Here is a 72,089-nt window from a genome sequence, read left to right as displayed (position 1 = left end):
TAGCAAGGAACAAAGAAGAAGTATTTAATAATCTGGTGCTGTTATAATGATTAAAGAAGAAATAAAGTATTTAAAGATATTTATTTCTATTTGGTTTTCATTATACAAGAATCTTACTAAGCACCCTCTTCCTTGTACCTGCCTCTCAACAGTCACCAATGGCAGCAAATGAATTGAATAATTGAAATTGAAACAATTCTTCAGTGAAGATCCTGCTTCTACAGTGTGCTTTCTCCTATTGTCAAAATGTTTGGTGCTAAAGATGCATTTCCCTCGGTGATCATTATGGGGAGCTACAGGGCTTATTGAACAATATAAAATTTACACAAAAGTGAACACTTATTAATGCTATTCAGAAAGTTTCTATCTTTTAAATATACTCCTTTGCAACTTACATCAAATTCACAAATTCCTGAGACTTGTGAAGCATATCATAAAAAATCAAGGTTTATGCTGGAGAATCCAGTTGCATTAGAAAGGAGGCTGGTAGACAATGAGCAACAGAGGGCTCTTGCAGCCAGGTGTCTTAATTGCATTTGTGCCTCCGCTCACTTACAGTAGATCTCACATGTGGATTGGTGTTTTATAAAAGGCCGTTAATGTATTTTAAATGGAACTAAACTGAAAAAGTCAGTTGATTATCAGCCATTTCAGGGCTTGACTACTGATGATAGTCCCTGGCTTTTTATCAATACCCACAAACATAAATATGCATTTGTCTTGGACCTACTGTACTACAGCTGAACGGTGTGGGCACAATGATGTGCTGCTGTGTGTTTCCCTTGGGAGTTGGTAAAGGTCTGGGGGAATTTGTCACAAAACAAAGGGTCAGTGACAGGAACAACATTTTCTTTTTACAGAAAAATGGCACGTCGACTGTTTTTATTCTATTACATATTTAATGCTAGGTTCTTTAGTTGGATCTTTATTCTGTAGTTTTGGAATAGTCGGTGCCAGGTGGAGACCGGTGGAATTATCCTATCATAATATTTATTTAGGTAATTAAGAGTAGATGAGCTGATAAGCAGTATAAAAGATTGGCGTGTCCCTAATTATTTATGTATGAGCCACGTTAAAATTTGCATGCAACACCCTAAAACACATACTGTAGATTCCCAACTACAGATTGGCTTCACCATTTTTTGGGGGGAATCAAGACCCAATTAGCTTAAAAGTAGAGCACTTCATCTGTATGTGTATATTATTCAAAGGGAAGACGGGTTAAAGGTACCTGTTCGCTGTTCAAAAAGAATATTTTGTCCATTGTATGTCTGGCACACAACAGTATGACTCACTCTAGTGCTTGTACGTCAGCACTGAATAAACATGTTGCTGCAGACTTTCCTAGTACTTCTGCAGGAATTCTGGAATAAGAAATGAACAGTAAGTCTACATCTCTAGAATCTGATGGAAATCATAGTTAAACTAAGAGAAGAGTACTCGCTTGGCTCATAAATTCCACTAAAAGTTTACTCACTTTCATGTGACAGATATGCACATTGGGGGGCACGTTTACTAAGGGTCGAATATTGAGGGTTAATAAACCCTCGAATTCGACCCTCGAATTTAAATCCTTCAAATTCGAATATCGAATTAGAAGGATTTAGCGCCAATCCTACGATCGATCGATCAAAGTAAAAAACGATAAAGTCCTTCGAATCTAACGTTTTTAAGCGATCGATCGAAGGATTTTTCTTTGATCAAAAAAATCTTAGAAAAGTGATGGGGAAGGTCCCCATAGGCTAACATTGTACCTTAGTAGGTTTAAACTGCAGAAGTATGTAGTCAAAGTTTTTTTTAAAGAGACAGTACTTCTACTATCAAATGGTCGAACGATTTTTACTTCGAAAAAGTTTTTTCATTCGAATCCTTCAATCGAGCTTAGTAAATGTGGTCCTAAGAGTCAGGTCCTAGTTCAACTGGCATCTTCATTATCCTGTTATTTGCCTTTTGGATTGAACCATTGCAGGGTTTAAAAAGGTCTCTGGAGATGAAATCATTACACTGACATTACATTGACTCAAATATCACTAGACGTTGAATTTAATTAAAAAAAGCAATCTTGCGAGAGTAGCCTAAAACCATATTTGTCCGTTTTATAAGTTTTAGAAGGCAAATGCATTTCTTTATGGGTTAGGTGAAAGAGCTAGATAAGATATGCAAATATCAATATTAATTTTGTAGGTGAAGCAGCAGATTTCCTAAAAGTAATTGCTAGGAGCCTCCTATCAAGTTGAAGTGTTGTGATGCCACTTGCTATGAAGCTTTATTTTTTTTCTATACTACTATACTCTATGCACTGGGTGGTCCTTTAGTAACAATGGGGGGGGGAGTGCTCCAGTACAGTATAATATACAAATAAAATATTTTCATCATTTCACCTAAAGTAAACTGAAATATGCCAAATGCAGTTTAGTTGTTATGGGTAATATAGGTATATATGAACACCAATATAATCACCAGATGCGCACACAAATTCTGTTTCTGGATTTCATATGCAGAGTGCAGCATGGTGGCTCAGTGGTTAACATTTTCACCTTGGAGTCCTGAGTTTGATTCTGAGCTGGGCACTATCTGCAAGAAATGTCCTGTGTCTGGGTTTCCTCCCACACGCCAAAATCATTTAACAATAAAACAAATTTGAAATATATAATATATAAATATTAAAAAACATTTAAAACCACCACTAATTTAACCTATTAATATATAAATAAATATATATATATATATATATATATATATATATATATATATATATATATATACTGTATATATATATATCTACACACATGTAAATAAAAAGGCAATATTTATTCACAATTGCCATAATACATATTTAAAAACAAGTTAAAACCATGAGGTATTACATGTGGGAGAAGGATGCCTCTCGTATTGATTACAGGGCCTTTGGATCCTGGGAGCTATCCATACTTTTGCTAACAAATAACTAATATTATGACACATGGCACATGTTGATTTGTTCTTTATTGTGCATTAATAATGTGAAAAGGGTGGTTAGCTTGTATATTCTATCTAATATGCATTTTCCTTACATCTGATTTACATTTATCAGGTGTTGAGGTCAAGCATTCATATGAGAGGGATCAATTCTCCCACATGCAATACCTCATGGCTTTAACTTGGTTTGAAATATGTATTATGGCATGGTTGTGAATAAATATTGCCTTTTTATACACATGTTCTGATTATTTATAGAGTTGCATCACTTATGGACTTATGGTTGAAGGTTAAGTCCCAATTTTTTGTATATGTATTCTAAATTGGTTTGTTTGTGGACACTCCAATCTGTATAGCCCTTAGTTAAAACCTTTTTTGATATACTTGGCTTAGTAATTTTTGGCAGGTTTAAAGTTTTAAAAAACAAAATTAGAAATTTGACCCTTGATAAATGTGCCTCTAAGGGGCAAATGTATTAAGGGTCGAATATCAAGGGTTAATTAACCCTCGATATTCGACTGGCGAATAAAAATCCTTCGACTTTGAATATCGACGTCGAAGGATTTTGCGCAATTCGTTCAATCGAATGATCGGAGGAATAATCGTTCGATCAAGCGATTAAATCCTTCGAATCGAACTTTATCCTTCGATCAGAAAAAACTTGGAAAGCCTATGGGGACCTTCCCCATATTCTAACATTGACTTCGGTAGCTTTTAGGTGGCGAACTAGGGGGTCAAAGTTTTTTCTTAAAGAGACAGTACTTCAACTATCCAATGGTCGAATAGTCAAATGATTTTTACTTCGAATCATTCGATTTGAAGTCGAAGGTCGCAGTCGAAGGTTGAAGTAGCCAATTCGATGGTCGAAGAAGCCAAAAAAACATTCAAAAATCAAACTATTTTTCCTCTATTCCTTCACTCGAACTTAGTGAATGGGCCCCTTGGTGATGAAAACATAATTTTACTGAAGACAACCTGAAAGTGCAGAACTTCTTTACTTAACAGTCTCATGGCGTCAGGAGCAGCACACGGTGTCAGAAATACCACTAGCGTCCACAAATCAGTTTTGGCTCATCTGTGCAAGCTAGATGGGTGCATTGGGGCCCCCTACAGGTTGCAAAGGAGCATGACTAGATGCAGGTAGCTTTGTGATAACATTTCAAAGAAGACTCAATTTCCCATCATGGCCTGGTATTCTTGTTCTAAAGGAATATTTCAAACAATATAATCAACTAGGTTGCAGTTCATTTAAAAATTAACCAGTGCTGGAGAAACTTAAACTGGTTCCAGCAGGCAAAACAACTTAAAAATCTGTGACTAACCTGAAATTATCCAGATGCTGCTGAAATTAGTACCTGGAAGCATGGTCAACACATTTTCCATAAACTTTCTGTCATTAAGACAGCAAAGTTGTACAGCAAACAATCCATGAGGTCAGAGATGACATCACTCCCAGGTTATTGCCTGGATACCAGCGTGTGTGAGATTGGCTTAGAGTTCCTGTCAACATATCAGATGTAACGGGGAGTGCTGAAAACAATTTGGTAGGATTAAGCAGCCACTGACGGGCTGATGAAATAAGGGCTGGAATGATTATATTTTAATAACACAGGACAGGATATTTATGTAAAGCCGAGGTTTAAATATGAATTGTATTACAATAATGTATTGGTTCCAAGTAAAAGGAAATTTCTACACAAATTGCATCCACTTCAGTTAAAACCGTTTAGATCATGTTAATGTTTTCTTCATGTATGCGGAAAGGGGAACAGTATCAATTCTCTATGGAAAGTTGCACAAGTTTTAGTCATTCACTGAACTGTTGCAGGTATTAGGAAAAAAATCTGTCATTGTAACTACTAAGTTCAGTTCCTTTGTAACAGTTGGGTGCCTCAATTTCCTGTCTATATACAGAGGGGGGGGGGGTGCTACTGTCAAGTGACAGTGGCAAGTTGCTTATATAATATTTTTGAGATATCAGTGGAGAACAGCACTTTCTTACTTTCTTTTCTATCTTTTCTACCTCTGCTGGTCAGCACAATCTCTTTTCATGACTTCTCATGTCTGCCCTACATAATTCTCAGCAATGCAACAAATATTTGCAACATGGTAACATCAGGGTTAGAATCTACGTGGAAACCTGCGGTTTGCAGACCTGAAATGAGAAAGCATTTAAACAGTTATTTCCCTTAAGTATTAAACGTTTAATTTACCATTACAACATGCAACACACTTTTGATTATAAGACTGCAAACTTTAAACATTTAAAGTTTAAAATAGTTTTTACCTGAGTTTTCCAAATTGTTCAGTTGTCTCTGGGTTTGGTGAAACACAAAGTGGTGTCCTAATGATTGACAGCTGTACACCAAAGTCAGATAACTGGTTTCAATGAAGCAGAGGTGCCTCTGCACCTAGAACAGATTCTACTACTGGATTTTACAATTGTTGGCCCTTAAAGAGGACCTGTCAGCTCAAGAAATAATTCCAAGTCCAATTTTATGATGTTAGTCAAGCAATACACCTCACCTACACTATATAAATTCTGACTATTAAACAAGATTTTGGTATGATTTACAGTTTTGTAAATGTAGTGATTTGATCTGCGGAAGTTAGAAATTATAACAGAACTTTGTTGAGAACTTAACTATGATGAACTGTGCATACTGGTACAGCTCCTAAGAATTAGTGGTGCACCGAATCCAGGAACAAACTTCACTTACACTATATAAATTATTTAACTCTTGTTTCTGTTAGCCTTGGTATTTACAATCACACCAAGCAGGCAGGTGGCATTTTGTGGACACTGTGATTAAGGCAAGTTTTGCATCATCCCAAAAACTTGTTTATTAGCGAGAATAGGGCATCTGATACCCACGCCCATACACTGGCTTCACAATTAGATGGTCGAGGAGAAGTGTGAGGACTACAGTGACATCTAGGAAGTGCAGAATGGAAAGTGAAAGTAATTGCCTGTGCCACTTCTATGCCTAAGGAATAGAGTAGGGACAGGCAATAGATGATGAACAGCTCAAATTATTAAACACATTCATAACAGGTATGGATGTTTTAATGAAAAAAAAAATTGGGCTTTTAGGACTTTTATTATACAGATTTTTAATGTCTGGGCAACAGGTCCCCCTTTAAGAGATTAAAGCTGTGGACAACTGATTTCGAGAGTTTCTGCACATACGCAGTTGTTGCAAAACAGGAAATTGCTCCAACTGCGCATGCATTGCTTCACCCGTCTCATTCTGAAGAGAAGAAGATGGATGCCATGAACTCCGCTGGACAGAATCTGCACCAAGGTAAGTAAAAAGTAAGGGGCATTTGCCTGGGGGGCAAGCTAGGCTCAATGTAGGTCAATGTAGGGTAGGATTTTGTTTTTGTTTCTCCTTTAAACAGGTCACCGGCAAATTTTAACTGCTGATTGGTTGCTATTGGCTAGTGCTCCTGGGCAAATTAATTCCTATTACATAACCACACCTCATTCCCCCATATAGCTTTCTTACGATCTTTCAGTTTTCACAAACTAGCTATAACCCCCACCAAGCTGGGCTCCAACCCTCACCAGGTTCACCACTGATGCAAAACAAGGATGGAAAAGGAACAAATGATCTGCAACTTTCAAAGCGCTGCATTGTACAGAAAAACATATTGTAGCTGCTATAGTTAACTTACCCTGTTCGCTTCAGAAGGTATGTTGTTTGAACAATGCTAAGATTTCTATTTGTAGAAAACATACCTAGAAAAGAAAAGGTTCACAGAACGGTATATACAGAGACATGACGTGCTTTCAACACATTTTCTTTTTATTGAAAGTGAATATGAAGACGGTTTCCAAGGTTAACAACTGATTTCAAAATCAAACTAGAATATGCATTTAAGCAATGGAACTAAACATACAAAATAAGTATAAAAACAAGGTTCTGTTGAATAAATATGAAAATAATATTTACAGAGACTGTAGCAGATATAAATTATCCCATTTTAAGCAACGAGCCACATTGCTTAGATCAGAACAATAGAATAGAAAAATGTAGACAAAACAGATAAGGAAATGTTAATAAGGGGAGCAAACAGATATTATCGCTTCACCCCTATATTCTATAGGTCACAGAAAACCTAGTCATATAACAAAACATTAGCAGTGCCTTCTTTAATCCTCAAATATAGAGGTACATGGTCCAATCGGTTGTTGTTTAAAGGAAGGCTAGCTCTCTTAAATATAAAAAAACAAAGTTATATTTTAGAGTGGAAGCATTTATTCCTTGCATATTTGCATTATTATTGAAGAGCAGAAACTGGCATATATTGTGCATGTGCTTAGGAACTCTTCACAGACTTCAGACCAACACCACTAATGATTAATAGATGCCTCTGTTGATTAAGGCATTATGGGCTCGGTCGCATGCAGCTATACTGACCATATGCATTCCTGGACAGCTGAAAGGGACTATTGTGAAGTGGCTGAACATGGCGGCATGGTGCAGATAAGAATGATCTCAAGCTGGTGTATTTTAAGGGCTATTCCACACGGGGAGATAGCGACGCGTTTGCGGTCGCGGCGACAAAGCGCCGCGACAGTCGCCGCGACCGGCGCAGGCGACAGTTTTGTATGGGCGCCTATGTAAAAACGCCTGTGCTAACCACACGAGGCGATGCGGTTTTCAACAGTCGCCTGAAAAAGCCTGGCGAGGCATTTTCAGGCGACTGTTGAAAAGCGCATCGCCTCGTGTGGTTAGCACAGGCGTTTTTACATAGGCGCCCATACAAAACTGTCGCCTGCGCCGGTCGCGGCGACTGTCGCGGCGCTTTGTCGCCGCGACCGCAAACGCGTCGCTATCTCCCCGTGTGGACTAGCCCTTAGTATTTTTTCACTATCCCTCTCAGCATATGTTCCTCTTTATTCTGTCTTCTTGCAGCAGTTGAGTGTCATATTCATTGACAGTTAGATCCAATATATCTTATGGCGGAGTCCTTTCCTAGCAGATGTATTAAAGCTCACTCAAATAACCAATTTCAGTATAAACATCATCCATATCAAAATAACTGCCTTTTGCACAAATTCTGCATGTAGACAGACATTATGTCTGGTGATTTTAATAGAGTGAGCTCTAATAGATCGTCTAGGCAAAAGGATCCCCCTAGAAGATATATTGGATCTAACTGTCAATGACTATCTGACACTCAACTCCTGCATGAAGACAGAATGAAGAGAAGCAGACACTGAGAGAGGGATAGTGATTATTTCATTATTATATTTAGAAAACTTTTTATTTCAGTATGATGAAGCTTATATTAAATTTTCATTTTTGCAATAGTTCCCCTTTAAAGGAATTGCTCAGTGTAAAAATAAAAACTGGGTAAAAAGATAGACTGCGCAAAATAAAAAATGTTTCTAATATAGGTACCAAATATGTATAAAGGCTGGAGTGACTGGATGTCTAACATAATAGCCAGAACACTACTTCACACAACTTTGCAGCTCTCTTGGTTTCCACTGGTTACCAGGCAGTAACCAATTAGTGACTTGAGGGGGAGGGTACATGGGTCATAATGGTTTGCTTTTGAATCTGAGCTCCATGCTAAGGATCAATTACAAACTCACTGAACAGTTATGTCCCATGTGGCCCCCCTTCAAGTCACTGACTAACTCAGAGTTAGAGAGCTGCAAAGCAGGAAGTAGTGTTCTGTTACATCCAGTCACTCCAGCCTTTATAGATAACATTTTTGACTAACTAACTATATTAGAAACATTTTTTATTTTGCACAAACTATCTATTTACACAATTTTTTATTTTTACACTGTCCCTTTAAAAGAATCAATTCAGAACAGGGTGGCACCTGCTGAGATGTTCCCCTCCCCACTGTTTCACTCTCACATTGACCCCACAGTGATAAAAGACTCAAATTGAGTGATGACTTCAGGCTTGATTAAGGGCCCAATGGGCCTGAAATCTTGCTATTTTGACATATGTCTTTGCTATGAGCCAATAAACCATGTTAATCTAAACAGACACCCCATAGTGATTTTCACTTCCATAAATGCCTCACTTTTGATTTTTAATGTAGAAATGCAAATACGCAAAGAAAGAATACAAAAAATCCCTGAATTATTAAATAAGACTAGGGATGTCGCGGACTGTTCGCCGGCGAACTTGTTCGCGCGAACATCGGCTGTTCGCGTCCGCCGCAAGTTCGCGAACATCGCGCGACGTTCGCCAATAGGCGTTCGCGTCAAAATCGTTCGACCATTCGACCATTCGATCGCTAAAATCGAACGATTTTCGTTCGATTAGAACGAAAATCGTTCGATCGAACGATTAAAATCCTTCGATCGTTCGAATCGAACGATTAAAATCCTTCGATCGTTCGAATCGAACGATTTTCGGATGTTCGAAGTTCGCGAACTGTTCGCGAACTGTTCGCAATTTTTGCCGGTGTTTGCGAACGGCGTTCGCGAACACATTATCGGCGGTTCGCTACATCCCTAAATAAGACCTGAGACATCAGACGTTAAGTAAAAACTTGACAAAGCATCTTAATAAAACTTTGTATGCATAAGTCCAACCCATGTGATGAGACCATTTAATGCATTTGTGGTTGAGGAATGAATTTGTATAATGTGGCACTACAGTCAAACCAGAAGCAGAAATACTTGGCAAATCTCAAAAATCCTAAACCTACTTTATCTATAAACCTAGTTGATGAAGCACCAAAGATTGTAGCCCACCATGAAATGTGAGCTTATACAAGATGGCAGTCTGTAAGCATTGCTATTAATTGGTCACAGTAGGCATTATGTTTAATTGCATGAGATGGGAGCATAAATTTACTTGCTCTAGCGATCATGGCTAGAGTAAAGAGAAGCCATGTAATGCAACTGCCTTAAAGGAGAACTAAAGCTTAACTAAAGAATCAGTTAAACGTTGTACATTATGTTTTGGGCTTCTGTACCAGCCCAAGGCAACCCACAGCCCTTAAGCAGGGTAGATCTGTGTCTCCACAGATGCCCCAGTATCTTCCCATATTCTTTTCTGCAGATTCACTGTACATGCTCTGTGCTGCTGTCACTTACTGAGCTTAGGGACCCACTCACAATATACAGTACACATAGAACAGAAATGTCACAATATAAGGCTGATGAGTAATTAATAGAGATAATTACTAAATGGTAGCACAGAAACCAGTGCAATTAGCATCAGCCCTGTAGCATCATCTTATATTACAGGTCAACCTCATCTTCTGCTTTTTAATTTGCGATCACACCTAAGCTTAGCTTCTCAACAGCTGATCAGAGCCCACTGAGCATGTGAGTGTCAAGACACTTTCCAAGATGGTGACCCCTGTGACAAGTTCAAAGTCCTGTATCATTGCTGCTATTGAGAAGCTGAAACTTTAGGCTGGTGGAATACGTTCAGTATATGAAATATAGCATTTTAACCATATACATTTTTTGGGTTTAGTTGTCCTTTAATATGGTTTCAAATGGCTTTTACGGGTTTAAAGCCCAATTTAATAGAGCCAAATAAACATTAATGAGCGTGAGTCAGGGTGATGGTGACGGCTACTTTCGATGACACTTCCGGTTTACAATGACAGCACTTCCTGATTCTTGATGGTCATCGGGTCACGGGTCCGGGTTGCGGATAAGGTACTTGAGGGTAGGGTCGGGTAGCGGTTCAAATCGGGTAAGAATGCGGGTTGTGGGTCTGGGTTGCGGATTGCAGGTTGCGGGTCGGGTATGGGTCCCATAAAATGGACCCGTGCAGGACTCTAACACATAATATCAATTCCCTGTTTGGTTTTCTTTGGCCCTAGAAGAAATACATTTTATTTTTTGGTGGGTAGGGGGTACAATAAGCAGAAAAATGACAGCACAGAGCAATGAATAGTTACTGATTAGATGGAATTAAAGCAGCCACAACAGAGCAAATAAAACTGTACTATATTTAAGGTATATTCTAAGACACATTATGTCATTAAAATGGATAAAACGTTTTCAGAAGTCGTGCTGGAAATAAATGTTGTACATTGAATGCCTAAAAAGTGAACCCTAAATAAAGTTAAGGCCAGCGCGACCAATGGATTTAGGCTTCCTCCACCTATTCAATAGCATTAGAATCTGCACACCCAAAGAACTTAGAACTTTCATAATGTGCTCCAAAAGGATACAGAGGCAGTATTGGAAGGCATAACATCGTATGGATTTCTCACAATAGAATTGGTTATAGAAACCCAGTATTGTCCATTATATCAAATAGTGCCTCCACATCTTGTTTTTAATCTTTTCTTCATTTTAGGCTTTCTGTCAAATGAATCAGTCTTATAGTACACCTATTGTAGTAATTAAACTCTGCCTTTCTGGGGAACTGTTTATATATATATATATATATATATATATATATATATATATATATATATATATATATATATATATATATACACACACACACACACACACACACACACACACACACATATATATATATATATATATATATATATATACAAACACACAATACTGAAATCACTGAACCTCTATTTCAAGAGAACCATAGGAAATGTGACTTTTTATAAATCACTCAACTTCACTTTGTGTTCCTGTAGGGTTACCTGCACTAATAAAATATATCCACAAGGTGGCACTCATATTGCAAAGACAACAAAGTGTAAACCTGAATATTTCCCTTTCCTGAATAATTCTGTAAAAAGTTTTTCTGATAGTCTTCTGATAAGTCAGAAGCTATAGGAATACATAAACTAATATATATTGCTCAGAAATTCAATATATAAGTAAAGGGGAGATGCAACAGGACAAATGAAACACATACAAAGCAACCCATCATATAAAGATGGATAAAAACATATAACTATGCCTTGGGTATCAAATGCTGATCTCTTAAAATAAATATTTTTAAATCCAATTCCAAAAAAAAATCACACCATACAATAAAAGGGCATCTGGTCCTGATGACCATATTAAATTATTATAGCTTAACTATATAGTGTTCTTGTTAGTTACTCCTGAACTCCATTTGGAGAATACCAGCAGCATGGAGCTTTATGGAACATCTCAAATATGTACCTGTATGTTAGCCTCCGATCCACTTACACTGTAACTCTACGGGGCAAGGACCTCCTTCCCACTGTGTCTCTTACCAAATAGCACTTAAAGGAGAACTAAACCCCCCCCTTAATCAAAAATCCCCATCCCCTTCTGTCCATTGGCCCCCCTCAATGCTTTCTCCTTCCTTAGTAACTCAGTGGAAAAAGTATCCGTGTCATGAACCTTGGCATGATTATGCAGAGTAGCGCAGCGGAGCTCTTCTGAGCCATCTTCTGTATCTTCAGATACTCTTCTTTTCCTTCGTTAATCTTCAGAGCTTTTCACCATTGCGCAAAAAAGCTCCGTGCTGTCACTCACTTCTGCAAGGAACCAGGAGATACAGAAGATGACGCCGGAGACCTACGCTGTGCTATTCTGCATAATTATGCCAAGGTACATGACAGGGAAACCAGAATGGGGGGGGGGGGCTGATGTCCATCCCCATGCATTGGTTACACAATTAAGTAGTAAAGAGAGAGGGGGAATGTGGGGAGTGCAGTGGCATTTAGTAAGTGCTGAATGGAAAGTGAAAGTAATTGCCTGCTCCGCCCGTATGCCTCAGGCATAGAGGAGGGGCAGACAATATTTGATTGACAGCTGAAATTTTTAAATGTATTTACAACAGCTATGAATGCTTCAGTAAAAAAAGAATTTGGATTTCATGTTTAATTTGAAAAGGACTTTTATTATACAACTTTTTATGTCTGAGTGACAGATCCACTTTAAGGGTGGATTATTTTTTTATGTAATATCCTTACTTTTGGACTGCACAGCCAGCGATGGACTGGGAGGGGTTCTGAGCCCATGTTTGCCCACAGACCCCCCCCGGGGTTTTTAAGGCATTAATGAAGTTTACCATCACAACATCACCTGGCAGGGAATAATCCACTGCCCTCACCATGAAGAACCATTTGTGCTGTACCATCTGTTTCTCAGATCTAAAGAGGGAGGGTTCTTATTCTCTGCTCTTTTCTAGAGATCTAAAAAGATTCTTGACTATCTGTCTGTAGTGTCCTGTAAGGTTTTAGAAATAATAATCATGTCTCCTTGTAATTGCTTTTTCTGCAGAAAGACAGCACTTTATTAACTTGCTAATGCTGCCTACACTTGCACAGTCTGTTATCCACAAAGATCCCTGACAACCTATAAGAGGATGCCACTAACACAGTTGCATTCAGTGTGACTACAGGGTCAGACTGGGCCCCTGCTGTCTCAGACCTGCTCCCCAATCAGCTGGCCCATTGGCTGCTATGCAAATGCATAATTTTGCATATACCAGCACTGAACCACATTTGCCTGGAACTTGCCCAATTTAGTAACCAATGGAGCTATGGAGCCTTATCTGTCACTGTTATATTTGATCAGTTTGCTTAGTGGCTCAGTGGCAAATTGGTGTAGCTGTATTAATTGGATTTGTCCACCAGATGGCTCTTGCAATGTTATTATTGAAATCACACTAGATTGTGCTTATTATTTTTGATTATTATTGTTGTAAACTTCAAGTAAGTCTATTATCTGGAATGCTTGGGACCTAGTATTTATAAGATAAGGGATCTTTTCATAATTTCCATAAAAGAGAAGAAAAGGGTTTATCGCGGGAGGGTGCCAAATGTTTACATAATTTGTAACTTTCTGGATAAAGGATCGCATACCTGTATTTATATGACATGGTCGGCATTAAATAAAGTAACCACAGCATTTATGCTTATTGAGTGCTCTCCTCATTTCTCTTATACTAAAAGCATAAATATCAGGAAAGTGGTGACCTGTAAGAGTAAAGTTGCACTAGTATCCTGCACTGAATGGGCAGAGCGTTTTTGGACATCTTCAGTATTATTTATATGACATCATTTTATGATAATAAATAAAAAACCTACATATTAAAGAATACATTTATTTTTGTAGTTTATTGGAGATAAAAAATACTTTTTAACATTCAATTTTTTTAAAATAAAATAAGATATATACTGTATATATTATACAATAAAAGTAATCTAAACTAATATTGCTTATGTGAGCGAGGCCCTCTAGCTTATTTTTATTCTGTAACCCTTGTTTGTTATAATTAATTATAAATTAATGTGAAGCACTGTACAGTATATAAATAAAGATGAAGATCATTAGTGGAGAGACTGTGTCTGATGCTTATGTGTTATAATTGTAAACATGCTGCAGGTAGTATTGGGCAATGGCAGACTGTAAAAATTTGGGTGGTCTCTGTGGCGAATAAATTGCTTTACCTGTGGCCTTGTAGAAAACACTGTACAGACTACAACAAATCATAGTAATAATATAGTTTCATTTGTTTAAGAATTGTTCAATGACTTGCCCTGTCAGAATGGAACCAACTTATAAGGGCCTCACTCATCAAAATTAAATTCATAAAAAGTACTTTTAGTTATGATAAAAACTGGCACAGCATTAGCTAACTGTACCAAAAGCTTTCTGTGTGTATAATATAGATCAGATGAAAAATCTACAGAATTATTACAGATACAGACCAAAGCATCACTGCATTTGTATATTTTTTTCTGTAATCAAATGAAAGGAATACATGAACCCTCTTTAACAGAGAGGCTGTGAGGCTGTAGTTATCAATGCTACTGGTTTTTGGTTCTATGTAACAGCAAAGTACAGGTATGTGACCTTTTATTCAGAATGCTTGCGACCTGGGGTAATTTGGATCTCTACATCTTAAGTCAAAATTAATTAAACCCAGTAGGATCATGTTGCCTCCAAAAAGGATTAATTATATCTTTGGGGCAGGCCCAGACTGGCAATCTGTGGGTTCTGGCAAATGCCAGAGGGGCTGCTGTATGGTTCCATAGAAAGTTACCATATAGTGGGCTGGTAGGGGGCTGTTTGGGCCTCTGTACTTGGAATGGCAGGGCCTATTTTGACTCCCAGTCCAGGCCTGCTTTGGGGTATATATATCAAAGAGTGAAGTTAAAGAATGCCACAGTCTGCTAGAGTGAAATTCCACCACTGTAAGGCGTATTGTATTTATCAAAGGATGAACTTCACTTTCACCCATTGATAAATACTCTTTTAAAAATCCCATATAAATGAATAGAGAGTGGTATAATTTCACTCTAGAGGACTGTGGTCTTTGATAAATATACCCCTTTGTTGGGATCAAGTACAAGGTACTGTTTTATTATTACAGAGGAAAAGGAAATCATTTTTTAAAATGTGAATTATTGGATTAAATTGTCTATGTGAGATGGCCTTGCTTTAATTCAGAGCCTTTTGGATAACGGGTTTCCATATAATGGATCACATACTAGCATTACTCTGTGGCTATATTCTATCCCCTTAATCACTTACTCTGTTAGGGGATCCAGATCATGTAAATATTGTTTCTTGACCAGTACAGGTTTGGGATCTGTTATCCTGAAACCTGTTATGCGAATTATAGACTCAATTTTATCTAAATAATCCAAATTTTTAAAAATGATTTAATTTTTCTCTGTAATAATAAAACAGTACCTTGTACTTGATCCAAAATAAAATATAATTAATCCTTATTGGATGTAAAACCAGCCTACAGGCTTTATTTCATGTTTACATTATTTTTTATTAGACTTAAGGTTTGAAGATCCAAATTCCAGAAAGATCTCATATACAGAAAGCCCCAGGTCCAGAGCATTCTGCGTAACAGGTCACATACCTGTAATGGGAGAGGGGAAGCAACGAGTGCAGCAGAGCACACTCACTGCCCGCGCCGGACCAGACCAGCCAGGCACGTAGGTAAACTGGCCGGTTACATCACCCCATAGGCGTGCCCATGAATGTGCAAATAGGACATGCGCATGCACAAATGGGACACAGAAAGCCGGCCAGAACGGCGAGAGGGGGACCAGACTAGGGCTAGGCGGCAGAGAAGGTACGTGCCAGACGCCCACCAGCTTCGCCCCTTAGCCACGTGCCTACTCTGCCTACGCTGAGTTCCAGCCCTGCTCACTGCATATTGCAAAGCAAGATGTTTAACTAGTACAAGGGATAGTCTGTTTATGGGTGTACTAAATTTTGAATTCCATTTGGAATTTTGCCCAATATAGAGAGTTGTTTGCCACATATGGATCTGGATTAGCTTCCCTGCCATCCAAGTTAAACACTGGGGGGCACATTTACTATTGGTCGAATATCGAGGGTTAATTAACCCTCGATATTCGACCGTCTAAGTAAAATCCTTCGACTTCGAATATCGAAGTTGAAGGATTTACCGCATTTCCTTCGTTTGAATGATCGAAGGAAAAACCGTTCGATCGAATGATTAAATCCTTCGTATCGAAGGATTTTAATCCATCGATTGAACGATTTTCCTTCTATCAAAAAGAGCTTGGAAAACCTATGGGGACCTTCCCCATAGGCTAACATTGGTGCTCAGTAGGTTTTAGGTGGCGAAGTAGGTGGTCGAAGTTTTTTTAAAGAGACAGTACTTCGACTATCGATGGTCGAATAGTCGAACGATTTTTAGTTTGAATTGTTCGAAGTCGTAGTCGAAGTAGCCAATTCGATGGTCGAAGTAGCCAAAACAAAACCTTTGAAAATCTAAGTTTATTTTATTCTAATCCTTCACTCACTAAAACTTAGTAAATGTGCCCCTGGTGTAACTGTTTGATTCCCAGCACTGGCCCTAGGTAGGGTTGCTATCTAACCCCTTAAACACTGGCCACATAATACATCCAGATCCTGCATGGCTAGTTAACAATTAATTTAGATGCATACTTCATGACTGCACAAGAATCAGTTCAGTCTGAAGCATGAATATAAATGAATTGCTAATTAGCCATGCAGGATGTAGATTCAATATGGCAACTCTAGCCCTAGGCCCATTTTTAAATCAGCATAGTATTTTCAGAGCAAAACAATGACTGCAATATTCCCTGCAAAGTGTCTCAGCTGACAGTAGCCCATCTAGTTGAAGCTACAGGGAACACTGCAAGACACCTCTAGGAACTTTCACATAACTGTTGAGATTGCCATCTGACCCTTAAGGGGAAATTGCATTCTAATTTTAAACAAGGAGACGTGTTTTGTTTTTTTCAAAAATGCATAATGCAAAAAAAAAAAAAGGAAAATTACAGGACTATATCAATTTATTATTGAGGATAAAGCTACTCCACAAATCACATTTTGTGTATTCTGATTATCGCTGTATGTTCTTTGATAAGACCAGGGTGGAACAAGGGCAAACAATACAATTTCCATGTATCAAACCTTTAAAATACTTTATTGCTCAGGCTTAATGAGCATATGAATTAATTTGCTGAAATGAATGGAGACTGTAAAAAATGTAAAATGGGGCAATCAGCCTAAATTTGTGTTATTGTAGCTGCTAAAGAATAAAGAACTTTATACATGTGTGCTCGGGGTTAAATCTACAGTAACTTGATGGGTTTTTCTTTTGTTTTTTTTATAAAAATGCATTTTGTGTGCTCATTTACCCTAAGAGTAAGGGTAAGGGCATACCTGGAGATTCGGGGAGATTTATTCACCCGGCGACTAATCGCCTCTTCTTTGGGCGACTATTCTCCCCGAACTGCTTCCCCGTGTCTTCTGCCTGCTTCAATGAAAAACCGCCTGCGCCAATGCACTCGCGGCGCTTAGATTTCCGAAGTTTCCTCATGAGTAGTCAGAAGTTTTTTCATGGAAGCAGGCGGAAGACACGGGGAAGCAGTTTGAGGAGATTAATCGCCCCAAAGAAGAGACGATTAGTCACTGGGTGACTAAATCTCCCCGAATCTCCAGGTGTGCCCTTACCCTTAGGGTCAGGCCACACAAGCAGATTCCTTGTGAGGCAACTTCGGGCTACACCTTGCCATAGACAATCCTGAGAATTGCCTCTGCTAAAACACATGTGGTCATGGTTTCTTGGCTAAGCCAATTATTACTATTGTCTATTTTATAGCTGTGACAAGTAGCTGCTACTAGTAGCTCTATGTGTCTTCACTCTTATGCATCAGGAAACCTGTATTATTTTACAGCATATTTGTATTTATCTAAAAGAGAATAATGCTTTGTTTTGTTCATAAAAATAAGTCACATATGGACTTTGCACTTCACAGATAAAATATACAAGCTGTTTTTTACCATTTCCTTTTTGTCATATCATTTAGCACAAATCTGAATCCAGTTAACCTGTTTTTTTTTTCTTTAGGTGTGCTGTGTGACACAGGCTGTTATTTGCATAGGGGTACAAAGTCCAGTCCCATAGCCAGCAAATCACTTGGACTTTATTGACATAATTGACCTAATAATTGATGATAATTTTAGCTATAGGCAAGGTTCAGTTGGTAAGATGTTACTCAGCCTTGCCATTGACTCAGAAATGGCCTTTGGAGCCTGTATGCAAATAATACTCTTTGCTTCAGTGCCACAATAGTTCTGAAGTACAAACTGCCTTGCAGTAATTAGTATTAAGAAGTAAAGTCTAAAATAGAATAAGGCTAGAATGGCTGTATTTTGTATACCAATCATTAACACAAACGTACTGCACCACAAGCCTAATCAAACAAATGATTTATGCTTTCAAAGTTGGCCACAGGGGTCACCATCTTGTAACTGTTAAACATCTTTACAAGACTCTGCACATGCTCAGTGTGGTTTGGGCTGCTTAGGGATCACCATAAATTTTCAAAACAGCACAAGTCAAATAATATTTTCCAGAAGCCGATACAGCAAGACTGATTAATAATCAGAATATGCAGACTGCACTCGGTCCTGTGTTGTCATGTAATCTAATGTGGATTTTATAGTTTTTGTATTGCTTAATACAAACTTTCTCCAACTCTGGCTACACAGTCACCGACTGCTCTACATGGAAACAAACAAAGCTGCTTGAGTTCTGCATGGCTGGGAAGTAAGGCAGGGGCTCCCCCTGCTGTTCATAAGTATGATTGTTTCCCTGCAGAGCAGCTAGGGACCGTCTGACAATTCCTATCCACTGCCGTAAATGAAGGGAGAATATTCACTGCATACAGTCAGGTTTCTTATAAAAACTGTTGCTCAGGAACCACTGTTTGGGGATCACTGATGTAGAGAGTGATATTCTGAGACAATTTGAAATTGGTTTTCATTTTTTATTATTGAAGGTTTTTGAGTTATTTAGATTTTTATTCCGCATATTTTAAATTTGCATTTTAACCAATCTGGTAACTAGGGTCCAAATTACCTTAGCAACCATGCTTTGATTTGAATAGGAGACTGGAATATGAATAGGAGAGACCTGCATCCAAGGATCAGTAATAAAAAGTAACAATAACTATACATGTGTGGCCTTACAGAGCATTCGTTTTTTTAGAAGGGAGTCAGTGACGTCCATTTGAAAGCTGGAAAGAGTCAGAAGAAAAAGGCAAATAACTATAGGGAAGGACTCCACGAACGATTTTGTCGCGATCCGACGCGCTGCGACAAAACGCATTGCGACTTGTCTCATGCCACAAAAATAAGGTAAGAGATAGAATTGTCACATGGTGTCACAGCGTTGATCCGATGCGACACGACTGTCGGATGCAGACACTGCATGCTGCGTCTACATAAGACTGGTGCGTCGGATCAAAGCTGCAACACTTCTATCTCTTACCTTATTTTTGTCGCATGCGTTTTGTCGCAGTGCGTCGGATCGCGACAAAATCGTTCGTGGAGTCCTACCCTAAGGGTTGGGGCAGACGGGCAGATTCGAGGAGATTTAGTCGCCTGGTGACTAATCGCCTCTTCTGCGGGGCGACAATCTCCCCGAACAGTCTTCCGTCTGCTTTCCGCCTGCTTGAATGAAGAATCGCCTGCGCTAATGCACTAGCAGGAAAACTTGAGGAAACTTCGAGCGACTTTGGAAATCGAAGCGTCGCGAATGCATTAGCGCAGGCGATTCTTCATTCAAGCAGGTGGAGGGCAGTTCGGGGAGATTGTCGCCCCGCAGAAGAGGCAATTAGTCACCAGACGACTAAATCTACCCCAATCCTAAAACTAAAAAAAAAAAAAAAGTAATGGAAATCAATTGAAAAGTTGTTTAGAATTACCTTAAAGTTGAACCACCCCTTTAATGCTCATGTAGCAAAGGAAAACAAGCCCTACATTATCAGATGGGTCCCCTCACGGTATTGTACAGTGCAATGGGTCTTTTTATTACCTGCATCCCTAAATATATATAGTTATAATACATACCTCCCAACATTTTGGAAGTAAAAAGATGGACAAAATTTTTTTTCCCGCACGTAGCGCAGCAATTTCTTTGACCACACCCCTTTATGTGGCCACACCCCCTAATTACCATGTTTGTTTTACAAAGTTTGGCAGGTTATGAAAGTTTGAAAATATTTCTCCTTATCTAAACTGTGTTTTTGTGTCTCAAAATTGTTACAAAGTATCTTATTTGCACCTGTTAGCTGTTCTGGGCTCTCTGCTAAAAGCCAATTAAGTGAGAAACTTTGTTTCTTTTTCTGGCTGTTCAGTGCATAGAAAAGAGGGACTTTCCAGTACAAATGAGGGACTGCGGGTTGAGCTGTCAAAAGAGGGACTGTCCCTCCGAAAAAGGGACAGTTGGGAGGTATGAAAAAAGCTTCCCCCCACACACTTACAGAATATAAATAGAAAGCAATCTAAAGCTTTTGTTGGGTTAATAAATTCCTTTGCTTAATTTCCTTCATGGTATCCACTGCAAGACCAATACAAGCAGCTGGTTTCCATGGCAACCGCAAAAAGGGAATAATTTAGCATGAGGAAGATGCTACTTTTGCCCCCCTCCCTTTTTCTAGTTACAGCTGCCCAAGTGAGATTTGTTTGGCAGCGAGGTTTTGAACTAATAAATATAAGTAGGAAAATGCATGCGTGTGAGTTTTCCAGTTTACAGGGAACAGTAGGGAGATTGTTCTCCGCGCTGCTGCATTTCATTGATGTAAATAAAGTTTGTTGAATAAGAAGGGAAAAAAAAAACAAGAGGACCTCCCTGTGCTGCATCCAGAGTGTGTAATAAGCAGCAGCAGCAGCAGTTCCAGCAGCGAGACAGCGGCAGCATCACCCACAACGGGAGGTCCCACAGGCTGCAAGTAGGAGGGGAGCTAAAGCTTTCCCAGAGGAGCAGAAGCGACTAAGCAGTAAAGAAGCATCACCGTCTGGCTGGACGCAGAGCGACAAAGCATCCATATCCAGCTGTGCCAGAGGCAGGATGGTGATTAAAGTTTATATCGCGACGTCTTCGGGCTCCACAGCGGTAAGAATGAAACAGCTGCAGCAACAAATGAGAAGGGCAGTGTGCAGGGAAATCATGCATGAGCTTATAAGGTAGTATCGCTGGTACTGGGGCACTACAGTGCGGGGGATGATGCACAAGCAATGCTACAGTGGGTGAGATACAGGTGCACTCATTCTCTTCTCCATAAGGAACTCGTGGACAACCCAACAAGTGCATGGATGCATATGCTTCACTCAGTAGGCCAGTTGCTTGCAGGCTCTGTGATGTGTCAGTTTGTATAATGTGGTGCATCAGTACTTCTGGTTGATAGTTTGCATCAGTTGAAAACCACAATATCAGCACCGCCAGCAGTCTCTATCTCTGTTATTTCTATTGTTATGGACTTGTGTTGGCATCCACCAAGTTGCTTTACCTATACTATGCATTTGAGAAGATTTAATAGCAGCTTCCAAACTCCTTATGCTAGGCTGATGGAATCTCATTGGAGGATTATGCTTTGTTAGGGATCCAATCCAGACCCCTGGGGATACCAAACATCTATCGTATGCAGGGGCTTGACATTCCAGGAAAAACATTTACTATTTATCACATAACAGGTCACAAAAGGTCCAGTTTTACGGAACGCATTTTAGGGCATCCTATGCCTTCGGAATGGCGCATCGGTTGCTTTTGCCTTCACCCATCATCCAAATCTGCAATCACACCTCCGTCCTCTACCCTCTCTTCTCAGCCGTCAGTCATATGAACTCCGCCCTCAGCCTTCAGCCCTCAGTCTTCCACCCTCAGCCCTCCATCCCTCCATCCTCCTCCTTCAGTCATCTGCCTTCCACCCTCATTCCTCTTCCTTCAGTCCTCTTCAGTCCTCTTCCTTCCGCCCTCGCTCACCACTTTAGAAACTTATGGATAAGACTGTCGGCTGAAAAGAGAGATCTGAGGGGGGAGTGCTGGGCAGCGAGGGTGGAGGGAAGAGGACTAAAAGGAAGAGGACTGAGGGCAGAAGGCAGAGGACTGAGGGAGGAAGGCTGAGGGAGGAAGGCTGAGGGCAGAAGGCGGAGTTCGTATGACTAACGGCTGAGAAGGGAGCAGTGTCGGACTGGCCCACCGGGATACCATGAAAACTCCTGGTGGGCCCAGGTGTCAGGGGGCCTTTGTGCTGCTAAAGATTTGGCCTATTTCATGGGCATTTCCTATTTCTTTAAGAGGCTAAATAGATGGAATAATATATTATGGTATGTAAAGAATAGAGACTAGGAGAATAGAGGTTGAATGAGGAGAATAATAATAATAGTACTGAGAGTGGGCCCCTGGTCTAGGTGTTTTGGTGGGCCCCTGGTGTAAGGTTTTTGGGTGGGCCCCTGGTGTCCCAGTCCAACACTGGAAGGGAGGGTATAGTACGGAGGTGTGATTGCAGATTTGGACGATGAGTGACGGTAAAAGCAACCGAGGCGCCATTCCAAAGCCATAGGACATCGCATGAAGGACATGTATTTCGCTGCAGGATGTCCTAAAATGCGTTCCGTACAGTTTGCACAAAACCCTATAGGGCTAGCCTGTCTTTGACTTTTTTTTGTATATATTGTTAGGCTTGCGAAGACTCAAAGGAGACTTCCTGGAAGAAGACAAACTAACAATATAAGTACCATATATAGTTGCTTACTTATCAGTATATAATAAAACAAACTGCCATTTAGTCCTTCCCATTATCAGTGGCTGTGATAACAATCAAGTTATCAAATACAGTAAATGTGCTTCCCTAAATTTGTCCTTCCCTGTTTTTTAATCTTGGAACGGTGTAATGCAGCAGCTGGTCAACTCCAGAATGTGTATTAGACCGAGCACTTGCACAATCGTGCTTCTTGCAGATGGTCGGTGCCACAGTGTGGGTTAAACCCAGTGCTGGCGATCAGGGCCAGGCCCAGTTCCGCTATTGGCGATGCCCCTCCGACAAGCAGCTGGCCAACGCCTTCTTTGCTGCCCAGTCTGACCCTGCTGACGATTTAGTTCTGTGTTTTGTGTCCAAACTGTAGAACGATATTTCTTCTAGTTGCCATTCAGCCTTTAGAACAATGAACTTCAGAACAATGAACTACTTACAGGTGTAGGTAAACAGGCTGGCACTTAAACGCATCCTGCTTTCTCACTGGGGCAGGGTTAAAGGGAAGTGCAACATGGTATTATTACACAGTCACATTGTTTGCTGGGGGACATGGTTTTTAATGCACTACAGAGAATTCTAATAGGTAGTGTAGGACTCAGGTTCAAAGAGGGGCCTTGATGGGCCAAAAGTGTGATAATATCGAATATCGATACTGGAGCCTCTTTCAGAGCATTCATTACACTTGCAGGTACATTACACTTGCTCAGGATGCAACTTAGTGCACAGACACAAAGATGCTGTAATTCTGAGAAAAACATGGCAAATTGTTTCCAAAAAAGTGCACTTGGCACCATTTGCTGCACTCTTACAGAAGCTATTGTATGTTACTGAATCCCAAAGTGAAGTATTTTTTTAAAGCCACCATCCACACATTTTTCATGATATTAATAGGATGAGATTTATCTTTAAGCAATTTATTGTTTAATCCTGAGCAAATAAGGGCAACGGTATTAGATTGTATTAGCATCTTTGGCTACTGTTTATCATCCTTTGTACAAGAGCCATATACAACTCACTGACCTCCTTCCTCTTCAGACTCCACATCACCCAGACAAAGCTATGACTTTAAATACATGGGGTTATATATGTATATTATATGTGATATTCTGAATTTCTCTGTATGGAACACTCTTTTCAGTCACTTAATAATATCTGATTTTATCAAATTGAGCACTGAGCAATATCTTGTCCAGTCTTGGCACCTAAAGACCAATGACCAACCCTTTGTGCATTGCTGCACTTCTCTACTGTAAAAAAGTACAACACTGCACATACTAGTAGTGTTATATACATAAAGTAATTCATAAACACATATACGTTTCTCGCTCTTAAAAGGACAGCAGTAACAGCCAGAAGAGGCAGAGATGTGTTATTGGGTTTGCAATTATTTCCTTCAAAACTTGGACTCCCTAGCTATAATCTTTTATCAAAGATTAAGCACTATGACATGCTAGCACATTGGACAGCAGTTTTGAAGGCTTAAACATTGACTGTGGTATCTTTAAGTTTTAAACATATTTTATTACCTGACTTGTATTTTATGATTTGAAAAATAGATACCTCTTACATTATAGGTAGCCAATTTTTCTGAATATAAATTACAGAAAAGTCTAATAATATATACACATATGGCTTTTGGCTATTATAGTAATATACAGGCTATTTTGTATTGTATAGGGAGTGTTACATTATTTAAAACATATTTTTTATTATTAGATTCACCAAGTACATGCTGTTTTAGGGTTGGTGGCTGTGGTGGGAGAGCACGGTCATAAAGAGAACATGCATATGTGCTTTCATATATAGGTGTCATGGTGTTATCTAATGCCAGATTTTGCATAAAGTCTGTCAGGAATGCGGAAAAAAGCAATATCCTTATTGATTCTGACCCCAATTACATTTAAAAAATATATATACAGCTTGACAGGATTTAAGTGAGAAAGAATATTGTTGTTCCTAAGTAAAAATCAATTTCATTCTGATACCTGATGGCTTTTATGCTTGAGACTTACCATGCTGTAAAATATATGTTCGTATATAAAGTTTCCTTGATACATCCTGCCTGAATACACAGGCCTAACTTGGCATTTAAAAAGGGTAACATTCAATTGAACTTATCTAGGGATTTTTCACATTTGCCAAGGGAGTTTGAATGTTACTAAGCATGAGTAGAGCTATAACGGACGGGTAAAAAGTAGTCTCTCAGGAAGTTAAGACCCCCTCCCTTGGGCACAGGGGAAAAGCAGAAAGAGTTGTTATGACTGCCGATTTTTTCACAGCAGCAGTCTGTTGCCTGGTGTTTAGTTTGCTTCCTGTTCAGCAGTCTGGATTTTGTTTGGAAATAACAAAGCTGGAGTAAGGAACCAAAGGAAACTTGCTTCCCCATCATAGGTTAAAACAGTACAGAACATGTACTCATAAGACCATGTGCATATGAGGTGACTAGCCGTTTTAGTGGTCAACATCTGAAAGGGATTTGTAGCATGTGGTTTGTAAGTAATAATCCTTTTGTAATTCTCTACCAAGCAAATACACATCTGCATGAGTGAAGTTTCTTTCTCTTCCATAAAAAGTCCAGTGGGACTTGTACTGTTAACTTCTTGGTGTCTGTTTACTGGATATAAAATTTGTCTTTCAGTGAAAATGTGCATCTGCCTGTTAGTAAGAGTGCATGTGCTGAATATTGTTTTATAGAATGCTTTGACAAGACACCGACTAGACTAGATTCTTTCATGTCTTAACATTTACAGATATTTGTATGATTTAAAAAAGTACTGTCGCTTGTCTATGATAGAAAGGGAACTCTCATGAGTTCCCCCTGTCTTCTGTAACCATGTCATTTATGGTTTCTCATTTTTTGAAACATACTAGACCCATGTCTTGTTAAAAAAACAGCTAAATAAATAAATTAAATTATAACTCTGTGATATAAAATCAGACATTTGGGGGCCCATTAACTAAGGGTCGAAGTGAATTTTCGAATTCAAAAACTTCAAATTTCAAAGTAATTTTTGGGTACATCGACCATCGAATAGGCCAAAATTCGATTTGAATTGAAAATACTTTCGACCATTCGAAAATCTAAGTACTGTCTCTTTAAAAAACTTCGACTTCGACACTTCGCCATCTTAAACCTGCCGAATTGCTGTTAAGCCTATGGGGGAACCTCCTATAACCTATATGAGCCGTTGGCTAAGTTTTGAGAAGTCAAAGGTCAATTAAATCTACTAATCGAGCGATTCGAAGGATTTCATTTAACGGAAAAAAACTTAGACTTTGACTATCGTACTACACGTATTCGATGGTCGGATTTCGACGTCTTTTTCAATTCGAAATTCGACCCTTGATAAATCTGCCCCTTGGACACAGTTCAGGAAAGTGAAGAGTGTGTAGTGAAGAAATTGAGTAGTCTAATTTGGAAATGGGCATTTGCAATGATGATGTAGTGCGGGAATGGGACATCAGAACTAATAGTGATGTAATCAACAAAGGTAAGTTGACTTGGAAATATGTTTGATAAATCAAAAATAACAGACCAATGGCAAAACAATTCAAAAAATATGAAAAATAAATAATGCAGACCAATTGAAAAGTTGCTTAGAATTGGCAATTCTATAACATACTAACAGTAAACTTAAAGGTAAACCATCCATTTAAAATTTTAATTTAATAATGTGTTTCATCTCCCAGAAATAAGAAAGTTTCCACATATACTAAATGATCAATTCTGTACCATTTCTGAAATAATCAGACTATTCTTCATTAACCCCTCTCAGCATCTGTCTCCCTTCAGACAGGAATCTGAGCCAGAATCTAATTAACAGGTCTAATAGATCAGTAGATGGGGGGGGCTCCAATTGGTTGCATGATGTATGATGAGCTTATTTTGATTTTGACAGAAATTCTGACTCTGGACATGCAGGATGTATATAGTGAATAAAGTACCAAATCACTGGGCTCAGCTGGCACAGGTCCATTCCATTGACTGGCTGCCTCATAATTTAAAGAATGAAGGAGTTAAGCTGCATGTGACTTGATGCAATGGGACACAATGCACACATGTGAGGGGTGGGCATGACAGGAGGGTTGGCCCTAGTGGTTGCAAGCAGGGCCCTTGGTTTGGAACACCCCTTTAGCCCCCCAGTGCCCCAGTCTAACACTGCACATGACAGAAGTGACATCACAAAATACCAGTTATAACTGATGACATCACTAATTACCATGTTATATGGATATAAACTACATCATAGTCATGGCTCCTCTGTATAAATATATATATTTACACATCACACAAGATTTTGCTATCTGATCATTTATATGCAGCACAGCACTGCAAAAAGAGAAAACAACTGATCCTTTTAAAGCTACCATTCTAGATTCTGTTCATGAGTCACTTTTACTGTATGTCTGTGTTGTAAGCAGGCAATTGCTTGCAGGACACTCTTTGCTTATTTGCTTGAACTGAACATACAGTAGGTTTCATGTGGCTTTTCCATTTATGGAGAATGAAGTCAGTCTTTCAGTGTGTGTAGACACGTTGCGAAGACTTGGCACAGCTGAGAGAAGTGGGGGTATTTGGGGCAGTATGTTGCCTTTAATTTCAGGTACTGAGCTTGGAGATTACTGTATATAATTGCAGATCAGCGTATAGTCTGTAAAACATTGATAGACAATCTCATACATATTAGTGGGGTTACATATTTAAGTCACAGTTATACAGTCACAGACATACAGTATATGTTCTTCTTAAAATTATGTTATGTAATATGTTTAGAATTTGTCAAACTCCCTGGAGCTCATGCAAAAAATAAAAAAAAAACGCAATCAAATTTTTTTTTCACTTTCACTGTGCAAATAGCCATAGGCCTCTGTGCTCTATTTCAGATCCTATGACTAAGGTCACATTTACTAAGGGTCAAATATCGAGGGTTAATTAACCCTTGATTTTCTACCATCTAAGTAAAATCCTTTGACTTCGAATTTACCACAAATACTTTGATTGATTGATCGAAGTAAAAACGTTTTTAACGAATCCATCGATCGAATGAGTTTTCTTCGATCAGAAATAGCTTAGAAAACTTATAGGGAAGGTCCCCATAGGCTAACATTGTAGCTCGGTATGTTTAAAGTGGCGAAGTATGTAGTCTGTTTTTTTTTAAAGAGACAGTACTTCTACTATTGAATGGTCGAATAGTCGAAATTTTTTTACTTTGAATCGAAGTCGTAGTCGAAAGTCGAAGTAGCCTATTCGATGGTCGAAGTACCCAAAAAAAACCTTCGAAATTCAAAGTTTTTTTTATATTCGAATCCTTCACTCGAGCTAATGTAAATTGGTTCTTAATTTATGGAAAATTACTTTGGCTTTACTACTTTATGGGTCTAGGCTTGTGTCAGCCTCTTTTGAAGTTGAAGAGGGGAGGCAAGTAGGTGTCCTCCCATCCCCCTACCTGCCCTTACCTTGTGCGTCGTTCGGATGCGCAAGCTTAGCATCAGCAGGATGCCCAATCCACATCCCCAGCCTGCTCCTGTGTCAGCACTCACAGGAGTTGCATCAGCCTTGATATAGACACACAGAGGTTTATTTATTAAAGTCCGTATGCCAAAAATCCTAAAAAAAATTGTTTGTTTTTTACTATAAAATTTTTCTGGATTTATTATACCCCAGAGGATGGGAAAGGTCAGAATCCAAAAATCTGGCATCTCAGAACTACTGAGGTTGCATAAATAAGTCAGTGGGAGAAGATATCTTGATCTGCACTGGGTATTTGTGCAATAATCTGAAGATTTCAAGGTTTTTTAGGCCAAAAATCAGAAAAAATCTCCGCTTTCGGGTGGAAAATCTGAAAAAATTATACAATTCTTTTTTTCATGATTTTTGACAGGAAATTTTTCTGAAAATATATTTCTAAATAAGGGAAAAAAACCCTGTGCGGATTTGGTCGGAGTAGTTTTCAGAAAATAATGAGATAAATTGAGACTTTAATAAGTGGGTGTATTTCGACACAGCCTCTTCTGCCTAATCTAATGTCTTAATAAAAACCTCTATAGGGGTTATGTTAGAAGAAGAAGGATTAACAAATTATAATTATAGGAATGAATGATTTGTGAGCAATAGAGACCAGTCTGGATTATTATTTCACACCAAGAACCAAAGGCTTCTGCTTAAGCCACTGCTCCACAAACAGACCCATGTGAAAAATATCTTACAACCAATAATGAAGGGAATCACTAGTATGCTTTAGAACTGCATGATAAAAATTAACTGTATCTGAGAAGGAGTAAGTAAACCATGCCATGCAAGTTTTGCTTGTTTTTAAACAAGGGATGGATTAGGTGCCCATGGGAATGAAAACATAATTACATAAACTGTCAGAGATGATTTTGAATCACTATGCTGAACACTGTTAAAACATTGTTTTATTTTTATTTTGCTATAGTGCTTGTGCAAGGTCCCTGTGACCAACTTCTCATTGCCCAGACATTAATGCAGTGCCAGGCCTGAAGGTGTTATTTACAATACAGGATGCTTTATCAACAGGTATTTCTTGTTGTGCTTCATTCTAGTAAGATGAACAGATCCACCTATCTGTATTATTCTATGTCACATGCTGGTGATATGACACTGATTTTATACACCAAGTAAATTATGCATTATAATGCTTCCAAGATAAATACTAAATAAGAAGATATGTAGGGCAGAATATTTTAGGGGATTTGAATTTAAATATTTTTTGTTTTTAAAGTTTTACCTGAATATACAGTTTACTTTGTGCAAAGTAAATAAAAGTATCTCCAGTACTTTGCCAGAGAAAACAATCACATGCAAAGTTATGAAACAAAGTTATGTTTTGATCTAATGGGCTTGTTTAAGCTGGATAAAACTTGAGTGGAGAGGAGCCAAAACAAGTCCTTATTTTAACACAGACTCATGGTAAAACGTCTCTGTTGTGAATGATGTAGAACACTTATCATTATATACATGAATACTTTGAAAATAAGGCATTGTTACTGTACCAAGTCCTTAAAATCTCAGAGCATTGTTACTTGTATTCACAGATGGATGCTGCTTTCCATTTTCAGCTAAATAAGAAGATTAGCAGAATATCAGATATCTTTAGACTGAAATTGCTCTTGCTGGTTAGACACAATAACCATGGAGCTTATTGATTTTATCATATTAGCCTTCATATATTTTCCTATAAAACAGATATCGTTGCCTATTTACTTTGATTTTATTTATTTTTTTATACTAGAATTTCTGGAGTAGAAATGTAAAGGAAACAAATCTGCTTAGAATATGTGCATCTTGTTTAGTAAAAAGGAGATGTATCAAGTATTGTCATAATTTATTGTTAGTCACTAACCACCAGTTACAACTGATAACATCAGAAATCATTGTTTATTAGGATGTTCTAGATTCTGAGTGTTGTATTCCAATTTACTGAAGAACAGGTGCTATGTAGACTTGCTGTATCACCTATATTTTAATGAGCTTAGTTGCTGAATGTAATGCGTTTTATGCTTGAATGACTGTATTAAATGTGTATATTTATATTTAGTAGGAAAAAGTTGTATTTTTATAGGCTATTAGTAGGCACTTTTGATTTAATTGACTATGTAGACTAGACATGGTCCTAGCGGATTCTGTTAAAGGAGTTGTTCACCTTCCAAAGACTTTTTTCAATTCAATTGTTTTTAGGTTGTTCCCCAGAAATAAAGACTTTTTACTCAATTACTTTCCATTATTTATTGTTTACTGTTTTTCCAAAATCTAAGTTTCAAGGTGAATGTTCGTGTCTCTGGTGTTTCAAGTCTGGCAACTCAGTAATTCAGGTGCAGACTCGAAATTGTGACAATTTTGCAACATTAAGGGGCAGATTTACATAGGGTCGAATATCAAGGGTTAATTAACCCTCAATATTCGACTGCCGAATGTAAATCCTTCAACTTCGAATATCGAAGTCGAAGGATTTACCGCAAATAGTTTGATCGTTTGATCGAACGATTAAATCCTTCGAATCGTTTGATCGAAGGATTTTAATCCATTGATCGAAGATTTTTCTTCGACCTAAAATTTGTTACAAAGCCTATGGGGACCTTCCCCATAGGCTAGCATGGCACCTCGGTAGGTTTTAGGTGGCGAACTAGGGGGTCGAAGTTTTTTTTAAAGAGACAGTTCTTAGACTATCGAATGCTCGAATACTCAAACGATTTTTAGTTCAAATCGTTCAATTCGAAGTCGTAGTCGAAGGTCAAAGTAGCCAATTCGATGGTCGAAGTAGCCAAAAAAAATCATTCAAAAGTTTTTTTTATTCTATTCCTTCACTTGAGCTAAGTAAATGGGCCCCTTAGTTGATACATTTCTCAGTAGCATCTCTGGAGTATTAGCAACTATTGTATCAATTCTAACAGCTGTCTGTAATGAAACCCAGAGATTCTTCTCAGCAGGGACAAAGATAAGACATGTATCAACTAAATGTATCCATTTAGAACAGTTTACAGGGTCGGCGACCCCCTTCCAGAGCTGCTTTAGAAGCTTAAAAATTATATTAGATATTATAGAAAATATTAGAAAATCAGTCACACATAGAAAATAGAAAGTCATTGGAAAAAGTTGTTATTTCTGGTGATCTATCTGAAAACAAATGGGGGCAAATTCACTAAGGTGAACGCTAGCGTTAATTCGCTAGCGTTTGGCATTTTCGCTACTGCGCAAATTCAGTAACGAACGCTGGCATAGTTTCGCTAGTGTTACTTCGCAACCTTACGCCAGGCGAATCTTCGCTAGCGACGAAACTACGCAAATTCACTAACCTGCGCAGTGTACTGAACGCTACCTTTTACGCTAGACTTCCTTCGCCACCTCAGACCTGGCGAAGCGCAATAGAGTAGATAGGGATTGTTTCAAAAAAAGTCAAAATTTTTTCTAAGTCCCAAAAAACGCTGGCGTGTTTTCTACATGATGGCTGATAGGCTGAAAAAGATCGAAAATTTTTTGGGGCTCCCCTTCTTCCCCCCTACATTTCCTGACTCATGGCAACTTACCTAGACAGTGGGCACATGTGTAGGGCAAAATAAAATTTTTATTTGCTGATTTGAAGGTTTTCTAGGCATTTGTAGTGCAGATACGTGTTCCTCCATTGAAATTTGAATTTCGCGCCGTATGCAAATTAGCCTTCGCTAGCGCAACTTAGCTTTATATAGCGAATCAACGCTAGCGCAACTTCGCAACCTTACGCTACCCCTGTGCGCAACTTTGGATTTTAGTGAATTTGCGGAGCCCTGGCGAAACTACGCCTGGCGAAGTGTATCATTATGTATCAATTTAGAACAGTTTGTGGCCCCCCAGAGTTGCTTCAAAAAGTGAAATATGAAAAGGTGAAATATGAAGCGTTGAACTTCAATATTAGAAAAAAAGGTCACACTTTACATTTTTATATTGTTTAATACTTTTCCATTTGTATTAAATATTTTGTATATGTGTTATAAATGGATTGTATTTGGCACTTTCATCATGACCCTTTTATTGCCATGATTATATACTGTAGATCACAATGGTAAAGATTTTATGTGTGCCCTTATCTTTAAGTTTATATTTAGCAATGGCAAAGCTGAAATGTTATTTAATCAGCTTTTTGCACAGATTTAGATTTCTTGCTATTTGTCAAACTTGTTGGGCTCTCTCGTCAGCATTTTCCCTAAGCACGGCAATTTTTCTCTGAGCAGCTGTCCAGACATTGACATCAGGGAGGCATGAGATGAGGGGGTAGAGGTAAAACTTCTGGAGGAGCGAGGTGATGATGTTTAATAATGAGTGAATTATTTTAGTGGACAGGACAGTGCCCTAATGGCAACAATGGTGGTTGTTGCATTCCTATATGGCAATTTAAATCTGATCCATACAAGGGCACTTGGATGGAAATCTAGCACTTAACTCACTAAATAGTTCTCAATAATTCTTTAGCTTAACATTAACGTATATGGGAACTTTGTATAATGCAGGAGAAATCTGAGTCTTTTTGAAAAAAGCGAGAAATAAGCAATATCCTAAATTGCAAGAAATGTGAGAAACATTCTGCAATATTTCTCATACACAATATGTGCAGAAAAAGCACAGATTTCTTTTTAATTTTGATTAATCTTCACCTTACTGCACTGTCCCGGTTTTGATCTAATTTAGCTATTATTTTTAGTGATTTATAGATTTGCATGTTAACCTGGGAATCTTCTTGCCATAAGCTTTATTGGTAGGTTTATCTAAATATAAATTCAGTGAGGCAAGTTTAACTTCGTTAAGAATTCTTTCGGCAGTTCACAAAGAGTTCTGAATATAGAAATGGCATGAGGAAAACTTCTTGCAGAGTCCGGCATGCCTTCATCTGTATATTGTAGCCTTCATTTCCATATAATGTATGAATTACTGAAACATCCATTTTGACACAGTGATTTGTTTACGAATGACCTGGATGTCTAATGTCCTGAAGCAAACCTATACCTCCCAATGTTTTGTTTGTGGAACAGCCACACATTATGAACCCTAAAAGGGGCAGGCTGCATAGGAAAGTGGATGTAATTTGGACAGATCATGGGGGTATGGTCTATTTTTTCCTTTATTTGATCATTCAGATATTTGGAGGTTTGCCAATCTATGGTCATTCCCTAAAATAACACTTGATTTCACATAATCAAGAGTATTTTTTTATACCCTCAGCCCATAATGCAACAACTTTAACATACCTGCAACTTCCATATTCTCCAGAAGCTCCTGCTCCAGATTTGTAGCTCATCTATAATGCAAATGAATATATACTTGTATTATAGGTTTTCTGTGCTCCTCAAAGCATATAAACATCTGGTCCACAGGAAACAACATACCTACAGTAGGTTAATTGTTCATTGTGATCTGACTAATGTAGCATTAAATTATCAGTGTGTAACAGGACCGAGTCAAATACATCTGAAATATCCTATGGTCTCAGTGTTGGTCATTTATATACTGTTCTCAGTTTTGTTGCACAGATATGAGCAGAGAATCAGGTAAGAATCGTAAATAAATGGTTCAGCTACTTGCTTACATAAAACAAGATATGTAGAAGGTTAGAGAACAGGTAACTGCATTTTTCTAAAGATTTCTTAATTTTACTTCATTTTTAATATATGTAAATATATATGTGGGGCTCCTCACAAGAATGTCTATTAGATAATTGTTGCATCTGAGCAATTTGGTCACCACTGCTATAACCTGTTCTGAGATATTTGTCTTTGATCGGGTATCAATTTTCGTGTACTCTGGTAGCAGGGAACTTCCAAAATCCATAGAGGAGTTGCACAAACCATTCATGTCATAAATCAGTGTATTATAGCCAGGATAGATCATTATGATTTATTGGGATATATCTAGTACTTTGGCTTCTGGACATGTTGCATTTGCTTGTGTTGGCTCTAGAGTTTTAGTCACTTATCATCATTCATTTTTGGCTGCATGCATCCACTACTGGGGATTTTTAGTACTGATCTTGTTTCCCTGTAGAGTGCAACCTGATCTTGTGCATGATTCCCATAAATCTCTTAATAGACCACAGACCCCAGATTAACAGGCTAGGGCAGGGTTCAGCAACCTTTACTATCAAAAGAGCCATTTTGCCCCCTCTTCCACTGAAGAAAAATAGTCTGGAGCCGCAAAACATAACACAGTTTATAAACTTTTAAAAGTTTTTTAATTTTACCTGTTACAACAACAGAATGCAACAAACAAATATGCAGTGTGCATGTGTAGGCCTACTTTGAAATAAACTAAACACTGAATAGCCCTATTAAATATTAATGTTCTCATCTGTATAAAGGCGAGGGCTATAGACGTCATTAAAATATGCGTCACATGAACGTCTATAGCCCTTGCACCTGCTGTTTTGAGTGTGTGACCGCGGTAAGGACCATAATGAATCATGTTGCTGCGGCACGGTCTTGCTTGGGATGTCTATACAGGCCTTCTTGAGTGTGCGACAGCGGTAAGCTAACAGTTAGCTTATCACGGTAGCACACTCAAGAAGCCAACAGCAGGTGTGAGGGCTCTATAGACGATGTGACATGCAAAGCCGCAAGACTGAGCCACAGCAAGCAGGATGAAGAGCCGCATGAGGCAAATACTGGACAATAATCCTTTAAAGGACATGTAACCCTCCTCCACAAAAATGTAATCAGTGTACTGCCTCTTTGAAATCTTTAGTTTGTTGTTAAAAGGTTGACAGTAAGGCTGCAGCATCCCCTTACTCACTTAGAAATCCTCCTAACCTCCTCATCCCCCTGCCTCAGAAATTAGCTTTGGCTGTTGACTTATGACCATGCTCAGTTCTTCTCAGCTCAGATTACTAAACACATCCTCCAGTCTAACAGCCAATGAAGAGATAGCGTTGCTGATTCCCATAGAAACTCTGCTCTAGCTGTCTGATCTTATTTTTTTCTCCTAACCACCTCTCCTGAGCTCAGTTTAACCATTTTAGTGCTGAACCCAAATAGAAATTTTTATCAAAGTATGTTGTGTCCGTGTAAACCTGCATTCTGCATTGCATGAACTTTACAGCATACATGTCCTGTTTGCAGATGTCAATGTTACAGATGATGTGTCAGAGGGAAAATGGCTGCCTGGTGAAAGCTGCTATTTGTTTTAGAAAAATGTGATGGCGCTGGCAAATGGAGGGGGTATATGCAGTACAAATGATGTGACTTGGGTGGGGAAGATATGCCCAACTTATAAACATGGTAGGAAAATGTAGGCTTTACATGTCCTTTAAGTGACAGAGATGGTTACCAGGGGTAGAGTCCTGCGCGGCTCCATTTTTTGGAACCCATACCCGCAACCTGCAATCCGTAAATCGGACCCGCAACCCGCATTCTTACCCGCTTGGAACCGCTACCCGACCATAACCGCAAGTACCTTATCCGCGACCCGCTGACCATCAAGAATCAGGAAGTGCTGTCATTGTAAATCGGAAGTGACATCATCGGAAGTAGCCGTGACCCGAAAAAAGGAGTAAATATCGCTATTGCAAAGACCCGCGTCCCGACCTGCAAACCCGCAGAACCGCTGACCCGCATCTTTACCCCCACCCAGAACTTCTACCCTCAACCTGCAAGGTACTGCAGGCTTTTGCATGTAACCCGCAGGTACCCGACCTGCTGCAGGACTCTAATCAAGGGCGTTACTACAGAGGAAGCAAACCCTGCAGTTGCAGGGGGGTCCAGGAGGCATAGGGGCCCCACGATGCCCTAATTCATATACAGTTTCAACAAATATTGGTAAAACAGGTCAACCTCTAGACATTTTGGGGGCCTGAAAAATAATTTGCTGTGGGGCCCAGTAATGTCTAGTAACGCCATTGGTTGCACTTCACTTTTGAAGACCTTGGTGGTGGGATTTAGCTGAATGGTATCTGGGATATACTCACATGTTAAACAGGAAACTGCATATAGTTATAATGATACACTATAACTTGTAAATTGTGCAATATAAAATATATTTTAATTAAACAATAAAGGGATGCCCTGTGCTAACAGTAATGCACTGCTGCTGTTTGATTGAAATTATATTGATGATAAGCCCTGTTACAGAGCATATGCTAAAGTCATTGGGTAAATGTTTAACCTTAACTGAATTGTTCTGCCTTCAGGTGCTGCATATACTATTACAATGAATGGATTTCTATAAACATTCAACCTTTTTTTTCAGTGTTCACGTCAGGATACTGTTAGGCTCACTGCCATAAAAGCTATTCTCCCATCTGCTCTCTGATACATCTGTCCCACCCGTACCGCTGAAATTGTTCATGTAGCAAAATAAAAGGACAGGTCAAGTACCAGTGATGTTTTATATTTCTTGATACACCTTCCATATGTAAAGAAAATTTAATTTTTTCCACCAGATGTCACATTAGTGTGTCATGTGATCTTTGCCTTTGTTCAATGGATTAAAATTACCCATGGCTTTTTAATAGCTTTTGAATATTTCTTGGCCAGGAAACCATTTTATTGCCTTTATTTATACAGCCCTTATTTGAAACTGCACATCAAAGGGCCAGAACTCTGCGGATTAAAGGAATCTCAAAACTGGAGTACTTGTTAAACTTAAACTTTAAATTATAATATAATCTTCAGCACACTGAAATAAGAAGTTTTCTAAATATAATCAATTAAAAATTCTGTACCGTTTCTGAAATAATCAAGTTTATCTTCACTATTCTGCTCTCAGCGTCTGAGTTCACTCTATTAAAATCACTAGACATCATGTTTCTCTACAAGCAGGATTTGTGCAAAAGGCAGTTATTTTGTTAGATTTTGCTTGTACTGGAAGCAGTTATTTGGGTGAGCTCTAATACATCTGCTAGGAAAGGAAGCCCCCCTATAAGATATATTGGATCTAACTGTCAATAAATATCTGACACCAAGCTGCTGCATAAAGACAGAATGAGGAGAAACAGATGCTACGAGAGGGATAGTGAAGATAAACTTGACTATTTTAGAAACAATGCAGAATATTTAATTGATTGTATTTAGAAGTTTCTTATTTCAGTATGCTGAAGCTTATATACATTTTCATTTTTGCGATTGTTCCCCTTTAATGATAAATGTCCGATGCATAAAACTTGTTCTTGCCCTATTTTGCTTGTCAGCATGCTTTTTATTGAGATGGTGCAACTGTAGTCCATCTGCTTTGCATCACCATAGGGCCTGCTTTTCATGGAAAGGTCAGTATGCACACTAGGTACAAGATCAGCTCTGTGCCCATACAAACCAATAGCTTTAGGGCCCTGTGTAGGTTTCTAAAGCTGTGCCGAGTGGTTTAGAGGAAGCAAACCCTGCAGTTCCAAGGGGGCTTGAGATACAGGAGTACCAGGACCGCAGGGTCTGCTTCTGCTATTGTTGTAGAAGTCCCTGCTTGCTCTAGGAGGTAATACTCAAATGGGCAGGAAGGGTTGGGGGTGGGGGCAGGTACGGGTTCCTGTGCATACTGAGCCCCTCCAAAGATTTTTTGGAGGGGTGGTTTTGTGTATGAATGCCAGTGGATGTGCTTACTTACAAACTAGATGTCGTTTGAAAGTTAGCTTCCCTTATGCCTAATTATTAGTAATAACATATAATTTAGGTATGCATGTCTGTCTATTTATATTATCACATGTTTCAACGTGTGATTTTGAATTCTGGGTTGTGCAAGCTATAGCAGACTTGAAGCACATCAGACATAGTTTTTGATATTTCTTCTTTTTCTATTAATTTCTTCCTGCTGTGTTTAAGCAGTAGCTACTTTTACTTACTCTTTCATCATTATTATTATTACTTAACATACCCTCACTAAACGAAAGATGCCCTCCAGTGGAACAGACTTAGGCAACAGATGTGCTCAGCTGGCTTGCATAGAACATGGATCAGAGGTTTGGGTCCACATGTAGATTAATTCTAGTCTTTGGAATGCAAGACCAGACCATAAAACTGGAGGCAGCCAAGATCTCCTGGCTTCCTTCCCAGGGCTAAATTAATTTGCTTTGGCACATACACTGCATATTTTGTGTTGCTGTGCTCCCTGAAAAGGCATCCTCTTATTCGACATTAACCCTGTGACATTTTTCTGAAAGGACAGTTTGGTTTCCATTGTGTTGTTTGTTTCAGGCAGATCATTTATTTGTTGTTTAGTGTCAATTGTTTCCTGATAGTGTTCATAAATCTACGTAACTGGTACATCAGAGCAGCACTATACAACAGTTTTATAACAGTGTTATGAAGGAATGTTTTTTTTGAAAATTTAAATTGTATTTTAAATATTCACAATAATTCTTCCCCTTTTCTGTAAAGTATCTGCATACTGTATATCATGACCTGGATAAATAAATAAATTCTGATAAATATACCTGCATATACTGTACACCGAGTTCTGAAAATAAATTAAAGCAGAATCACAATACAAAAACATTCTTTTTTCTAATTATATTTTCCTTGAGTTGTATCCATAATTAATAGACCATGACATCCAGGTACAATGGTTTAGAAATCTGTAGTCAAAAAGTTAATTATTTTAGGATTTCATTAATATTTTACTAAAATTTATTTGCAAAAAATAACAATTCCCTCATTTTGAAAAGGAAACTTAAATAACCTTGCTGCAAATTGCACATGCAGGGTACCGTATATTTAAATATTCTGTTTATGAGTTCTTCATATTTCCACAGGCATTTTATTGAAAACATATGCTTATAAAAAAGTGTATCAGAGCCTGCATTAAAAATACACATAAAGGGACAATAACTATGTTGCCAAGTAATAATTGCAATATTTTATTCACACATTTCTCTGTATGTGTGTAAACAGTAATGCATACTTGTTTTGGTATACACAATTAAATGTTCATGTATAAATGGTATTTATAATATCAGTATTTTTTAACCATGTGGTTCACCTTTGTCCTTCCTGATTCGGTCTTTCTTGAAGGATTCAGGATTTGTCAGAATCCCAAAAAAGTGGTAAATTATTTAACATTTATTACTGATAATAGGAATATCTGCTAAATAAATGCTGTGTTAAGGTTATTGAAAGTTCTGCTGGAGGAGCAAACATACCACGGATCGATCCTCTTCAGGCTTCTTCTTTCTTAAAATTTCCAGGGGCAGATGCATGCGCAGTAGTTTAATGTATTTACCTGCAAATTAACTTCCCGTTATATTTTAGGAAAGTTTTTGACTAATGTTGATAGAGGGTGTATTCATTGTTTCTGGATGCTATTAAATATTTGAATTAATGCAAATGCTTTAATGCTTAAATGATTAACAAATATATATAATATGTATAAATTTAAAAAAATGTGACCCATTTCCCTTTAATATATACAGAGGCATGTTACCCTATTTTTAAAGTGGACCCGTCACCCAAAAACATTATTCAAAATCCTATTTTATCACATTAGTCAAGCAAAATGAACTTTAATTACACTATATAAATTATTTGAATCTTGTTTCCTTCAATCTGGGAATTCATAATCATAGCAAGCAGGCAGGAGCCATTTTGTGGACACTGTTATTAAGACAAGCCTTGCATCATCTCAGAATCTTGTTTGTGCACCAGAATGGGGGACCTGAAGTCCATCCCCATGCCCTGGTTACACAATTAAATCGAAGAGAACGGGGGAATGTGGGGAGAGCAGTGACATCTAGGAAGTGCTGAATGGAAAGTGAAAGCAATTGTCTGCCCCGCCTCTATGCCTAGGCATAGAGGCCGGGCAGACAATATTTGATTGACAGCTGAGATTTTTAAATGAGTTTACAACAGCTATTTGTGTCTGGGTGACGGGTCCACTTTAAAGGGATACTGTCATGGGAAAAAAAGTTTTTCTCAAAATGAATCAGTTAATAGTGCTGCTGCTCCAGCAGAATCCTGCACTGAAATCCATTTCTCAAAAGAGCAAACAGATTTTTTTATATTCAATTTTGAAATCTGACATGGGGCTAGACATATTGTCAATTTCCCAGCTGCCCCAAGTCATGTGACTTGTGCTCTGATAAACTTCAATCACTCTTTACTGCTGTACTGCAAGTTGGAGTGATATCACCCCTCCCTTTTCCCCCCCAGCAGCCAAACAAAAAACAATGGGAAGGTAACCAGACAACAGCTCCCTAACACAAGATAACAGCTGCCTGGTAGATCTAAGAACAACACTCACTAGTAAAAACCCATGTCTCACTGAGACACATTCAGTTACATTGAGAAGGAAAAACAGCAGCCTGCAAGAAAGCATTTCTCTCCTAAAGTGCAGGCACAAGTCACATGACCAGGGGCAGCTGGGAAATTGACAAAATGTCTAACCCCATGTCAGATTTCAAAATTGAATATAAAAAAATCTGGATTTCAGTGCAGAATTCTGCTGGAATAGCACTATTAACTGATGTGTTTTCCGATGACAGGATCCCTTTAACCTACTTTGTCTCCCAATTCACCCAGTCACCCATGGTAATAGGAAAGTCTCCAATTGCCACAATATACTCTTCACCTCCGAGCTGAAACAGGCCTAAAGGCACCCAAAAATTCATCTAATACAGGCAACACTTGGCAGGGCTTGTGCAAGATCAGTGGGTGGGATCCTTGGATAAACAGTTGTTTATCATAACCTTTTTGGAGACTTTTCATAACCTTTTTGGAGACTTTCCTTAGATATAAAAAGTTATCCTCAATATCACTCATTCCTAACCCAGTGGGTGGGGGGGCATAAGTGCTGGAGAGGTGCCCCCTTAGTGCTCATTCTGGAGGCACTTATACCCCCTATGGGTTATTTATGCACATATTTTTCACCCGCAGCACAGTTGTTGTAGAGAGCAGCACCTAAGGACAGAGCCTTATCATTGATCCAGCCAGCCAAGGGGGGAATGGAAACTGAAACACCAGTAGTTATGTCTCTGATGTAGTCGGTGCTGGATCCAAAGGCTGTGCCATAGGTCTCTGTGCTCCATAATGGAGAGGCTATTTGCAGAAAGATGAGCACAAAGAGATGCCTGATTGTGACATGTTGTGTGCACTCTGCATGCTGTATATGGTTTTGCAAAGGAGGCCTCAACTGTAGCTAAAACACCCAGGCAAGTCAGCCAGAAACATACTGTATAGATCCATTAGGAAGACACAACAGGCATGAAACGAAACCTGTATGAAATTGTTGTTCTCTTTTTCTGTGCTCTGCGAATCACATGCAGAAACCTTTCAGAGAAGCTGATTTAGAGGTTGAACTACCACCCAGCAGAGTAGCTTAACTACTTCTCCATATTTGGTGCTACTTTGCCTGGCTGTTTGCCTCAGGAAAAGCTGATACTGGGGGAGGGGATGTACATTGCCGTACATGGGAAAGGCTTCTTTTGTAGTTTTGTTTCTAGTGAATTAGATCAAGCTTCTCTCAAAGAACTTTCTTCTTTAAAAATGCATATATCTGCATTATTCCCAAAAGAGTGTAAACCTTTAAATATAACTGTTCTTTTGTTTTGCAACACTAGCAACAAACTTGTTTTTTTCCCCTAACTGTTACAATTAGTCCTATGTCATTATAAAACATCACATTTACAGGGGAGATCCTGGGGTTGCCCTGATGCCACCCCTCCTGCTCTGAACTTAAAACTTTAGCTTTGGAGCAGGTCAAAAGGGGGGAGGGGGTGCATTGCTAGTGCAATGAGTGCTATACTGGTTTAAAAAAAACGGAAATTCTCACCTTGCTTCATGGCAGGAGGGGCCCTGGATATTTATTATGTTAGAACAGTTAAAGGAACAATTCCGTTTAAAAATAAAAACTGGGTAAATAGGCTGTGCAAAATAAAAAAAGTCTAATATAGTTAGTTAGGCAGAAATGTAATGTATAAAGGCTGGTGTAACTGGGTGTGTAACATAATAGCCAGAACACTACTTCCTCTGAGTTAGTCAGTGACTTGAAGGGGGGCCACATGGGACATAACTGTTCAGTGAGTTTGTAATTGATCCTCAGCATACAGCTCCCTGGTACAAACATTGGTGGCGTGCTTATGGGATTTATGCCATGCATCATATTAATTTGCTAGTTTTGAAGATGACATTACTGTAACATATCAGATCTGCTTGTTAAAGGGGTGTTTCACCTTTAAAGGAACAGTTCAGTGTAAAAATAAACACTGGCCCACTTTATGATTTGTGTTATTGTTAATGCAAAAATAAAAGCTTTAAAAAATAAATAAATAAACACTGGGTAAGTAGATAGGCTGTGCAAAATAAAAAAATTCTCACCTTGCTTCATGGCAGGAGGGGCCCTGGATATTTATTATATTAGAACAGTTAAAAAATGTTTCTAATATAGTTAGTTAGCCAAAAAAGTAATGTATAAAGACTGGAGTGACTGGACGTGTAACATAATAGCCAGAACACTACTTCCTGCTCAGTGACTATAAGGGGGCCACATGGGACATATCTGTTCAGTGAGTTTGCAATTGATCCTCAGCATTCAGCTCAGATTCAAAAGCAAACTGTTATGGCCCATGTGCCCCCCAATCAAGCCACTGATTTAATTTTTAATTTTTATACTGAACAATTCGTTAAGTTAACTTTTAGTATGCTATAGAATGGCTAATTCTAAGCAACTTTTCAACTGGCCTTCATTTTTTTTTTATAGTTTTTGAATTTTTTGTCTTGTCACTCTTTCCAGCTTTCAGGTGAGGGTCACTGACCCCATCTAAAAAACAAGTGCTCTATACTGCTCCATATTTTTTGTTATTGCTACATTTTTCCTCTTTCTATTCAGGCTCTCGTATTCATACTCCAGTCTCTTCATCAATGCATGGTTGCTAAGGTAAATTGGACCCTAGCAACCAGATTGCTGAAATTGCAAACTGCAGAACTGTTGAATAAAAAGCTAAATAGCTCAAAAGCCACAAATAATAAAAACATTAAACCAATTGCAAATAATCTCAGAATATCAGTCTCTAATTCATACGAAAAGTTTAAAGTTTAATTTAAAGGTGAACAACCCCTTTAATTCTTTAAAGTGCCAACGGTTTATGATATATTGGATGAGTCTTCTAAATAACATCTGTATAGGTTTTAAAATAAAATAAGGAATGCATCTGGAGCTAGAATATTTTATGTCATGCAGTGTTCTGTTTCTACAGACCACATGCATTAATCCACATCAGTATCCTACCAGTTACCTTTTAATGTCTTTCCGAGGCAATAGAATGATTTAAATTATTTTAGTAAACATTTTCAATTATTGATAATTATCCAGATAGGTATATAATGTTTTAAAGTCACTCTATTTCAGGTGGGCAAAAATATCAGGATCAGAGAAATGTTCATTTAACTTTGAGCATTCACATTCAGTTGCAGCTTTATGTGAACCATGTGCTACACACCAGTTATTTATTTGGTTTGATAATCTCCTGTGTGCTTTAAAAATGTTATTGCAATGTACCATAGACAACCCAATAGTGTGATTTGAACTGAACAAGTGAGGAGTAATATAGCAGCATGTTGTGTTCTGGACCAATTAAAGGGTATTGCCTCATTATGAATGGCCCAGAAATGTAATCACAGAGACTATATTCACCTAGAACAATATAAAAACATTGTTTATAAAGACCCCTGCCTCAAAATATGTTGACAGTTATAAACTTGATTTGAATCGCTCTTATATAGTGCTAAGCAAATGCAGTATTGTTTTAAACATCAACATGCATGTCCTTTATGTAGGGCAGACACAAACAAAGGCCTTATTAAGAAAAAGAAATGTTAACTCCCACTGGTGAGACATTTATAATACTATTATTATTATACCCACAGGCAAGTAACAAAATATCACTTTGTTTAGTCTTTCCACAGAGCCTATAAAGCCGAGAGACCTACAGATCTCTGGTTTATACCCATTTAGGGTCTAATGGAAACAGCAATAATGTTAGTTGTTATTTTAGCAACAGTGATAAATCACTTGTGGAAGTCTCTAGGTTTCTCTGTGCAAATATTAACAAAAATTATTCTCAAATAAACACCTTTTTGGTCAGCAACTAAAGGATTTTCTCATTTGCACCCAGGGAGGAAAATGTTAGATTTTTTCTAAACCATTAGTGAAAAAATATCTAAATTTGAATTACATTTGCCTGGATGATTCTTGAGGTTGTAGTTTTTAAAAGATACTTGTTTACATTAAAATAAACAAATGACTACTTTACATTTCCTACTACCACTTTCTCCTGGAAATCTTGGTATTTTTTCCCTGTATTGTGATGCTCTCTTGACAGTTAGGCCCTTTAACTTTTGTTATAGCAAAGTCAGAACTACTGGTCAGGAAGTACTATTCAAGCAACTGTTTGAACAACTGCTAAGGGCCTTTCAGAAAGATATACATAGTTACAGCTATGATTAAGATTCCTCACTGACCTTTTTGGCAATGCTTTCTTCCATTTAACTTATGAAATGTCCTGTAATTTCTTTGCATATTTATTTTCCAAGCATTCTTTCTGATTCATTTGTTCTTAATTCTATCTATCTTGACAATACACTGTACATAAAAATATGTTGGTTTTCATAATTACTTATATAATTAAGACACCCATAAATATTTGTTTTATGCAAAAAAAAGAACAGGTATTAGGCGGGAGACTTCACTGTTCTGAAAACATAACCATGCCCTAACTTAATTGTTAACATATACTGTATTAAAGCGCTTGGATTTAAAGGAAAACTATACCCCTCAAACAATGTAGTTCTCTATAAAGATATATTGCTTAAAACAGCTCATATGCAAAAAGCCTGCTTCGTGTAAATAAACCATTTTCATAATAATATACTTTTTAAGTAGTATGTGCCATTGGGTTATCATCAATAAAAAATTGCTATTTTAAAAAATAAGGACAGCCCCCTGGGATTGTATGATTCACGGTACACACAAACAAATCATACATTAGGTCAAATGAGACAATTAACAGACAGAGTTCTGTCTTTTGCTTCCACACTTCTTCCTGTTACAGTTAGAGCTGCAGTATTTCTGGTCAGGTGATCTCTGAGGCAGCACAGAATGATGGTTCAAGGCAAGAGATATAAAAGGGCAATATATACTTAAATATATATTCCAGTTTGGTAAGATTTTTTAATATGCCACTTGTTGCTCAAGTATTCATTTTGGGGTATAGTTTTCCTTTAACGGTATACTGTATACAGTAGCTATGTTTTTATATGGGCTAATAAGGTACAGCTGGTCCAAAGGATTTTCTTGTTTCACTAAAATAATAGGCTGCAAGTTACCACTTTTGATAAACAAATGGAAATGTTCTTCTTGACAAGTAATGAAATCATTTATTTAAAATACTTAGCAAGATTTGAAGTGTGTTTTTGTGTTTTCTTTTTTTAGATTAAGAAGAAACAGCAAGATGTCCTAGGGTTTTTACATGCTGTTAAAATTGAATATGAAGAAAAAGATATTGCAACCAATGAAGAGAATCGAAAGTGGATGAGAGAGAATGTTCCTGAGGATTGCCGACCAACAAATGGTATCCCACTACCTCCTCAGATCTTCAATAAAAGCCAATATTGTGGGGTAAGGTGCTAAAAAACTTGGAGTTGATTCTAAAGACACACCAAGTCAGTACGTTTTGCATTCAGCTAAATACTGAACGCTCCAAAAAAACCTTCCAAATCGAATTGGAATCCTAATTGGATGAAAATAAATACCAGGAGCTGCAAAATTATGATTTTTATAGAGTTCGATTTAGTTTAGGGAACTGTCACAAAATTTAGAGTATAATATGAGTTTCATCTCGTGGAAACACAATAACTATAATAAATATTAAAATATTGTTGTTTCTCTATTTTTCACTATGCCCTTCTAAGACATCTGTTTCTGTTCATGTAGGAGTAAGACAGGGGTGTCCAAACTTTTTTGGAGGGCCAGATTTGGTGAGGTGAAAATGTGTGGGGGCCAACCATTCAGCCTGACATTCTTTGAACGTAGTGACGTACTGTTGAAGGTGTAAGCAATAAACACGTACTGGTACATAGTGACGCGACATTCTCGCATACTTCTTTAGTTTTTACTGTACTGGCACATCAGTATGTCTATTGCACCTTCAGCCCTAAAGAAGAATGCGAGAGCGGTGCAGCACTACGTGCCAGTACGTGTCTATTGCTAACACCTTCAGCACATACGCAGCAGGATAGACCAAGTGGCAGATCATGTGCCAAAATATTACTGCTATGGCTACACAATTCCCGATCACATTATTATTAATTTCATGATGGAGGGTGCGGGTCGGTGTAAATTTGAAAACGGGCCGCAATTGGCCCGCGGACCGGTCTTTGGATATGCTTGGACTAAGATTTTGATTGACAGGTCAAATACAATGGTTTATTCCATTTGCCTGGACAATGTATTAGAGCTAGCTTTTTTTTTTCTTAACTGACACAAGCTACAAGAGAGACAGATTGCTGAGAGTCGGATAATGAAGAGCAATTTAAATATTTCAGAAATGCTACAGAATTTTTAATTGTATTTAAAACGTTTCTTATTCTCCTTAGATGAAGCTTATATTACATTTTTATTTTCACTTAAAAATTGCTGGGATTTGGCTGAATCGACTCCTTGATTCAGTACCTCCCTATCTATTTCGTTGTAGATGTGATTAGTTCTATGCTGAATTAACGGTGTCATCTCTGGGAGTTAATGAAAGGACTTGGAGACACATGTCAGGTGTGGCGGAGTGTGTTTTGCTATTTGAACATTGGGAATTGCTGTGACACTATGCCACAGAACCCATGCAGCACCATTATACCAGATACATGGATGTCCATGAGTAGCAACGACTTCGCAAGCAACGTTCTAAGCTTGCATCTTTGATCAAGTGTATTACAACATTTACCACAGTTTATAAACATTTTATAAAATAAAATTTTACACTAATAATAACCGGCACAGATCAGGAAATAAAATAACAGAAAATGCCACCATTTGCACATGCTAGAATTGGGGTATTATCTGTGCGGGGCCAGGCGGGTCAGGGCAGCACAGCCCTTCCTCTGTTTTGTGGTCTCCAAGTGGCTGCTCTCCCTACTTTCTTGGTTCTGCAACCTCAATCTGTAGAACATGCTAGGGACCATTCCTGGCCCCAGGGGGTGCCAGTGCAAGAGGACTAAGGGGCGCAAGAATAGGCAGTGGAAGGAATCCACAGATGCCTGTGGATGTTTGCACACTGCCCCACAAAGTGGGAAAAGTGCAAAAAAATGACTGATTGAGAGGGTTTTTTGCACTTTGCACACTGTGTGGGGCATTAGGAATAACTCCTGCTGTCTTTGGTAGATCACCTATGTTAATACGCAGCATCAGAAAACATTTATAACTCTTGTGGTCCTGGGCATTTTCACCCTTTCCTTGCAGCAGGAAAACAAACACTTTTGGTGACTTTGATATTTCTCCTTAAAACATAACATTTATTTAGATATTAAAAGTAATTTTAAAATGTAGTTATTAAAAGAGACATATCTAAAACCACTTAAAAATGAATAACCACATCCAGTAAACAGCACAGGACTTCTTTAATATTATCTTTGTTTATTTTAAATGCCCAGCCCTTTTAGTGTAGCTTCAATCTTTATAAACATTCAGTAACAAAATACAAAAATGTATTCCTTTATACAAACATTTTTTCCTTTGAGCAAAATCTGGAGACTGTTTAGCAACCACATCCGCCAGTGGAGGAAAGATTGCAAATTTTATAGCCTGTGCCAGCACACAGTGTATGTATTAAAACTTCTTACTGAAAAAAAAAAGTTTTTATTCTTGTACCAAAAGAGTGCACCACCGCCATAAAAGTGCTATATTCTGAGATTGCTATGAACCATGCAGTCTCCTACTTTAGTATTTCTACAATGGGATGTAAAATGTTGCATCCATAAAGACTGGTGTTTACATACAGAGTTCACTCATATCCTTTACATTGTTTTCTATAAACAGGATTATGATGCCTTCTTTGAAGCACGAGAGAATAATGTAGTCTATGCTTTCCTTGGGTTGACAGCCCCACCTGGTTCAAAGGTAATACAATTAGTATTCTGTTTCACTGTACATTCTGTTTTGCTTTTTGCAAATCTATCTGGCTATCACTTTGTGTTTTACTTACGTTGTATACATGCAAAAGCACCTTATCTGTGTCCATGAATGCTCATTACCTGGTGAGTTTGTTTCCATTGTCCTTTATGCAAAATATATCAATTATAATTTCTGGCACTTAGCCATAAAAGACACACAAAAGACCAAATGCATGTGATTTTTTGTGTGAGAAAACATGTTATAACTTAAAAACAAAGAATATAATAGCAAATAGGAACTCAACTGGCATGTGGATTCCATAACTGAGAAATGTTAGAATCTTCGTTCAGCTGTTTAATGAGTATAATTATAATGTGTTTCTTGAATAATCTGTGTTTTTTTTTTTTAACAAAATTGGGCGCCTACACTTCTGGTACAGTTCTACCGCCTGTTCTATACTACTTTAAAAGGGTTGTTCATCTTCCAAACATTTTTTTCAGTTGAGTTGTTTTCAGATAGTTCAACATTAACAAAGACTTATTTTTTCAATTGCTTTCTATCTTTTATTTTCTACAGTTTTCCCAAAATTTAAGTTTAAAGTTGAATGTTCCTGTCTCTAGTGTTTCAATCTGGCAGCTCACTGATCCCGGAGCAGATTCTAAACTGTACAATTTGCTACATTTAGTTGATACAATTAGTTGATACATTTCCTAGCAGCAAATGTGGAATATTAGAAACTATTGTATCAATTCTAACAGCTGCCTTTAATATAAACTCAGGGGATCTGCTCAGCAGTGAAAAAGGTAACAAATGTATCAACTAAATGTATTAATTTAGAACAGTTAGAGGGTCAGTGCCCCCCCCAAGCTGCTTAAGAAGGTGGAAAATTAAACTACAGTTCAACTTTCAACCGTCACAAATAGAAAATTGAAAGTAATTGGATTTTTTTTTTTATTTCTGGTTATCTATCTGAAACCAATTGAACTGAAAAAAGTGCTTGAAGGCCCCCTTAAAAGTAATTATCTGCACCTTTGGTTTAGATTATGCAGTCCAAGAATTCCACTAGTTGGCTTCATCCTTTTCATCTGATCACTAGGTTTATTTCACTATATTCTTCATCATTGGCATTACTAAACAGTAAGGCACTCAGAGCGCTTCGTTTTCTGAAGTCGCCCATAATTGCCTCACTAGGAAAATTCGGGCGACTATGGAAATCAAAGTGCTCTGAGTGCCTGCCCCCAGGAGATTTTCATTTTAGCCAGCGGAAGGCAGGGGAAGGCAGATCGGGTAGATTAGATACAAGACATACCAGCACAACATGGATAATTCTAGCAGGATTTGACCTTGCTCGTTTATTTGCGGATGCAACGTTTCGGGGCGTGACCACTTTCTCAAGCATGTTTGAGAAAGGGGTCACGCCCCGAAACGTTGCATCCGCAAATAAACGAGCAAGGTCAAATCCTGCTAGAATTATCCATGTTGTGCTGGTGTGTCTTGTATCTACACTGCTTTCGAGGTTGTCCAATTCCTCTAAACATCTAGCACCTGGAACTCGTGTGACTTCGGACGGCTAGGGTGTGCGAGTGTAAGTTTTTCTTTTTTGTAAGATCGGGTAGATTAGTCACCCTGAAGAAGAGGCGACTAATCTCCCCGAATCTGCCCGTGTGCCCCGACCCTTAGAATTAAATAATGTATCCTGTAGCATCAGCTTATATTACAGGGAAGCCTCATTTTCTGCTTGATTTATTTTGACGACCCCTAAGCTTAGCTTCTCAACAGCTGCTCAATCAAAACTGAGTTTGTGTGTATTGCAGACACTCTTAATAAAATCCAAGATGGTAAACTCCCATGACAACTTTGAAGGCCTGGATCATTACAATTATAGAGATGCTGAAGCTTTAGGCTAGTTCAATATATAAAATCAGGCCTGGATTTGTGGAGAGGCCACAAAGGCCTGGGCCTAGGACGGCAAAAAGTGAGGGGCAGCATGCTGCCCAGCAGCTTTCTGTGGAGCACTGGGGATGCACAGCTCCCCAGTGCTCCTGCGCTTGTTTGTGTGTGCTTGCGAGGAGGGGGCTGTGCCGGCACTAGGACTGCGCGGCCTTGGGGCGATAGGACCACGCAAAAAGGGGCGCCCGAAAAGGAAATCCGGCACTGTATAAAATATGGCATTTTTAGCCATATTAATTTTTAGGGTATATTTCTTTTTTCATTCTGCAGTGCATAAGGTATTATTATGTGTAACACATAAACCCTTTTTTTTTTTGTTTTTTGCAGGAAGCTGAGGCTTTGGCAAAGCAGAATGCAGAATCATCATAACCTGAATGATGAAGAACCAAACCAAAAGTTCCAGAGCTTTTCCAAGCCTCCAAAATGCGCTTTCAGCTAAACAAAACAATGTATCTCTGCTAAACTTTTAACCCTTAAATGTAACATGGTATTACCGGCTTCTTTGGCAGTGTGGGGGTTGGGTCTGTTCTGCGACTTATGAAGATGCCACTGTATGTGCCAAAAGGAACTCTTGTATTAATAAGGAGACAGGAGGGAAAGGCCATTGTAAGATATGTCATTGGCGGTTTTGTAAACTTAACATAATAGTTGTAAATTATTTGATATCTTGTGCCAACCCTTATTTCTTCCTCAAAAAACTTAGACCTGAGCCAATTTTGTGATTTCCCTTTCAACACAGGAAATGTTGAAATCATTTGCAAGGGTTTCCTAAATTGTGACAGTATAATGTCTGTTAGTGACCAATTTCTTTTTTTTTTTTTTTTACATCTGAAATGTATTTTTGTTATGATAAATCAAAAAGGGGAGGTGGAGAGAAAGACAACATTGGACACAAAGGTGCACTAAAAGTTATTGGTGCAGGGACCATGAACATGGTACTAATTCTGGTTACCATAACAAAGTATATGAATTCTAATTTGGCTAAAAAGTAAAAAGATTTAGCTCCAGAACAGCGGTGTGCTGGAGCATGCACAATGGAGAGATCCAAGTCAAATTATTTCCCATAATCCTGAAAACCAAATCAATCAATTTTTTTTTTTGTTTCAACTTAAACAGACCTCCAGTAGAATTCTTTGGTGTTCCTGTTATCAAACTGTAGCGTGAGCATTATTCATTAATGAATTAGTCATAAAATGGGCTGATGTTGTGCCTGTATGGTTTTTTTTTTTGGCTTCCACACAAGAGTTTGCAGACAGGACGCCATAACTGTATGTAGAACTTTTGCTGCACTATATTAGTTCTTCATATTCAGCTTGCCCTCTGCCCATAGTTTGGGGACCTCTACATTTGAGTCTACAATCCCATCATATTTAGCCAGCAGTCCTTATGGTTTTTTTTTTTTACTCTTGATGGCATAGGATTGGTAATCATTTACCATATAACTTAATTTAGAATAAATTTACATGGAGAGAGAGAATGGCAAGTGGTTTATTTTAAAAGGTTCCAAAGACCTGTTGTTGTGTCCTAAGGCAAAGTTCCCTTTATGTTGTGTTCTAGTGCACATGATCTATAAGAAGTTAAAAAGGGAACTTTGATCTGATGATTAACTAGTTTTGCTTTCTATTTTCAGACATCAAGTATTTGCCATACTAATCAAACATTTTTATAAACATATATCTCTCGTTGAAAGAAATACATTGTTTTACCAAATGTACCTTTGAAGTTAGTGTCAGGGTTTGACCTGAGTGCAGTTATTAACCCTCAAGCCGTTAGTTCCTCACCTTCCCTTGCTTTGCACAAATCTCTGCTTTACCAGTTTTATAATGAACGATTAACAGAAATAAAAATAGAATACATGCTCTAAGCCTTGCAGGAATGTGCTAAGTACTATAGTCAGACGGCTTTTCTTTTTAATTAACAGAATGCATTATGCTTCTCCAGGTCTCCTTCTAACCCTGAAAATCAGCATAACCCTAAATAGGTGTGTGCACACAATCCTGAAACCGCTGCACCCAATGGGTTGAAATTGCAATTAAGTGAATGTATGTGCTAAATCTGACTGTAGACAAGTTTGGGTTCTAACATGTACTGTATTACAAATAGTTCATTTAATCTAAAAGTAGGGGGTTGAAGTTTTTTTTTAAAGAGACAGTACTTCGACTATCGAATAGTCGAACGATTTTTACTACGAATCCTTCGATTCAAAGTCGTAGTCGAAGGTCAAAGTAGCCCATTCGATGGTCGAAGTAACCCAAAAAATACTTCGAAATTCGAAGTTTTTTTACTTCGAATCCTTCACTCTAATTTAGTGAATCGGCCCCCAAGTGTAGCAATAGCGTTAGTTTGCTTACATTTTATTTTTAATATTCAAGGACATTTACTTAAATAATATTACTTTTTATATAATGTTTCGCTGTGAATCAATCAAGATGCTTCTTATATTCAATCAATACCATTTAGCATCAGACCTTGGGCACAAAGTCACTGTATAATAATTTAAGCAATTTTACTGTTTCCAAATATAAGAGATATCAGATTCAACTCTGCTCATTTTTTCCAAAAAAGAAAAATAATATTTGAAAGTACAAGTAAGTTATAATTCCTCTTTTATGGTACTTAATTTAGGAAAGGCGGATGCAGACTTTATTGCAGGTGTACATCAAGAACTTATGGAGAGCAGTGATGGCTTTTGTGGCCCTGGAAGATAATGTGCCTTGTGTATATTTTCTAAAAGTCCAACTCTGCAAAATATACTAAAGTAGAAGACATTTTGAGGGCTATTTTCTATAGAGCATATTTTTTCTAGTCTTCTAGCCTTTCCACTCAATTCCTCAGCTTTTCTCTGCTCCACTTCTTGTTTATACCCATTCTTTATGACCCGCAGGGGCACATATATTAACACTAGCACAATTGCCTCAGTTCAGTAACCAATACCATTGTATCAGCGTTTAACTTTGATCACTCCTCTGAATGTAGAATATTGAGAGCAACTAGCCAATTGGTTGCTGTAGTTTGCTGCACTGAAACATTTTCACCCAGTGTCGGGAGATGGTATGTTATATTATATTGTGTAAAATGCATGCTGTCAAAAAGAAATGTTCTTCAGGGAGACCATTTGTTCTTCTTGTGCTTTTATTATTGTATTTAGGTTTGATGCAACAGTATCCACTTTTGTCAACACTGGGTTTAATAGGTGCCTTTCAACACCTTCCTTTTAGATGCCATAGAGGAGTAGAATGTGATACCCTACAACAGGGGTCTCCAACCTTTTTATACTCATGAGCCACATTGAAATGTAAAAAGAGTTGTTGGAGAGCAACACAAGCATGAAAATAGTTCCTAGGGGTGCCAAATAAATGCTGTGATTTGATAGCCCCTATGCGGACTGGTATCCTATAGGATTTGGCATTATACCTGGTTTTTATGCAACCAAAACTTGCCATATAAATCCATTTTGTTCTGTGATGGACGAGTGGAAACCACAGTGCTTCTTTAGCTGTATGAAGTCATCAAACAATGAAAAAGAACATGCGTCATTGCATTTTACTGTGTTTTGGAATACCTTTTTTATGTGTGGTTCAAAGAAAAAATTATGTTTCTGCTTTCAAATAAAGAGCTAAGCACTTAAACTTCAAACCCCAGTGTCTTAATTGCAACAAAAACAATCACAGTTTTTTGCTAAACAACATGGTTCACATACTGTATCAAGAATAATTCTTCATCTGTGCAACTTTCTTCTGTTTAAGGCTCTTATTGGGTTGCTATTACTGCTCATATTGTCTCACTAATGCGTTAAGTATGTGTAGAACTGTATCAAGTCTTAAGGGAATTGATTTCTTTTCCAAGATGTCTTCAATAAAGGAATGGTCAAATGCACCTTTTGCTAGTGTTTTCCATCATTTATTGTTTCAGTTTTGAATGTAAATATGAAAACTTTATGGGATAGCTTTGCATTATATACTTACTGTATATAATGCAGTTGGGGAGGCTATATTTGGTGATTTTCATTGCGTATAGGAAAAGTCACGCATGCTATGTATTTTCACTTCCCTAGGAAAATCATTTGACAACAGTAAAATCAGACCGTTCACTATTCAGGAAGAAAATTTAATTTTTCACTGCCATAGTAGTTTGTTAACAGCATGTATTATTTGTAAAAGACAACCCTCAGTCACATATCATGTATATTTTATATAAATGTATGTTCAGGTACGTTGTACTTAAAGCAATGTTGTGCTACTTCTTTTTGCTCCATAGTGTGGTTTCTGAATGCAGTGGTTAAAATTGATGCTTTGCAGATTGGCAAAATATCATCCCATATCGTTACTGTACAGTAAAATCGAGACATGAGTGAGATGCAAAAGGCTTTAGTGGTCATGAGCAACTGTTAAGGGCAGATTTAAAAATCTTTAAAAGGGACCTGTAACCTTAAGAAATAATTCCAAATCCTTTTTTATGATGTTATTCAAAATCCTTTTTTATGATGTTATTCAAGCATAATAAACCACTATAAAAAATTATTTAAATCTTGGTTTTTCTTAGTCTTGGAACTCACAATTAGAGCGAGCAGGCAGGTGCCATTTTGTAGACATTAATAAATAAACAAAAAGTACCCCGGATATATCAAGTCTCGGCTTCTAACTGGTCACTTATAAATTATTGAGCTTATATTCTTATGTGCAACTAACTAACAGGTTAGGTATCTCTATTAGGTATAACACCAATTACCACGCCTAGATTGGTTGATAGTCTATTGGATTATAATGCTTTAAACTATAATAAAAGTGCCGTGCAATAAATAAAAATTCATTACCTCCAATTAATTACAATTCTAATTAGGAATCAATTTCCGCAAGTGTTTATTAAAGAACAATTAATTAATTTCCCTATAAAGTGCAACACGTAATTACTACTGAATTAATTAATAAATTGATCAGCTTCAAATAAACTAAAGTGCAGTGCAATAAATAGTAAATTAATTGTACAAATTGATTAAAAAATCATATTTGTATTTCCAAATGAATTAGCCAAAATTAATTGTGCCGAATATAAAATCAGGATAAATTAATTTAACACTCTACAGTTAATTCATGATATAATAGAAGGAAAATTGAATAAGAAGAGGTGGAGTTGTCTGTCATCTACTACCTCAATTGTTACTATCCCTGGGACACCACAAAGCTGGACAAGGCAGGGTAGCTGGAACTGTGGTCTCAAAGTTTACCTGCCCTAAAGTACTGGAGAGGAACTAGCTAATCCTAAAAAAACAAAAATCCTTGGTCCCTTGGAGTAGCAGCAGAAAGAGAAGGATTTTACTTTGAATTGATGAGCATGTGATCAGTTCAGACACCACCCCAAACTCCCAATTCCGGACTAAGGCACTCACAGATCCCACAGGACAGGCAAGTTTAAAGATCTATGAGTGTCTACCATTCTTTGGTTTCATATTACACAGAACTTAAAGGTGGTGTACAAGTTTGTTGCTCTTGAGCTGGTACTCAACACCTGACAATCTACAAATGTATAGTCATAGACTCTACCAGTTAAATTATTTTTAAATAGAAATATCAATTAAACGTTGGCATTTGATGTGAAGTTAGAAATTAAAGGGTACATCCCTTTTAGCCTTATTAGTTAATAATGGATTACTTCTGTGTTACTATATGGTAGATTTTATGGACCTTCATTCTTCTACTTCTCCATTATTTATGACCCAATACTGTAAGTGGGTAAGGTTCAATAACTGCAGCTGAAACACAGGTTTCTTTATATTTTTTTACTTAATTTTTTACATGTTGATTGAGTCAATAAACCAAGACCATGTTTTATACAGTGGCATATATAGGCAGGAATAGGGGTAAGTTTACAAAACAACAGTCCAAACAATTTCTGATGAAGGGTAGTGATGGGCGCATTTGTCCCGTTTTGCTTCGCCACGAATTTCGCAAAACAGGCAAAAAATTCATGAAAACAGATTTTGACGCTGGCTACAATTCACCGGCATCAAAATGGGCGCCGGTGTCAAAGTTCATGGCGGCGCCCATTAAAGTCAATGGTGTCCGTTAATCACTGCATGAATAATCGTGAATTTTCACTACAAATTTGCAAATTTATTCGCCAGCGGTGACATGCAGAAATTTGTTGTGAATTTGTTGCCCTTCTCTGAACCCTCTGTAATTCAATAATGGCCTGTTTGAGCACTGGAGACCAAACTGTACGGCATATTCTAGATGGGGCCTTACCAGTGCTCTATAAAGTGGAAGAATGACCCCATCCTCCCGTGAATCTATGCCCCTTTTAATACAGCTCAAGACCTTATTTGCCCTTGATGCTGCTGACTGGCATTGCTTGCTACAGCCAAGTTTATTATCTACAAGGACTCCAAGGTACTTTTCCATAATGGATTTGCCTAGTGCAGTCCCATTAAGGGTATAAGTAACTTGGATATTCTTACATCTGAGGTGCATCCTGGATGGAATTAATTGGGCTGGATAGTTTTGTGTCATCTGCAAACACTGATACATTACTTACAATACCCTCCCCTAAGTCATTAATGAGCAAGTTAAATAAAAATGGACCCAATACCGAGCCCTGAGGGACCCCACTAAGAACCTTACTACAAGCAGAGACTGTACTCTGTACACTATCCTGTAGCCAGTTTCCCATGTGCAACGACTTCATTAAGCCCAACAAACCTTAATTTAGTAAGCAGTCGTTTGTGGGGCACGGTATAAAAAGCTTTGGCAAAATCCAAATAGATCACATCTACTGCCCCCCCCCACTGTCTAGCATCTTACTTACCTCATCATAACAAGCAATCAAATTTGTCTGACATGACCTATCCTTATTAAAGCCATGCTGATTGCTGCTCTTAATGCCATTCACTAGGACAACATTTTGAATGTGATCCCTTAACTAGCCTTCAAATATTTTGCCCACCACAGATGTCAAACTTACTGGCCTATAATTGCCTGGCTGAGATCGTAAAAAATCAGAAAATCAGAAATAGGGGCCGGTCTAAAACTGAACTAAGCTCCCTTAATTTAGAGAATGAAATTTTATATATGCATACAACATATTCTGTGCACACCAAAATACATGTGCATTGGCCTGAGTCACGTGCTACGAGCTTGAGAAAAAGCCTGAAACTTTTCAGTTGCAGTTAAGGCAATCATTTTAACTATGAGCCTACTGTTCATATATTTCATTTAGTAATTTTGCTGCAGGTTTTCATAAGATTAAACTCATTAAATACTCTGCTAACCAAGATCATGGGATCATATAGGACGGTACAGTTGTAGCTCCCAGTGAAATGTACAATATGTATTTTATAGGATAATGCACCTCCTGCTTACATTTATAAAGGGTATTAGGAGTCACCTCAGAGTTCCAAGATTGTGTGTCTTTATATGGCCACAAAGTGCTATGAGATTTATAATATTCTTACAAATTACTCTTGAAGACTGCATTATCTACTGTATAGCACTGACACTTTAATGACTTTAATAACATTAATGCCTGTGCAATCCCACCAATATGAGTGAGGATTTATTAGCGAAGACATACTATACAAATGACAGCAATGTATATAGAGTCAGATAAGCAGGAACTGAAACTAGAGTCACACTCATACATATAATACAGAGGTCATAACTAACAAACTTCCCATTTCCTTGATATTCTTTGCAGAAAAAAATGTATAATGACCAATTTTGTTAAGCTCTAAATCTCCCGTTGACTCAAATAATTCAAAAAATTTTAAAACATATTTTTCTGTATAATAATAAAGCAGTGCCTTGTACTTGATCGTGGCTAAGAAATAATTAATCATTATTGGTGGGAAGACAATGCTATTGGGTTTATTTAATGTATAAATTATTTTTAGCTGACTTAAGGTATAGAGATGCCAATTTACACACAGATCCCTTATCCAAAAATGACATAAATGTCATTTAAAGGGTCACTCTAAAATATGCAGAAAACTTTGCAGACCAAGTTGTTTGATATAGGTGTTGAGCTAAAAAGGGTTCCTTTACCTAATATTCTACCACAAATGCTAGAGCACAACTAGGCAAAACCTTTGCTACTTAGTGCTCATTTAGATAGAACTTGTAGCTGGAGATTTCAGAGCAACCAGCTCCTTGGACCTTAAAGAGCACGAAGTGCAAGGCACCGCATTGTGGGAGCAATCCTGCATGTACCACGTGCCATGCGTCTATAGTTTGCATTTTGCATCATGACCTGTAGTTGTTAATAATTCCTACTGTATTTTAAAGGCAGGACTTGTAGAAATGCATTCAGGGGAGGTAGATAGAGGGAACTGTTAGGAGTTTATTACATTATAGGAAAGGTGATATTTATACGGTATTTAAGGAGTATTTTACCAACCAACCAATGATGCCTTTGGGTATCCATAAAAGTTCCTGTCCTGTAGATGGGTAGGTGTGGGCCATGTGGCATCTAGCAACATCTACATCTAAAAGTAAACAGAGTTTGGGGTACTTCAAAATCATTTTTCTCCAATGCAGTCTTAAAGAAGATAATTACAATAGAATTTAGCTGTGAAGGTGAATTTCTTTGGCACCCCACTTGTAGATGAGGCAGCTTATAGCTGTACTGCTTTGAACATTTGCGCTTGGTTGCTCTAAGTCTCTGCCACTTGTCCTACATCTACAGTAACCATTTTATATCTTGGTCAATAAAATGACGACTTTCCATACTCACCAATTCATCATGTTTCTCAGAAATGTTGCTTGAAAAATGACTCAATCCTCCCACTCCCAAAAATTTAAATTGTAGTTTAGGGATGCACCGATGCACGATTTCAGGATTTGGGCAAATCCAAATCCTTCACGAAAGATTCAGGTAAATACTGAATAGAAGTTGAATCCTCATTTTTTAAATTCCTTGTTTGTGTGACAAAAAGTCACATGATTTCGTTCGGCCAGGCACTCGGATTTATCCGATTCCTGCTGAAAATGTACGAATTCTGGCCAAATCCCAGGAGCCATCACTTGTTTAGCTTATGTGGAAGCCTTTTCTCTGCAGAGTCATTTTATTAAGATTCCTGAACTATAATGTACTTTAAGAAGACTTTTTCTGGTGCAAACTACTCAGTATAGTGTTTGGTAATTTGGACATTACAATCATGGACCTATGTTGGAGTCAATCAAAAATAAATTAAGAAAACATATTTGACTAATCCTACCTCAACAGTTATACTTTGGGTTTACAGTACAGGTGAGTTTTTTTATGACATGAACAATTATTAAGTTGAGAAAGCATAACTACATTTAATATATATATGTTTTAAAAAATCACTTGGCTTCCCATACTGTGTCCTGCTGCTACAATCCAAGTGTGTGATAACTGATAGGATGTCATTTTACATTTTCAAACAAGTATTTATGGGTAGTGATGAGCGAATCTGCGGAAAAATTGCGACAAATTGACAATTTATGATCAAATTGAAGTCAATGGGCAATAATTTTATTTCTCACTCCAAGGGACCCATTCACTAAGTTCGAGTGAAGGAATAGTTAGAATTTCGAATGTTTTTTTTGGCTACTTCGACCATCGAATTGGCTACTTCGACCTTCGACTTCGATTCGAACTAAAAATCGTTCGAATATTCGACCATTGGATAATCGAAGTACTGTCTCTTTAAAAATTTCTTCAACCCCCTAGTTCGCCACCTAAAACCTACCAAGGCCAATGTTAGCCTATGGGGAAGGTCCCCATAGGCTTGCTAACAATTTTCTGATCGAAGGATAATCCTTCGAACGATGGATTTAAATCCTTTGAATCATTTGATTCGAAGGATTTAATCGTTTGATTAAACGATTATTCCTTCGATCGTTTGATTGAACGAATTGCGCAAAATCCTTCGACTTCGATATTCGAAGTCGAAGGATTTTAATTCGGCAGTCGAATATCGAGGGTTAATTAACCCTCGATATTTGACCCTTGATACATCTGCCCCCTAATGTCAATGGGCGTTTTTCTTAAGATTACTGTTTTGTCTCAGCAACAAGTTTGTCTCAGCAACTTTTTTGTCCAAAAGCATTAAAGTCAATGGACGTTCTTATGGCAACTTTGTTGTAGCAGTGAAAAATTTTCACTGCGAATTTTTGCCGCAGATGGTGAAATGCAGAAATTTGCAACAAATTCATGCCTGGCAAAATAATTCGCTCATCACTAGTAATGTCCAGTGTTTTTCTCTAAAAAAGTCAGACATGGACACATAAAAAAGGACACATATGGAAGCAAAATAAAATATAATGAAGAAGTTAATACAGAAGAGAAATCGTTTTCCATCTGGGCAATATGGGGCAGATTTATCAAAGATTTATCAAAAAATTTGAATTTTAAGCTATTATTTGTGTACTTGAATTCGAATATCGAAATTTATCATGTACTCTCTATTAAAATATTTGACTTCGACCATTCACCATCTAAAACCTGCCGAATTGCTGTTTTAGCCTATGGGGGACCTCCTAGAACCCATTTGGAGTCAATTGGTGGACTTCAATCAAAGTTTTTTTGGGGGAAAACTTTGAACCTAATTCAATCGAACGGGATATTGCTTCGAATTCGGCCGAATATGGACCGATTCAATTGAAAACGGACTTATTCGACCAAAAAAAACTGCGACTTGATTTCGGTTGGTCTTTTTGAATTTCGACGTTTTTTCAATTCGAAATTCAACCCTTGATAAATATGCCCCTATGTGTCTGTTATTTTTACTTTTCTGCTTTTACAGAATTACTGCAGTTCCACGTGCTCCATTTTGGACACAGAGGCCTGCTGCTTTCCCCTTAAATAAAGCTCTGCCTGTGTTTGACAGTCCTTGATTCAAGAGGGGCAGGGGGGGCACATAGATGTCCCCTCTCCCACACAGTAAGGCAGTAAGGACAGGGCTGGCCTGCGCCCACTCATGAACAGATGTGCACCCCATGTTAGAATTTTTATCCCATGCAAAGTTCACAGTGAAGTACTTCCACCACATAGAAGTGTTGCTGAATGAGCACTAAGGAGCATGCTCTTGCATCTGCTCAGGGGAACGATCATAAATGCCCCACCGGTGTAATGCAAAAATACACACTTTCTGGGGTAATTTACAAAAGTTCAGGACAGGGTGCAAAGTGCCAAAAGCAGATGAAAATTGTAATTTTTTTGCACTTTGTACCATACCTTGTACTTTTCTGAAGTGTACAGAAACCTTTATATGTCCCATGATGCTTTGATTCTGCACAAAGCAAAGTATAAAGGGTTTTTATCCAAGAGTTTGAAGTCAATCAGACATGCTTATGTGTTGTTCTCAACTATTTCATTTTCTATTGAGACGTAGGTGAAAATAACCTACCAAAACGCAAACACTTTTAAACCACTTGCTGCTGTCCCAGTGTTATAGCAACAAGTACAAGAGCGTAAACAATATATCAATGGTATACTTTTGCATTAGATAACACAGAATTTTGCATTTGCTGATGGCACTGCTATGTGAAGGCTGCAAGACCTCAAAGAAGGCTTTGTGAGTCTAGAGAGAGGTGCAGCAGAGAGAGGATTGAAGGAGAACTGTGCTAAATTCACAAACAATGTCAATTCTAGTTAGAAAAAAATGGTAACGGTGGAGCTGCTCAGTTGAATACACTTTAACTGATGCATAGTTGACACACTTGACGGTTATTTTTTGGTTGTGACCTTCAAGAGCCGGAAAATGTCAATGAAGATCTTGCTAAATGTGTTTGGTCATGTGTTGAGTAAGAGGTTATCTCTAAGAACTTCTGCAAAGTGTTATTAAAAAAGGAACAGGTCAGAATGATGTTTCCACTTTGCATGAGGCAATGACTATCTGCACACAGAGGGATTAGAACTCCGACAGAAATAATGCATTAACCTGTAGTAATTCAAAGATAAGGTAAGGAATAGATTTATTATTACGAAAATCTAGAATTTAAACATAATAAGCTTAAATCTAAACTGCCTCCACTCTTTCTTTATCTTTTTTTTCTTTTACCTTTTGACTTCATGTTACAGTCTGAACATTTCACTCTTCTAAATAAACTAAGAATCTATAGACCTCCTCTTCTACAGAATGGCCCTTAGGGAGGTTTGCAGCAAGGGTTAGTGCAAAGAATCTTTGGGCTATCAAACCTGCAGTTTACAGGTGTTGCTAAACTATACCCACAGAGTTATCTGACAGCTGAAGCCTGTTAATAAAATATTAGCATACAGGTATGGGACCTGTTATCCTGAATGCTTTGGACATGGGGAGATCTTTCCATAAATTTGTTCTTCATTTCATGTCTACTAGAAAACCATGCAAACATTAAATAAATAGGCTGGTTCTGCTTACAATAAGGGTAATTATTATTATTATTATTATTATTATTATTATTATTATTATTATAACAGAGAAAAAAGGAATCATTTTTAAAATTTAAAATTTTTAAAAATTTGGAATATATATATATATATATATATATATATATATATATATATATATATATATATATAATTTGGAATATATTAATGAAATGGAGTCCGTAATTCTGAGATTTCGGGATAACGGGTTTCCAGATCCCATAGCTGTAGAAAATGAAGTTATCTTTATTGAAAATCTTTTTCAGTCCTATACCTTCCTGAGGGGTTACTACTTTTTTTTTTATGCTGTGGTGTAGTGTTTATTTATCTATAATTTGTAACCAGCACCATGCAAGTAATGTGTTAAAGTGCCCTCTCTAATTTCTTTTGTTCACGAAACAACAAAATATTGTTGTTACCTGTTCCTAATTTGGAGAAGTCCTCTGACTTGTTTCATGTGTTACTGTTGTATGGTCAATATTTATGCTTTAAAAGTACATTTTTGCAAAATCAGTTTTTTCCTGAAAGGTGTTCTCTTAATTACACAGAAATTCTGTAAGCAAGGTTATCTGGAATAAAATGCTGAACAGGGTTAAAGCATTTGACTATGGTATGTTTGTGAGTCCACAGAAGCAAAGAAAGGGGAACACCACTTTCTATTCAAGAAAGAGCAACAAAAGTTAAAATGAGAGAGCACATGATATTTGAGGAAGTAAAGAGTTTATAGAAGGGACTCTTTGTCAAAGGGAGGTATTGAGTAATTCAGGAGACTTGCTATGCTTGTAATTACAGAATATTATATTACCAATGTGGTTCATGGCTTATTATCAAAACAGGGAACCCAACGTATGCTATATGGTCTATAACACAGATTCCTACTTTGTAGAACAGCTTACAGAACAGAGAAACAGGATTGGCAACTAGGTAATTGACTATTTGTTAGGATTAGTTTATGATAAACTGACAGGAGCCGATGTGCTGAGGAACTATTCAGTAACTATTCAGTTTAATAATAAAAAAATGTACACGCCTCTGCAGAAAGCACAAATGAGGGCAGGCAAAAAACAAGTCCCAGGGTCAAGGGCGAACAGCAGACAAGCGTAACTCGGAACAGGTCAAAGTTGGTACAGTCAGAGGACTTGCAGAGTCAGTTAACAGGCCGAGGTCAATACATCGAGATCCGATACCAGAGGGGACACAGACAGGATAGGAACAGGACAGGAACAGGACAGGAACAGGGCTGCTGGGTCAGGGTCAGGAACAGGGTCAGAAACAGGACCACAGGAACTGAAGCAAATCAGTAACACAACACGAGGCTGAGATAAGGCAGGTCGGCCAATGATCCAGTTCTGGAAAGCAGGTTTAAATAGCCCTTTATTGAGCAATTGCCTGCAGCTGGATAGGGTGTGTGTGTGTCAGGGAAGACTGACACAGAGGCAGCATCACAGATAGAACTTTGTCAGAGTAATGCCAACACCACATTGCCCCCTTTGGCTCAAGCTGTAGGAGCAGGGCAGAAATATCACAGGTCCTGACACACTTACATATGAATGTGAACAGTTTTATGATTTAATTTGACTTCAGTAGAAAATAGGACTTTGTTAAAGGAACACATTGGTGCATATTCAGTACAGGTATGTGACCTGTTATCCAGAATGCGCGGAACCTGTTATCCAGAATGCGCGGGACCTGGGATTTTCTGGATAATGGATCTTTCCATAATTGTGATCTCTATACTTTTTCAACTGAAAAAAACATGTAGACATTAACTAAACCGAATTGCTTCCAATAAGGATTAATTATAACTTAGTCTGGATTAAGTACAAGGTACTGTTTTATTATTACAGAAAAAAAGGAAATTATTTTAAAAAAATTGGATTATTTGGATAAAATGGAGTCTAGACAGCCTTTCCGTAAATCCGAGTGATAACGGATCCCATGCCCATACTGCTGCATTTGTGGCAGTAGTAGGATGATTGTCAAAATTCTTCACACTGTATCTAAATTCTACATTTTTGTCTTAACAGAGAGCAAAATATTCTGCCATCAGAATGTTGGCTGAAGCTTTTATCAGTACAGTTATGTATCATGAAACAATTCTGAAAATAAGCCAGCAGAAAGAATCAAAAAAAGGACAAGAGTATAATGGGTCCCAGGCTGGTCGCTTTGAAAATTCATATGGGAGTCTATCAGAAAAAAGAACTCCGAAAGTGTTCAAGGCAAGTGGAGAGGTGTTGAACTTTATACAAGCCAATCATAATGTCAAGTCTGCTGAACAGCTTTCCCCACAGCTGATTGGTGACCTTGCAGGTGATACTTCACCAGCAATGAGTATTCCGGTGTCTTATTATAAAAGTTCAAAGCAGCTGGACTTATATACTTCATGGTCAAGCATGTATGAAAGCATTTATAAGAACTACCCTGATCTGCACATTGGAGGAGACCATTTCCTCAACAAAATGGATTCAGGTTGTATCTTGGACCTTGACACTGAATTACCAGATGGCCCTGTTTTGCTTTCTGAAGATATAGCCTCTGGTTCTACAAATTCCCTTGAGGTTTTGAATAAGAAATCTATACTAAGTATAGTACATAATGAAGAAAATAAAGAAAAGAGCATCACTCTACAAAGTGCTCCATTTTCTAACTCACTTCTCAATGGCTATATGGAGAGCAAGATACAGGAGCTCTGCAAACAATTTCTTGAAGAAAATACAATGACTGATGGTTCTCTATATACTTTAATGTTTTCTGGATTTTTAATGAACAATGTCAATCAAATCAGTGAGCAGATTTCACGGGAACAAAACTTGGACCATGCTATGGCAAGAGAAGCTCTTCTGCAGTGTTTGAGAAGTTCTAGTAAGATCAGCTCAGAGTTTGCCACTCCTGTTCTACATATCTCCACTTTAGATGGCAAAAAGAACGCAGATACATTGTCGACAACAAAGTCTAGTTACTGTAAATGCCCATGAATAGAATAACAGAATGAGAGAACCATGGAAAATAAAGTGTTTACCATAAATTGGAAATTATACTCATTAAGACATCCTGAAGTATTAATTCAAACTTGAAAATAATTAGTGTGACATGCTAATCTGTAATGATTTCAGGAGAGTGAAAATCTAAAATGCCAAATTACATGTATAAAAGTGTAAAATAAAAAGTTTTAGATCTATGTATAATAAATACTCTATACATCATATACATTAAGTACATCAATTCCTCTTTAAATATATGATAATGCCGTTACTAGTAGTGATGGACGGATACATTTGGCAAGCATGGATTAGCTGCGAATTTCCGCGTTTTACCGCCCGCTAATGTTTTTGTTGACAATTCACTGGTGAAAAAGTTTCGCAAATTTTTTCGCCATTTTGCCGGTGAATTTCTCAGCACAGATTCACCCATCAGAAGTTACTGGGTGCTAAAGCTTTATTGACATAAGAACAGTGAAAGATCCGGGAGAAAGGTAAAACAGAGATTCATCCTAGGTACAGACACCATTATCAAATGCAGATTATGGGCCAAGAAAGATTAGAATGGAGAAGTGACCTTTAACCCATTTTAACCCTGCTCAAGGCACACGTTTGTTATAATACTATTAAAGACATTTATTTTACATATTCATGCACAGATTATGTGAACCTTTCTGTTACTCAATTTATCATAGTTCTGAAAATGTAAATACTAATCTTTCGTGCCACCATAACCTACCTCTTATTATTTCATATAACTTCAGCGTTACCCATGACTCCATGTCATTTCTGACACTACAAAATTCATATTTTATTCTCCACAACTTCTTCAATTGGTAAAGAGCTTGCTAAGCCAATAATTGGAGAGAGCAACGATGATGTGGAAAATCTTGACAGAATCATGATCATTGCAAAATGTTCTTCCATTTAATTAAAAAACACTTTTATTAGATCTATTAAAAACTATTAGATCTATTAAAAATTTTGTAACGGAATGAAAGCAAGAAAATGGAGCATTATATGACTAGCTTAACACTATGGGGCTGATTCACTAAGGGTCGAATATCGAGGGTTAATTAACCCTCGATATTCGACTGGGAATTGAAATCCTTCGACTTCGACTTTGATTTAGCGCAGATAGTACGATCGAACGATCGAAGGATTATTCCTTCGATCTAACAATAAAATCCTTCTAATCGAACGATTCGAAGGATTTAAATCCAACGATCGAAGGAATATCCTTCGATCAAAAAAAGTTAGCCAAGCCTATGGGGACCTTCCCCATAGGCTAACATTGACTTTGGTAGCTTTTAGATGGCAAATTAGGAGGTCGAAGTTTTTTTTAAAGAGACAGCACCTCGACTATCGAATGGTCGAATAGTCGAACTATTTTTACTTCGAATCCTTCGATAGTCGTAGTCGAAGGTCGAAGTAGCCCATTCGATGGTCGAAGTAGCCCAAAAAAACTTCGAAAGTTAGTGAATCGGCCCCTATATGTGGTTAACTAACACTTCATCAGAAGATGCAGTGCCCCCTCAAGGTGTCCTATGTTTAGAACAACCCATTTAAAGGTGAATTTATACCTACCCACGATTAAAACCAGGAATATACAAGCAATAAAACAAATCAACTTTTAGAGAACTCCAAATCTAAACCTATATGGACACGTATTTCTCATTAAATAGGTACATATTGAGATTAATAGCAACATTTAAGGTATTAATGTTATACTTGCCCTTTATATAATTTTGTTATATTTTTAAATATGTTTTTACAAAACTGTCCCTAAGACGCCTAGCCCAGTTATAAATTCATCTTCCAACACTCCATCATTGAGTTGGTGGTGAGTGATTCCTTGATCAACTGATTTGGTCTTCACTGGCACACTAGTCTTTAAAAAGAGATCAATGTTCCAGTCCAGAATGCTTGATGAAAGTGGTTCTCTCTCCACAATGTAACAGGTAGAAATGTTAGACTTTTCTTAATGAAATATAAAACCTGATCTCCCCAACCAGGCTGCACTGCAGTTGCCAATACTGGTCTTTGACCTGTCTCACCATGCTATAGCAGCTGTCTCTACTCTAAACTCTCTATAGCAATATAATTTCAGTTAAGATATATTCTAGTCTATTAGTATTAGCTCCTTACATTTTATCCAAAGTAGAGCTTATCAGATACAATCTTTCTATTGACTTTGGGACTTATCTTTACTTTCACTGCCTCTGGCATAACAGCAGGGGTCTATTTTGCCTGTCCTTCTGGTTCCTTGGTTATTTCTGGTTCCTTGGTTCCTGGATGTCTTCCAGGCTTGTAACAGTTTCATAACTACAGGGACTTTCTATGTTAGTTTTGGCAGTGGATTTGGTGTAAGGATCACAGAGGTTAGTACTCACCAAGTTATGGCTGCATCTTTAATTTGAGTCGGGTCATGGGGTAGCTGCTGGGTGCTGCAACTCAACTGGGACAGGAGAAAAAGGTGCACAGTTTCAGCTGTTCATGATGGAGATGCTTAGATGTGTTTCCAACTCCACCAGATAAACATGCACATTAACATGGGTCAAAGCCACAGTTACATAGCTCTGAATGCAGAAACAGATTTGTCCCTCTTTTAGTGTTGCATGCCAACACCCTATCTCCAGGATATAAATCTTGAAATATTACACAGATCCTGCAAAGATAAACCAAGAGAAATCCTGAGCCTGATGGTTAATAATTCTGTCCAATGCTCTGCACTACAGTTCCCTTCAGAGTCTGGAAGATCACATCCACATGCTGGTGATTTTTACCTAAATTATAATGTATGGTGTAGTCAAAGAGATACTCATCTTTATCCTGGGTTCCCAGTTTGGTGGAATTTAGATAAGACAAGTTATTATTGTCATTCAATGTCTGAAGATTTACAACAAAGTATTTAAGACAATTGGCACAGGTACAATCACATGGAGGGTGCTCCACACCCACTAATTACATGTAGTTGAATAATAGAATAGTGGTTGTATTGTTGGGCACACTAATACCAACACAATCTAGTAAATAAACAAGTTTGGAATCTTTTTATTCTGTCCCTTATATGTCAATACTCTAAACAGCATTATAAACATTGTGTAAAATATAGATGTGATAAAGTTTAAAATACAAGGGGTGTCCCCTTAATAAAATGTACCATCCATGTAATCAGCATTTAGATTACCCTGTATAACAAAACTTCTTAACACACTTTTACACTGTGGGCTATTACACAATAATACCAGCACCATGTTCCAAACACTTCTCAGGAGTTCAAATGAGTCTTTCCTTATACCTTATGATTCCTGCTACACAGGCATAATTTTTCATGCAATTTGTGAGTTGGAGTTCAACAATATGCAGTAAAGGGACCCTCCTCCATGCTTATGTGTAATATAGCATTCCTACTCCACAGGCATAATCCTTTCAAACATGAGTTGTGAGTTATAGTTCAATGTTATGTGTTAGAACTTAGAAAGGTGGCAGCACAATTTGCAAAATATCCCCCAATGATTGTTGCATGTGGGTAAATTGTTATTATTATTGTGCACATATGGAGGTGCTTGGCAAACACCACACATCTCACAGGGTGATTGCATTCTTATTATCATCCACTCATGCTCAATGGTTTCTCCACAAAGATCACATCATATTAAAAACACAGGGCCATTCCCTTATACACATTGAGGAACTAGAGAGGATTGTCTGAAGATTTCTTGGTAACTAACCAGACAATGGGCAATAGTTCCAGTTTAAATGAAATATAATTCTCCGATTTCTGTTTCTTGGGGCATAGTCTGTAGCTAGCATATGCTAACACTTGATCACTCCACACTCCTGCATTTTTGGCAGAACACTGCATAAGCCCTTGAGGTCACTGTTGGTTTACATTCAAAGCAGCAATGTCTTGCATACCAACTGATGTTTTTAAGGTACGTATCACCTATAATTGCGCTGCAGTCTTGAAATTGCCTCCCACCAGTCGCTGTCACAAAGGAGCTGACATTCAAGCAACATTTTTATATATCACCTCTAATAACAGGCAAACACCAAGGTAATTTTAAATGTTACAGAAGTCCTCTTTGCAAGCAATGGCCCAGTGTCTTTTTATCCTAGGGAACTGTTTGCAAAAGCTGGCAACTTTGATGCAGGTATGATATTAACCTTTAAAGGAGAACTAAACCCCCCTTTAGCCAAAAGTCCCCTCCGCTAGTTCCCTCCCTGTACAGTCTTACCCCTGAATTGTGTCCCCTCTTGAAATACTCAATCTTATGTCAGTGACATCATATCCTGTATGCTGAAAAGTCATAAAAGTTCTAAAAAATAATAGCGGAATTGCCTTCAAAAGTCCTAACTAATTTTTGTGTTAACCTCTTTTTTTCAACCATTTGATGGGCATACCACATTTGTTTTTAGGGTGGGCCTTTTGTCTTGGGCTTTAAAGGATCTCTTTTGTTTTTATTATGCTTTCTTGGACATTTGTAATAATAAGTAGCCAACTCAAGTATTTGCACCAACATTTCTAATAAAGACGTCTATACGACATATATGTACCCACCGTATTTAAATTGACCTAAGCGTAAGAGTACTAATGCAGTTTAGGTAGGCAGAAATGAACTTCTATGAAAGTTCGTTATGAAATGCTCGTGCAAAACTTCGGAAGCTTTCGGCTACAGAGACGCCCCTTCGCATTTTAGTGAATTATCGTAGTGGAAGCGAATTTGCGCCTGGTGAAGTGACGAGAAGTGTGGTGGATCATCCGTTTGTGAAAAATCACCCTTTAGTGAATTTGCCACCATATGTTTTGAACAAAGCCCTTCATCAAATGTCAAGACAAAGGGCTTTTGCCAATTAAATCTCCACTGCCGGATAAAGGAGAATTTCTTAATTTTTGGAAATGCAGCACAGAGACCCTACAGAACCCTTTTATTTATTTACTTAAATTTATTCCAACACTGGAAATGCAAAGCCAGATGATCTGCACATTTCTCTGTATTTCAGGCCACTCTCTCAATATATTAATGAAAAGTTATAGCACAACGTTAAATATGCTGCTTGAAATACACTATATCCAGACAGCTTTTGTTTTTGGGGCAATTTCACCTGTAAAAGAGGTATTGTAATTATTAGTATTTTCTTTATTCTTCTCATTTACTGATGATGGGTCCTGGGCTGGCTGCAGTGATTCAATGATAGATAACCCTTACATTTTTCACAGTAAGGATAACTAGTTATTCTATAGGCTGATCATTTTGGCTTATTCTCCTTTATAATCAAAGAATACAATTCTTTGAAAGAAATACAAAGAAAAATGGAGATATACAATTCATTTATAGCTGACTGATTTGCAAAAGGACTTTCTTGGCTACAGTTGCTGATTCAGTTCATACCATGTGGGCATGATATTAATTTTTAATGAAGAAGTAAACCCTAAAGATGAATATGGTTAAAAATGCCATATTTTATACTCTGAACTTCTACATCCTGTTACGTAACTTATGGAGGGAGTTGTGTAAACTTCAGCCTCACCTGCACCTGATGTTGACGACTGTAACAAATAGAGGGGTGGCAGGAGTGCTAAAATGATCCAGGCATCACAACAGAATCAGCTGGCAGGAAGCAAAGTCAAAATCAGGCAGAAGGGTCGGTTCATGTGGCAGTGGTTCAAATACAGAAGTCAAGCCAAGGCAGGGCCAGAACTAGGGGTAGGCAGAAGAGGCACATTGCCTTGCTTACCCCTAATCTGGCCAATAACCCCTTACTGAACTGTCCACTCCTATGTGCTCCTTGTCAAACATACGTGCTCCCTTGTGTGTATGCGTGCGTCCATGTGCTCTCGTCTGTCCATGAGCGCACAAGCTCCCAAGTGCGACGGGGTGGAAGCGTCATGGCCGGTTGGGTTTACCTAGGGCACCCAGCCAGTTTGGCCTGGCGCTGGGCCTTGTTCAAAAGCAAATTTAGGGGTCGTCACTAATCATCAAGAAGAAAATTAGGTTTGCCTATCATATTAGATGATGCTACAAGGCAGATTAGTAAATTCTGATGCTGGTTTCTAAGATTTTGTATACCAATAATCTGAATTATCAACTAATAAGTCTTATATTGTTTATTTAAACTTTAGTTCTTTAAAATGCAGTTTTTCTTCTGTGTTTTACATTATTTGGTCCTTTGCAGAAGCTGCTATAGTAAACTAGAGTGCCAACTGATTTACAAAGCACTGGATCCTTTAAAAGCAATTTGCACTTTTTGTTTTTTTCCCATGCTATAGCTTATATAGCGTATCTGTTTTATATTACAACATTATAAACATATAA

At 37.9% G+C, this 72,089-nt stretch overlaps 2 protein-coding genes across 3 annotated transcripts; both read left to right on the top strand.

Annotated features, from left to right (window-relative positions):
- The first annotated feature begins 21,014 nt into the window (after nt 1-21,014).
- Nucleotides 21,015-54,301, top strand: sh3bgrl.S (SH3 domain binding glutamate-rich protein like S homeolog). 2 transcript variants are annotated; one of them, XM_018233065.2, is made up of 4 exons: nt 21,015-21,281; nt 45,806-45,991; nt 48,401-48,481; nt 50,753-54,301. In XM_018233065.2, the coding sequence occupies exons 1-4, from the start codon at nt 21,237-21,239 to the stop codon at nt 50,792-50,794; spliced, it is 354 nt and encodes a 117-aa protein (XP_018088554.1). In that variant the 5' UTR covers nt 21,015-21,236; the 3' UTR covers nt 50,795-54,301. The 2 variants fall into 2 exon arrangements, with proteins under 2 accessions (XP_018088554.1, XP_018088555.1); XM_018233066.2 differs by lacking the exon at nt 21,015-21,281 and adding an exon at nt 29,389-29,458.
- Nucleotides 54,302-62,279: 7,978 nt separating this feature from the next.
- XB5776174.S (provisional ortholog of RIKEN cDNA 5430427O19 S homeolog) lies at nt 62,280-68,986 on the top strand. Its single transcript, NM_001095456.1, is given in 2 exon segments — nt 62,280-62,345; nt 64,819-68,986. A coding segment is annotated over 1 exon segment (924 nt). The 5' UTR covers nt 62,280-62,345; nt 64,819-64,842; the 3' UTR covers nt 65,767-68,986.
- Nucleotides 68,987-72,089: the final 3,103 nt, after the last annotated feature.

This window comes from Xenopus laevis, chromosome 8S (assembly GCF_017654675.1).
Source record: "Xenopus laevis strain J_2021 chromosome 8S, Xenopus_laevis_v10.1, whole genome shotgun sequence".
Taxonomy (NCBI): domain Eukaryota; kingdom Metazoa; phylum Chordata; class Amphibia; order Anura; family Pipidae; genus Xenopus; species Xenopus laevis.
This window is presented reverse-complemented; position numbering and strand designations above follow the sequence as displayed.

Bases quoted from the DNA above. Each gene is read 5' to 3' on its own strand.
- sh3bgrl.S (XM_018233065.2), top strand. From the start codon at position 21,237: ATGGTGATTAAAGTTTATATCGCGACGTCTTCGGGCTCCACAGCG. The intron at 21,282-45,805 runs GTAAGAATGAAA...TTCTTTTTTTAG, and splicing joins CGTCTTCGGGCTCCACAGCG to ATTAAGAAGAAACAGCAAGA. The intron at 45,992-48,400 runs GTAAGGTGCTAA...TTCTATAAACAG, and splicing joins ATAAAAGCCAATATTGTGGG to GATTATGATGCCTTCTTTGA.